At 37.0% G+C, this 72089-nt stretch overlaps 3 protein-coding genes and 1 long non-coding RNA gene across 4 annotated transcripts; 2 read left to right on the top strand and 2 right to left on the bottom strand.

Moving 5' to 3' along the window:
• The first annotated feature begins 195 nt into the window (after positions 1-195).
• LOC130459690 (uncharacterized) lies at positions 196-4371 on the top strand. Its single transcript, XM_056827189.1, has 4 exons — positions 196-706; positions 930-3039; positions 3150-3498; positions 3682-4371. Exons 2-4 carry the CDS (start codon positions 931-933, stop codon positions 4365-4367), a joined length of 3144 nt encoding a protein of 1047 aa, XP_056683167.1. The 5' UTR covers positions 196-706; position 930; the 3' UTR covers positions 4368-4371.
• A 37534-nt stretch (positions 4372-41905) lies between these two features.
• On the top strand, positions 41906-46183 carry LOC130471395 (uncharacterized). Its single transcript, XM_056841479.1, has 4 exons — positions 41906-42023; positions 42611-45014; positions 45122-45413; positions 45674-46183. The coding sequence occupies exons 1-4, from the start codon at positions 41906-41908 to the stop codon at positions 46181-46183; spliced, it is 3324 nt and encodes a 1107-aa protein (XP_056697457.1).
• Positions 46184-52470: 6287 nt separating this feature from the next.
• Positions 52471-55760, bottom strand: LOC130459834 (protein DETOXIFICATION 45, chloroplastic-like). Its single transcript, XM_056827426.1, has 3 exons — positions 55655-55760; positions 55286-55449; positions 52471-52676 (listed from the first exon to the last, which is right to left on the bottom strand). The coding sequence occupies exons 1-3, from the start codon at positions 55734-55736 to the stop codon at positions 52578-52580; spliced, it is 345 nt and encodes a 114-aa protein (XP_056683404.1). The 5' UTR covers positions 55737-55760; the 3' UTR covers positions 52471-52577.
• A 162-nt stretch (positions 55761-55922) lies between these two features.
• LOC130460053 (uncharacterized) lies at positions 55923-57730 on the bottom strand. Its single transcript, XR_008919904.1, has 3 exons — positions 57532-57730; positions 56843-56950; positions 55923-55970 (listed from the first exon to the last, which is right to left on the bottom strand). It is a non-coding gene; the product is annotated as an uncharacterized lncRNA (long non-coding RNA).
• Positions 57731-72089: the final 14359 nt, after the last annotated feature.

Here is a 72089-nt window from a genome sequence, read left to right as displayed (position 1 = left end):
ACGATTTTAAATGAATCTAGTCCAATTCAATTCCAAGTTCAAGTCCAAACAAATTAAAGCAAGCCCATCTTATATTTATGAAGCCCGTAAGGGAATCCTAAAGCCTAGCCCATCTTTGAGTTTCCCAAACCTATAAATATATGTGCTCACCCTCAAATATCCCTCCTATTATTCATTAAACCTAAAATTAAAACCCTAGCCTAAATTCCTTTTCGGATTTTTCACCAAATGCCCCTCAGGTTTACTTTAATGCACCAAATACCCCTAAACTTTTCAAAATGCACCAAACACCCCTGACGTATGCAATAATATCATTAAATGCCCTTTTGTCTGACGGACGTTAACCCTCCGTTACCATGTTTTTACCTTGTTGCCCTTACTTGTCCTTTCTGGCGCCATATCAAAAAAGAAAAAAAAAAAAAAAAAAAAAATTCAAAACCTAACTTCCCAACTTCTTCCTCGACATTTCTCTCTGTTCTCTTACACCATTAGAGAGCACTTGAGTACCAAACCAAAGAGAGAGAAAGATCGAAATTCGCTGGGATTTGTGTAAAACAACTCGCAATAGTTAGTCGAAGTAAATCCCCACGAAAAGATCGACAATTTGGTCCAAAAATCTGCAGTTTTCGCGAGTCCTACAAAAGTGGGTGCAAGGAGAGCAAAGGACTGGAATTTGTGGCTTCAACTTCATCAAAATTGTGTCAAGGTTAGTTCACTCAATTCGTTTCTTGTTCTTGGTGCTATTTTTTGCGAATTTTGCTTTGATTAGGGTTAGGGTTTTGCTAAAATCGTGATTTTTCCATGAGATGGGTTAACTTGAATTTTGGGGTGTTAATGGTAAAACATAGTGTCTGGTTGTGCTTTGTTGTTTTGCCTAATGATTTAGTTCATTAATTTGAATTTTTGTGTTGTGTTTATTGTTTGTATAGGATGGTCGCAATTTGGTTGTTATGTCATTATAATGATCGGAATTTTGATGTGAGGGTACAAGATACTGATGAAACGAACTACATGGATTTGGTTGATGACTTGTTTGATGATTCTATTAAGCAAGATGTTCTGATTCCCGATTTATTTAGATTGTTTTATGTTAATCCTAGTACGAATAAAAGAGTAGAATTGTTGAATGATGTTGGTTTGATGGGCATGTGGGGTTTATTTAAGCGCACAGATACTGTGGAAATATGGATAGAGAAGGCAAATGAGAAGGAAACTTCAATCCAATTTAGGACTGCAGTTAAGAAAAGGAAGGATAGGAAGGAAAGGAAGGCTGCAGAACTTAGAAGGAAAGCTGAGGAGTTTGAGAGGGAGAGGGAAGAGGAAAGGAGAAGGTTAGAAAGGGAGGCTGAGATTCAAAGGGATTTGGAGGAGCAATTGGCAAACACAGTGGCAGTTGAGGTGCCTGTGTATGATGTTGAGGATTTAAGCGTAGAGTACGTACGTGTTTACAGCTCACAACATGCTGACTGCTTTTCCCCGGGAGGTTCCCAACCACCAAATACACAAAAAGAGCCTTCACCACCACCAAGAGAGCCCTCACCACCACCAAATGTTCCATCACCACCAAGAGAGCCCTCACCACCACCAAATAATCCATCACCACCACCAAGAAGTCCCTCACCACCACCAAATAATCCATCACCACCACCAAGAAGTCCCTCACCACCACCAACCTCACCACAGACACAACCACAGCAACAACAACAACAGAAAGAACATCAGCAACAACAACAAACAGAACATCAACAACAACAACAAACAGAACAACAGCAACACCAACCCACAGAACAGCAGCAACAACATCAAACAGAACACCAGCCAGATCAGACACCCCCTCCTAACAGGGCTGAGTTAAACAAAGGGAGGGGTTTCAGAATTTCCAGAAGTCATGCTAAGAAGACGGGTGAGTTTGTTCCTAAGAAGAGGGGGGGAAGGCCTGCTGGTTCAAGGGTGAGGAAACCCACTGCATACAATGTGGAGGAAGAGGAGCAATGGGATGATGAGAGTGATGATGAAAATTTTGAGGAGAGTGAGAGTGATAGTGAAACTGGTTTCAACTCCGACGATTTCATTGACGAAGAAATTGAAGAAGATGAAGAACAAGATGTTCTTAAGGAGGTAATTTCTGAGAGAAGTTTTGAGGATCATTTAGATGGGAGTAATAAGCTGGATAATTTGTATGCAAATGGGAAAGTTGTGGGAAGCATGCCATGGGGGACTATCAAGTTGCAACCATGGATGATATTCCAAAGCAAGACACACTTCATGGAGGTCTTCAGAGACTTCTGTATTCAAGAGGGATTTGCTGTGAGTGTTGAAAAGGCTGATACAACCAGATTCACTGCAATGTGTCTGGTTGAGTCATGCAATTGGAGGATCCATGCCTGTGTGTTGTTGGATGGGGTCAGTTGGGCCATTAAAACTCTTGTCAGTGAGCACAAGTCTTGTGGGAGACTTGAGGAGAATCCCATGGTGACATCTCAGTGGCTATGCACCAAACTACTTCCTGACATTGAAGCAAATCCAGAAATCCCAATTAAGACACTTCAAAGAAAGGCATTGGGGATTTATAGGGTACAAGTGAAACAGAGGTTGATGTACAAGGTGAGAAGCCTCGGGAGGCAGAAAATTTATGGAGGTTTTGATGAGTCATATGCCCTTTTACCATCCTATGCTGAAATGATCAAATCTACCAATCCTGGGAGTTATGCCTTGGTCACTTGGACTGCAGATTCTGGTAACGTGACACCCCGTTTCAAGGCTTGCTTTTTCTCCTTTGCTGCACAAGTTAGGGGTTTCTTAAGAGGTTGTAGGCCTATCATAGGCATTGATGGTGCACATTTGAGTGGATACTATAAGGGAATTCTCCTCACTGCAGTTGCTATCGATGGGAATAATGAGATTTTTCCATTAGCCTATAGCATTGTGAGTACGGAGAGTATGGACACATGGTCCTATTTTTTCAGAAGTTTGAAGGCTTTGTTTGTTCAACATGGGTGCCAGAGGGATGACTGGACTTTTATTAGTGACAGAATGAGGGTAATTACTCCTCCCTTTCTTGGTTTTTATTATTTGTAGTATTGTTTATATTTTTTTCAGTTTTCTGGTTCACTTCCCTAGTTATTGAAACTTGGAATTGTGTTATGCAGGGAGTAGAATCTGCTTTGTATGATGTTTTCCCCAAAGCAGTCAGGAGGGTCTGTGCTCAGCATCTGTATACCAACTGCAGACAAGCTGGATACAGTGGCACAGCCTTCCATGACTTGTTCTGGGTTGCTGCTGATGCATACAATCCATATGTCTTCAACAAAGCCATGGAAAAGATTGGCAAACTCATCCCAGAAGCAGTGGGATATCTTGACAAAGTGCCTGAACAGTGGTCCAGACACAAGTTTGATGTTGGGGTCACTTGTGATCACAACACCACCAACTTTGTGGAATCCTTCAACGCGTGTACCAAACCCTTTAGGGATCTTCCTGTTTTGTCACTTCTTGAAGGTAATCCTTTACATTTTATCCTATTTTTGTGTCATTGGAACTTATTTATTTAGGTTTGTATTCAAGTGTCCGAGTCGGGTTTGTGTTCAAGTGTCCGAGTCGGGTATGTGTTCAAGTTTCCGAGTCGGGTATTTATTTTGCATTAAAATGTGTGATGCCAATTATTGTATTCTGTTATGTTAGAAATAAGGTCTTGGTGCATGACGAAGATCGGGGCCAGATTTGATAAAGCTGTTGACATTGGACCCGATCAATTGACGCCATATGCTACTAAGGAGCTTGAAGAGAGGAGTGCTGACTCGAGGTTCTGTTATGCAACTAATGCTGGGGGGGGTGAATTTGAGGTTTTAGATGGTCATGTGAAGTTCCCTATTAGGCTTACTGCTAGAGTTTGTGGTTGTGGGAAATGGCAAGGGTGTGGTATACCTTGCAAGCATGCTATTAGGGTAATATACCATCAAAGACTCAATCCTACAGATTTTGTTTCTCCTTACTTCAAAGGGGCAGCCTATAAGCTCACATACTCAGAGCATATTCACCCCATGCCTGACTCAACACAGTGGCCTACATTTGAGCTACCTAGGATTCTTCCCCCACTAATGAGAAGGGCAGCTGGCAGACCAGCCAAGCAGAGAAGAAGAGGTGCTCATGAGAAGAAGAGGGGGAAAAGAAACACCACTGTCAAGTGTGGGAAATGCAAGCAAATTGGGCATAACTCAAGAACCTGTAAAGGAGGTTCCACTGCAAAACAGAGGAAAGAATCTGCTGCAGCTGCTGCTGGTTCTGCTGGTGCATCAACATCTGGTGCTAGGAAGAGGAAGGCTCCAACATCTAATGCATCGAGCAGCAAGAAGTCCAAAGCTGCATAACTAGAAGTAAGCTTAGGATTCAGTTTAGTATTTCTGTTTTAAAGCTTAGGTTTATTTTGAAAAACAACTTAGGTTGTGGCACATTTTGGCATTTTTTTGTAAAGCTACCCACAACTTGATGTTCGGTTTATTTTGGAAACAAACTATTTCAGTTACGAGTTCAAAGACTTGCATATTATTGATAAATGAAATTCATGTGCTCGTGCCATTACAACCATCATTGTTTGTCTTGATTACTTCTTTACTACAAACATTAGACACAAAAACATTACAATTCCTATTTTAATTGCTGCAGCTTGGAATTTTTTGAGCTCTTTCACTCTTTTCTTCAGTTTCTTCAGTTCGTCACTTATATTGTCGTTGTCTTCCGATGTTCCCTCATACTCTATATTGCTCTGTTGCTGTTGGTGTTGTTGATTTTGGTGTAGAACACTTCCTTTGCACCACATAAAATGGTTACAAGGATCACACTTGTAATATAGCCTCTGTGGATTTTTGGATGTCTCGGAGCTTTTTATTGCACATTTTTTGGAACAAATAGGACAACATTTGTTTGGAACAAGTATGTATGAAAACAGATTGGATGATGATGTATTGGAACAAGAACTCATGCTGTGTTGTTGTTCTTGCTGCTCTGTTGTTGCTGCTTCTGTTGTTGATGCTTCTGTTGTTGCTGCTTCTGTTGTTTGTTATTGTTGTTGTTGTGTTGTGTTGTTCTTGCTGCTGGTGTTGTCTATTCTTGTTGTTGCTGTGTTGTTCTTGCTGCTGGTGTTGTGCTGTGTAGAAGTCCTTGCTGCTGCTGCTATTGGTGTTTGTTCTTGTTGCTCTGCTGTCTTGTTATTCTTGCTGTTGCTGCTGCTGCTGTTGTTGTTTGTTCTTGCTGTTGCTGCTGCTGGTGTTGCAGGGTTCTGCTTGTTGTTGGTGCTCCTGTTGCAGTGTTGTGGTTGTGCAGGTGGGGGTTTGGGGTGGACTGTTTGTGCAGTTGGGGGGGATTGGGGTTTAGGGCAGTGTGGTGTTGTTGTTGGGTATGGTATATATAAGGGAAATTAGTGTATGGGTGACTGCAACGGCTATATTATTCAAATTCAACGGCTAGTTTTTGGAAAAAAAATTACCAAACCTCAGGGGTATTTGGTGCTTTTTACCAAACCTCAGGGGTATTCGGTGCATTATGTTTTAACGAACTAACTGCCTAACGGAGGGTTAACGTCCGTCAGACAAAAGGGCATTTAATGATATTATTGCATACGTCAGGGGTGTTTGGTGCATTTTGAAAAGTTTAGGGGTATTTGGTGCATTAAAGTAAACCTCAGGGGCATTTGGTGAAAAATCCGATTCCTTTTTCTTTCGTCGAACTTATGTTTGACCGTTTTGCACCGATTTCCGTTCGTTTTCAGAAAGTAGTTTCTTCTTCAAAGTTGTAGATCTCGAAAAGTTCTTGAACTTTGCTTCAAGAATCGATGGATTTCGATATATAGATTAAACGTCATGAGCATTCTAAATTCCTGCTGCAGTATTTCACTTTTCTCTTTCTCTCCTTTCCCGTCGCCCCTCACCCGAGCACTCAGCACGAGCGCTGCTGCTCGTTGCTGCACCCCGTGCCTTCGAGCACCATCCCTAGCACTCCCTTGTTGCGTTGCTCGTGCTTTGTCCCTCACACTCCCTTTCTCGCCCTCGTCGCTGCAACCTACCCGCACAACCACACCTTGCGTGCTGTGGTTGCTGTTGTTGCCGTGTGTTGTTGCTGTGTTGTTGGTTCCCTCGCCCACACACACTCGCACACTTGCCTCACTCCTTCCTCTCGTGCCTGCTGCGCCGCGCCCTCACCTCCCCTGTTGCTTGCTTGTTCGCTGCCCGCACACGCAACACACCCTTCGTGTGTGTTGTGTGTTTGTTTGTGTTCCGTTAATTCTTTTTTCGTCCAATCACATTCAATTCGTGATTGTACCGTGCTATAGGCCGGATTGGTATAATTCTCTTCTTCCTTACCTATTCTATTTCTGTTAGGTTATGATACATATGACAGAACATAAATCATGCGGAAAAACCATAAAGCCAGGAAAGCATATTATTTACACATAATCATTTAGCATAGTATAGATGCATACACTTTGTAGCGTGCCTTCCCTAGCTGCGCCCGAACCGAACAAGAACAAGTCTTTAGGAATCCAAGTGTCGTCCCTCCGTAGATAGTCCACAGCACGTCCGGATCCGCCTTAAGCTTGACCAACTAGAATCGCCCTTAAGGTACTTAGAATTTTCGGCTATTGTAGGCAATTATATGACTGAATTTTTGCTCTCAAAAATCACTTTGAATACTTGAATACTCGATATAAATTATGAGCCCTTAACTCATATTTATAGACCATGGAATAAGTAATCGAATCCTACTAGGATACGAATTAATTAAATTAGAATCCTAGTAGAATTCTTATTTAATTAATTTATCTTTTACGATTAGGAATTTTAATCATTAAACAAATCCTATACTCTTTAGGTTTCGTATGTGAACATAAAATCTACACGAGCATGACCCGCAAGCGTGCAGGCCATGCCCGCGCACAGCCCACACGGCCGCTCGGCCCACGCGAGCCGCAAGCCCACGCAAGCAGCAGCACAGCTCGCAGCCCATCGCTGCGCGCGCTGCGCGCGCTGCCATGGCCTGCTGGGCCTGGCGTGGCCTTGGCTGTTCGTGTGGCGCGCTTGGCTTGTTGGGCGATGGCCTGGCTTCGTGCTGGGCCCTCGTTCGGCAGGCCTCGTCCGATGCTTATTCGTACGATACGCTTCCGATTAAATTCCCGGTTCCGGAATTCATTTCCGATACGAACAATATTTAATATTTCCGATTCCGGAATTAATTTCCGTTTCGAACAAATATTTAATATTTCCGTTTCCGGAATTATTTTCCGATTCCGATAATATTTCCGATTCTTACAATATTTCCGTTTTCGACAATATTTCCGATTCCGGCAATATTTCCATTTCCGATAATATTTTCCGATACGTACCATGTTTCCGTTTCCGGCAACATCTACGACTTGGATAATATTTATATTTCCGATACGATCCATATTTCCGTTTCCGGCAATATCATCGTTTCCGGAGTCACACAAATATCATCATTTCTTGCCTGTGACGATCTCAGCTCCCACTGAAACCAAGATCCGTCGATTCCGAATATCCATAGATAGAGTATTTAATGCCATTAAATAATTGATCCGTTTACGTACTATTTGTGTGACCCTACGGGTTCAGTCAAGAGTAAGCTGTGGATTAATATCATTAATTCCACTTGAACTGAAGCGGCCTCTAGCTAGGCATTCAGCTCACTTGATCTCACTGAATTATTAACTTGTTAATTAATACTGAACCGCATTTATTAGACTTAACATAGAATGCATACTTGGACAAAGGGCATTATTTCCTTCAGTCTCCCACTTGTCCTTAGGGACAAGTGTGCATTTCCTAATTCCTTTGTCGCTCGATGCTTGCTCTTGAACATAAGGTAAGAGTTGTCATCCTTATTATGTCCAGAGGTGTTCCTCGGTTTCAGAGTTCAACTGATCAAATAAACAGATAATCATAGCCTATGATTCATCCGAGCACGGCCATGCATTTCACAGTTTCTAGCTCTCCGAGTGGCCTTGTACAACTTTTAAGCATCTTATCCCGATTTATGGGAGGACAATCCCAATCTTGCGATCTTGAGATTAGACTTCGTTTGATAGGTGATTACCTGAGCGTTGCCTTTATAGCCTCCTTTTACGGTGCGACGGTTGGTCAACGTCAAAGCAACCAGTTCTCAAACAAGTAATTTCAAATCACTCAGGTATTGAGGATTTAGTGTCTAATAATTTTAATGAAATTTACTTATGACAGATTTTCATCTCTTACAGTAAAGTTTCATAGGTCTGTCCGATACTAGTCTTCCCCAAGTAAGTATCTATGCAAATGATTATGACATTGCCATGTCCACATAGTTGAAGAAACAGAACTACTAGTCATCTTGCATTCTAGTCGTCTAATGTTTTCTATGCGTCCAATTTTATAGAAAACTCCGACTAGGGACCATTTTCAACCTTTGACATTCAAGTTCACTTGATAGACATATCTTAGTCACAGGACTGGTCCTGACAGTCTATCTTGAATATATCGTCAAATTGAAGGGACTCATCATTTAATACTAAACCAAGATTAAATGGAATATGAAAATTCATTTCATATATGATAAATGTTCAACCCCAATGTTTTACAACCATGGGCCTCAAACCCATCTTTAAAACAGTTCATGGAATTCAAAGCTGTGCTTGATTTCCAGTGCCACAATGTGAGTGTTGTTTCTCACTTGTTGCATAGGTTTAGTTATCATGCTTTTCCAATCTTAATATCCTTTTCATCGAATGTTCTTCGAGATAGATGATAAGATCTTTTGAGTATGTTTATTTTGTGATCTAGTCTTTCTTGCTACAATAGTGGTTCTACGCATTTTGCAAAGAAGAACTATTAAGTCAACAGACATGTGATCTACCCAAGTTCAATGAAGAACTCTTTAACATAAACAACCCTGTTTTATTGCTGCTTAGGCAATAAGTACTTTTACTTCAACTTTATAGGTTGTTAGTGATGCTTTGTTTGGAATTACTTATCCAAGCAGTTCAAAGATATGTGGAATACTTTCCAGCTGTATCTTAGAACATAGAAATTAATATTTTAATATCCCACGCAACAACTCATGGTCTCCAATCCATGTTGCCATTTCAAAACACGATGCTCTATAGCTCGTCCTTATCAATGCTTGATCCTTTGCCAGTGTTTATGCGTGTAGCATCAATATTTAGCATATCTTTATTTCCTTGAATCAAGAACTATTCCTATGTACCTTTTTAAGTACCATAAGTATTCTTGATCTCAATCTAGTTGATCTTCACTTAGATCAATAGAGATTGATATATGTTCGTCATGCCTAAAGTCATACGATACGTTTTTGGCGATCCTCATATTATATCATACATGATAAATTCTTTTGCAGAATAATTCCCAATTGAATTCTATTCATGTAACTTTAGCTCATCTAGTTTCAGCAGATACTAAATCCAGCTAAATTCTTTGACATATAATATAGGTTAAGAATCTTACTTAGATCCTTTGATGTTTAACTTAGTAAATGCTTATACATAGTTCAAACATTCATTACTTAGATTATTAACATGGGTCGAATATCTCCAATGGAGTCTTTCGTGTTTGATTTAGTAAATGCCATTACTTAATCCAAAACAATATCATAAGATCTTTGTAAATAGATCTTAGTACCCAGTATGAACTAAGTTTCGCCTTGGTCCGTCATTGATGAATAATTTCAAATCTAAGTCATTAGCATTTGAATGTTATTTCACAATAGAGAGATATGTGTGTGATACACATAGGACCAATTAAGTTTTATGTACTCCCACTACACTTCTTATATATCTATAAGAATCATGTACATTTTATGAAACTAAAATACTTATTAGCTTCACTAAAATACAGTTCCAACTCCCAATTGCTTGCTTAAATCTGTACTTAGATTTCGTAAGCTAGCTTTCTTTTCAAGCATTTATTTGGATCCACAAATCCTATGACATTCCATGTACATAGTTTCTTCCATCATTTGATTGAGGAATACGTTTTGTCATCCAATTGTCATATGTACCAATATGCAATCATTGCTTGAATTATAGACTTGAGCATTATGATTATGCATGAGGTTTCAACACAATCCAAGCCATGAATTTGCTTGTAACCTTTAGCAACTAATCTAGCTTTGTGTGTGAACACAATTCCATGTTTGATGGTTTTTATCCTTAAAACCAACTTGCAACTAATAGGTGTGAAACTATTCTTGCAAATCAACAAAATTTCAATTTTGTCATCAAAACATTGGTTATGTTTTATGGCCTTTAACCATCTAAAACATTTGAGTCTATATATGGCCTCTAACCATTTTAGGGAATCTGGGTTTCGTTATAGCTTTCTTACAGGTCACAAACTCATTAATCTACATGATAATAGTTTGACTGCAAGTTGTAGGTTTCTTCACTATCTAATAGAAGAATTGCATAGTTTCAGTGACCTGAACTCCATGTTTCTTCACTATCTAATAGAAGAATCTCATAGTTTCAGTGATTTGAACTCTATGCCTACTTGGGTATAGAACATCAAACAATAGAATATCAATAGCCACTTGAAAGTCCTCTGAATATTCTGTTCTCCTTGAAGCAAGACGCAAAGTCTTCTAAGAGATGTCTATTCTTTAAAGCCACTTCTAAAGTCCTTAGAGAATACGTGTTCGGATTTTCTAAAGAACTTCGAAAAGCCTCCGGAATGTCCGTTTATGTTTGTTGTTCGCCTCGAAGACTTTCGAGGTCTATTTTCTCCCACTTGTCATTTTGGAAACGAATCTCCAAAAGGACATTATTTCGAGCAAACAAACATTATGTTCTCAAAAATTCGTGGTAGAAACAATACCCTTGTGTCTCATTTGAATAAATCACAATGAAACATATATCTATACTTGGGCCTTAGTTTGTCGAATGACAAACACTAAGCTCCCACTGAGTTATGCAACTCTCTAGATATATTTTATGAAAAGTTATTATGAAATTACTTTTCAATAGCTTTGACGAATTTGGTTTAGTTTGGTGGTAGTTGAGCATTTTGTTTTAGAAATTATAGGAAAAGTCTTTATGATTCATCATTAATCGAATCAAGTACTAATTGACTTCGATTATTCCAACTAAGATATGCCATATCTTATGGACCTAGATTGTGAAATTACAACACACAACCATTGATGATCATATTTGGTCTCAAGTAATCATCAACATGATCTAACCTAGATCTTTATGATTTCTTGCCAAGTGGATTTTATACTTCTGAATCTTGGAACTACCCAAACAGATTCAACTTATATCACATTTGAGTCAATAAACCTATATTCACTCAAATCCATGTGAAATAATAAAGTCATAAAATCTTTCTTTAGCTTTGAACTCTATTGTCTAGGCGTTCTAACAATAGTTCATATCTTTTGTTACTTTCAACAAGACTAGTCGTCTTAAATTGATCTAGAAATCAATGAACTTTCAAAAGTCCATTAAAATAGAGCTTTTGAATATTAACTTGTTGATATGGTCTAAGCAACAATGCCAAAGATTAGTGGAACTCAAATCAAGGGTTTGATTTGAACCTAGTAAAGTTTTTATTTTTAAAGAGTTGTTTGTTTTAATCAAGCATATTGACTCAACCCGTAAATGACCATTTCATTCAAATAAACAAACAAACATTGTTTTTATTCTTCTGAATGTGAGTCTTTCTGTGTTTGAAACAGAAATTTAGGTATGCTGATTATGGAACAAAATATCCATTAAGTTCCAGCCTTTGAAAGGACTTAAAACAAACTAGATGACCCTACAACTAATGTAGCATTTCCATGCTTCATTTCCCACTTGTAGGTCATTAGTGTAGCCTAGCTTCCATTGTTTGAGTTATTACCGAAGTAAGAACCTCAAGCGGTATATGATACCAAGGAAGTTTGATTGCCAGGTCACTTCTCTTTAAACATAAACTTATCGGTAGAAACGGAATCGTAAATTCCTTTCATTTGTTCCTTGTTTTCCTATTTCTTGTACCCTTTCTTATAGTCTTAAGAATTGAATTCTATAGTGTTGACTTTTATACTTTGTTAGACATGTCCGATGTCATTCCAACAGAGTTCTTACCATTTTATTTATGTTGAATATTCTGTTTCAACTAGATGATCTTACCAGAAGCTTCTAAAGTTCTCTAAGCATCAATCTATTCGACTGTCTAGGGACTAGACTCATTCGAGAATTAAATGGACAAAGGTATTAGGTTGTTAACCATTGGTAAAGCTGAGTGTTTAAACTCAATGCTTTATGATCTCAAAACTACATTGTATTTTGAATTCACAAGCACCAATCGGTTTGCCATTCGACTTTGATACTCGAAAACAACCATAAAAGTCGCTAAAAGAAACGTACATTTTAAATCGCTCATTTTCTCTCATTTCCGTGAATTGTTCTTGAATTCACTACCAATCGAGGAAATTTACTGTTACCTTTCTAAAAGGATTTACCGCAGTGCAAGATATTTAATTATAAACAATAATTAAAACATTCATTGAAGCATGCAAAGTCTAAACATTTATCATGAATAATAACTTGAAAATGAAAGCAATCATGCAATTTAAACAAGTCATTAGCATTTTATTCGAATTATGTGTTCCGGCAGGTGTGAATAAAATGATTCCAAGACCCTAAAACCATTGAAGAATTAAGCACAGTTTGTCGACTCAATTCTAAAACATTTTAGGTAAGCAAAAGCCTTTTGGTAATAGTCTAGAAACTATTCTTGGTTGATAGGTACGTCTAAGAACTTATTAGGTAAACCTATCGATTTTTCCACGACATAAAAGGAATCCTTACTTATATCGTTGAGTTTCACCAAAACTAACATGTACTCACAATTATTTGTGTACCTTGCCCCTTTAGGACCAATAAGTAACACCTCGCTGAGCGAAAACTATTACTAGATTGATGTAAAGGATATCCAAGCAAGTGTATATTTTGGCATGGCACCTTATAACTCAATTTTTTAAGTTTGGAACTTAAGGCTCTTACTATGTTGGTTAGATTTTAAGTGAACTAAAATCCTTAATCATGCAACATAATCAAGCCACAATCTCATGCATTTTAAGACATATTTAAAAGCAATAAATATCTTAAAACATGCATAAGATAAATGTGATCTAGTATGGCCCGACTTCATCTTTTAGGATTAGGAATTTTAATCATTAAACAAATCCTATACTCTTTATGTTTCGTATGTGAACACAAACTCTACACGAGCATGACCCGCAAGCGTGCAGGCCATGCCCGCGCACAGCCCACACGGTCGATCGGCCCACGCGAGCCGCAAGCCCACGCGAGCAGCATCACAGCTCGCAGCCCATCGCTGCGCGCGCTGCGCGCGCTGCCATGGCCTGCTGGGCCTGGCCTTGCGCTGGGCCTGGCGTGGCCTTGGCTGTTCGTGTGGCGCGCTTGGCTTGCTGGGCGATGGTCTGGCTTCGTGCTGGGCCCTCGTCCGGCAGGCCTCGTCCGATGCTTATTCGTACGATACGCTTCCGATTAAATTCCCGGTTCCGGAATTCATTTCCGATACGAACAATATTTAATATTTCCGATTCCGGAATTATTTTCCGATTCCGATAATATTTCCGATTCTTACAATATTTCCGTTTCCGGCAATATTTCCGATTCCGGCAATATTTCCATTTCCGATAATATTTTCCGATACGTACCATGTTTCCGTTTCCGGCAACATCTACGACTTGGATAATATTTATATTTCCGATACGATCCATATTTCCGTTTCCGGCAATATCATCGTTTCCGGAGTATTCATTTCTTGCCTTTGACGATCTCAGCTCCCACTGAAACCAAGATCCGTCGATTCCGAATATCCATAGATAGAATATTTAATGCCATTAAATACTTGATCCGTTTACGTACTATTTGTGTGACCCTACGGGTTCAGTCAAGAGTAAGCTGTGGATTAATATCATTAATTCCACTTGAACTGAAGCGGCCTCTAGCTCGGCATTCAGCTCACTTGATCTCACTGAATTATTAACTTGTTAATTAATACTGAACCGCATTTATTAGACTTAACATAGAATGCATACTTGGACCAAGGGCATTATTTCCTTCAATTTCAACTCCGTATTTTAAATTATATGATTATTATTGGTTTTTGATTAATTAAAATGCTAGGATCGGTTATGAACACCGAATTTTGATGATTTGTATGTTTGAATTATTGAAGAATGTTTTGAATTGAAATATTGTAATTTTCAGATTTAATGACTTATTAAAGTGTCAATTTTTAAGGTCGAAACATGGTTTTATTAATAAGTTATTTGTAGGATTTTAATTCCGAGTGATCAATAGATTGATTCACATAATTTAACAAGGATTTAAATTATGGGAATCAACTTAAATTTTTAGATTGTTTATAAGCTTTAAAGAGTTTATTTTAATGATTTTAAAGCTAAAAAGTCAATGTTATTATGCTAGGACTTGAGTTGACTATTTGAGACTATTAATTTAACGAATAACGATTAATTTCTAATTAAACCAAAGGATTTAGAATCTTAAATAGTTGCTGGAAATTTAGTAAACATGGATAATAATAAAGTTTCTCCATTGTGTTTATAGGAGTTGATTTCTAGTAAGTTGTGATTCGCAAAGTGGCCCCCGTACTTAGGTATTCCAGGTACGTACAAGTCTAGGGCGACCACCATTTGTCAAAGAGATTTACATGATTGTTGTTGATGTGAATTATATTATGTGGATTCATATTTACTTTGATGAACGATCATGTGGATTACTATATTGGAATTGTTGAATTATTGGTTGAACAAGCATGTTGGGATTATTATGAGTATGGATTTCATTGTCAATCATGTTGTTCAATATTTTTGCATGTATGGTTTATTTCACATGCAAGGGATGAATTATTTATAGTTACGCTATTGTACGGGATGTCTAGCATACTTTTGAGCCAATTATCCGTACCACGTTGTACTATTTATTTTACCACATGTGAAGGGTTAGCTCACGTAAGCCACCGCATATGTAGGGTTCAGTTGGGAATGTTTGTATGAAATGAATTAGGATTTGTCGTGCAAGGGAACAACCCTCATGTTAATAGGCATGATGTGGAATCTCACCTTTTGTGAGAATGAACTTGGTAGTAATTTCACTGCGTCTTGCTTATTGATCACAAGTCCTAAAAGATTAAAATGAGATTGTTTGGTTGTCGTTTATTAATTGTATGTATGTAAGTTGTGTTCGAGTCTCGAGTTCGCCTTAATAAAATATTAATAAACGTAAAGTGCAACCGGAACAAGCTTCAAAACTCTTGGAACGTATATACCTTGAGTATGAATAATGGGGGGAGACTTGCCGGAAAGCTTGATCTCCTACTAATGATACAAGACGTTGTTTCATTTAAATTATGCGCTGGAATTTCGTCGGTATGGCCCGACACTCGGTATGGTCCGATATTTATTATTTATTATGGTGTTTGGTTGGCACCCAATACCCTTCCTTTATGGAATATTCTTTTGGCCCGTTCGAAGCTTATTCTAATTAAATTGTGAGTAAAGAGTCGAGTCTTGTATTCATGATTTACGTGTTGATTATTAAATGGCTTTGCATGTTGATTATTACTTTAGCGAGTGATGCATGATTATAGTTTCATTTCACTCTAGCCTTGTAAGTACTCAGCTTTTGCTGACTACGTGCTTTGTGTCTTTTGGTCATGGCCTTTGCCTTAATGACCCTGTGATGTGAAGGAAATATGTCCTTCACCCAAGGTGCATTAAGTCTAATACCAAGGTTCAGATTAATTGCGAACAATTAATTCAGTGAGATCAAGTGATCGGAACAGCTAGCTGGAGCAATGCTTCGGATCAGTGAGTTCTAATGGATATTGAACTCACAACTTACTCTTGACTGAACCAACAAGGTCACACCAATGACACGTAAAAGATCACCGGATTAAATGAATCGGAAATTCATTTAATAGCTTTTCAGGATTTAAGTTGGAAACGTATTATACGATACGACTTTTCATCGGAATCGTATATCGTATCGCGAATATTCGTAAGCTAGGCGACACGAATAAATCGTATTGTACGACGGTGATTCGTCGTATACGAAACGATAAATAAATATATCGGAAATATATTTAATCGCGAATACAAGGAGCGGCCCACGAGCCAAGTGCACGAAGCACTCGAGGCCCATGGGCGCGCGCATAGGCGAGCAAGCAAAGGGCAGCAGCAGCGAGGCCCAAGAGGCGAGGGCTGTGCGCGTGCGTCCGGGCCGAGACCACGACACAGCAGCAAGCGTGGCCCACGACCCCTTCGTTGTGCGTGTCCGTGTGTTTTGGCATGCGGGCTTGCTAGCCGGCCTTGCCTCTTGGCTTGGTCGGTTAGTAAGGTTATGTAAATAACCTTAAAACCTAATTTCCAACTTAGCACAATCACAATTCAGTTTACACACAACCCTAGGAGAAAACATAGAACCCTAATTCTCTCTGTGCCTCCACAGTGTGTTCATCCCAAAAAGCAAAGTATCTTGATCAATTGTCTAAGCTACAATAATCAAGACGGATCTGAACGTGTCGGTGAACCAAGTAGAGGAACGACAAGTGGAGTTCTTTGTTCGTGTTCGTTGACATATTATTGTGGAAAACACGCTTCGAATATAAGTTTGCTTAATCTGTGCTTTATACATGTTTCCTGGCTTTGGGGATTGTTCCGCACATGTTATTATGTTTAACTGTATTCCCCTATAGTGTATCATGATCCTTATGTATTCAAAGCATGAATTAGCATGATTATTATTGTTTTTGCATCTGTCGAAAAATTTGGATTTTTTGTTGATTTTTCGGAACTTTTACGAATTATTGGATGAATTGTGTAATAATCAGGTCCGAAATAAAAAATGTTTGTGTTTTCGAGTTTTAAAACCCTAATCTGATGGAAAAAGATTTTCTATGATCAACTCATGCGAATAGAATTGCGAAAACAGGCCTCGAAGTATCGTTTTTTGGGCGTTTTTGTTAATTTTTCATTAAAAATTAAAACTGTCGGACAGTAATTTAATTAAAAGGTCGACCTAAACTACTCGGAATTGCTTGAAATTTTGACACAATGTTTTTAGGTATATTCTTGATCTATGGTAAAAGTTTCATATTTTTCCGATAAGTATAAACCCTAATTTTGCCTTTCCCCAATTTGTAAAATTTGAAACACTAATTGAATTTTAATTAATTTTGGTTTAATAATTCGGTTAATTGGGAAAGGGGATATGATTTCATGGGTCAGTGGCCAATTTTAAAAATTATTGGATTAAAATTTTGAATGGTTTCGTTAATTTTAATCGCACTTAAACCAAATTACTAAAATCTGAAATTTAAATGTTTATGAACGATTTAAAGCTTCGGATTTTATTAATTAAAAGTTCAAACTTTAAATTTTGATTCGTTCGTTCTTAAAAGTTTGAATATTGTTAGCCCTTGATTTAATAATTTTACGAAATTGGATTGTCGTTAAAGTTTATTGAATCGTTAAAAATCGTTGTTTTTCGAAAATAAAAATCGTAACTTTTTGAAAAATAAAATTAATGCAAGTTCGTGAAATTAAATTAAATTTTAATTAAGTTGGTCCGTATCACGAACCAAAGGCACGAACACATGTGTTTGGTGGGCGTGTGGCTCGATGAGCCATGCGAGCTACCGTGCGCAATCGAGTCGCAGCGACGCGGGCAGCAGCATGCACGCTACGTGCCGCGCGCGCTGGGCGAGAGGTCAAGGGCGTGTGTTGCGCGCATTGCAGGGCGCAAGCCCTTGCGATGGTGCAGCGATGCGCTACGACGAGTCGAGCAAGGCACGTAGGGCAGCAGCGATGCTGCGGGTACGCGTGCGCTGGCATGCGATGGGAGCGGGCTATGCTCGCATGCCTCGTAGGCCATGCGATGGCTGCAATGGCTGCGGGCTATGCTCGTGTGCCTCGTAGGCCACGCAATGCTAATGGGCTGGGCGCAAGCCTAGCCCAAGTAAACACATGACAATTTTTTTTTTGTTGGGCTTGACTTATTTGCATTAATTTGGGCTAACGGGATATTTAATTTAATATTTTATTTGCTTGGGCCGGGCCGCGAGTTTTAATTTAATATTTCATAATTAATTATCCGGAATAATTATTGGTTTGAGTGGGAGCCACTAAATGAAATTAAAATGAAATAATTATTTTTAATTTTTTTAGTAGGTCGCATTATTTTTATTAAATTCAATTTTAATTAGAATAAAGTGTAAGGATTAATAATTTGGAAATTGATTAATCTTTTAGGACGCGTTTATGTGAACGTGAATTTTAATTAATTCACGTAAATACTTCCATATTAATATGGGCCATTCGTTTTAGCATACGAATGGGTGAATGCATAGAATATATATATTTTATGTAATGCAGGTACTCCAAGTGACTAGTATGGCCAATTTAGGATAGTTAAATACGGTCTGCATACCGTTCTATCTTTGAATGTAAAGTTTTAAATATGGTCTGCGTACCATGGAAATTTTGATGTAATTTATGATTTTCAATTATTTCTAAGTTTAGAACTTTAAGTTAGCATTTGAACGAAGATTCAAGACGATGCCAAGCTAACAAAGAGGTGATGAAGATTGGATGCTTCAATACAAGATATTTTGGGCCATAATAGATCACCATTTATTTATGCACTTCTATATATATATATATATATATATATATATATATATATATATATATATATATATATATATATATATATATATATATATATATATATTTATTATGCGTGAATGTATGAATGTATGTATGCTTTGCATGAACAGGTTATTTCCTATGAATCGATTAGTTTTAAGTTCACTAAATAATCGAACCAACATAGAAACAACTAGGTCCAGGTAATATTGAGTTTAAAAATTGCCTTCCAAATCAACACTTACAAAAATCTAGGGATCTAAGATAGTAGGTTTATGCTAAAGCGAGGTGTTATTTTAGTTGACTTAGGTGGTAAGGCGTCCTAAAGGGGCACGTTGATTGTGGTTACAACTCAAACAACAATGACATTAAGTTGTGGCAATGGGATAAATTATGGCATTAATTTATTAACCAAGAGTAATTTGGAGATTAATAGCAATAGGTTTTGCTTACCTAAAATCTTAAACTACTTAAGACATGCTAAAGCTGCTTAAGGATTTAGGACTTTTGGGGTCTTGGAATCGTTTCATTCATTTTGGACCATGTTTTTGCTTTTTTCATGAATGAAATGTTTTAATAGCTTTAATGATTGCATGTTTTGCTTTTATTTCAAAGTTATTGAATTGTATGAATGGTTATTTATTGCAAATTCTTTTCGATTGTAGTAATCAAAATGGTCGCGATCAAAACAAAACTCAAAGTAACTGAAATCCTGGATGTAAAATTGAACCTATCAAACTTTCTTGATTGGGAGAGGAAGCTTCGGCAAGTCCTCAGGTGGAACAACATTGAATATGTAGTTGACCATCCCATCCCCAGCTATTACTCAAAGGATATGACTCCAGAAAAGCACTGTGCCACTACTACAGAAATGTCATTTAATAGCGTTTTTATAATAGCGTTTTTACCTCTTCCGCTATCAAAAGTATAAAAAATAACATATTATAGCGCTTATATAAAAAACACTATCATATGTACAAATTATTATTGCGCTTATATAAAAAGCGCTGTCATATTAAATCGTACGAGCTCTCAAATTACTGCTTGCTATTAAAACGTTTAGGAGGAAAAAAAACCTTAAACAAAAATGAAAAAAACCCCGCATTTTTTCCTTCCCTGGCTTCTCTTCACTGTGCAAATCCTCAAGCCTCAAGACCCTAATAGATGGCGAGACCAGCCTACAAAAATCAATCATATGGCGGCGATTACGGTGGTGGCGATTTCCTTCAGGTGACGGCCTTTCCTCCGCCCTTCAGTTCTTCTTCTAATGGCGAAAGAGAATTTCAAGGTAATCCATCCGTAAAATGTGCGATATCTGTTTATTTTATGTTTGGTTGTTCGTAATTTGCGTTTTAAGTGTTGGATTATTGTTAATTAGTTTTCTTGAACGGTTTTGTGGTGAAGGGGATTTGCATTCGATTAGGATTGATTTTTAGGGTTTTAGGGATTTGTTCCTCTGAATTGGTTCACGTATGTAGTGAGTATTTATATTATAATTGGGTTTTGATTCTCTATTTTGATAATAGATTGTTGGATTATTTGGATTTCATTATTGCACTAGAGTATTACGTTTTCTAGAATTTTGGAAAACTACACTAGGATGCTTATCACTTTATCTTCTAATGTACTTATTTAATTTTAAAAAAAACATAATACCAACTGGAAGTGAGATATTTCTTTAGGATGCTTTCACTTTATCTTACTAGTCTCAATTCTCCTTAGGCGACCCTTGATGCGCAATCGTGTTTCAAGTGTTTCAAGAATATGTTGTTTTGATCTTTGATCTACACTGCATAGTTTCTTCAAATGTATTAACACTGTCGCCTATTAATAGGAGCTTGATGAGATAATCTTTTTGTAGGATTAATAGATGCTCCACCTTCGAGATCTCGCATTGATTATGATTATCTCATCAAGCTCCTATTAATAGGCGACAGTGTTAATGCATTTGTTTTTTTATTGTTTGATTGAAAATATAGTTTTTTTTGTAGATCTTCGACTGTTTTTCTGTATTGATCGATTTTGCCAATTCGCGATATTCTTGGCATTATGCGTGTTTAGATGGCATCCATCCAAACTCATGCTTACAGTCCACAACCGGAGAGATATGATGTGATGTAGACATTGACATGAATGAGCAAACGAAGATTGGTTCGAGCCATCAATGCATCCATACGAGTGGAATTCTAACAGTCTTCTGGATGGGGAAGAGGACATGATGCTTTTAGTCTCTTGCAGACTAAGCCTAGTGATCAGGTAAACCCGAGTATAACTCTTGTTGAATAAAAATGATGTAGAATCCAAATTGTGATGCTTTTCTTCCTTGTACCGAGTTTTGATCATGCTTTTAATTACACCAAAATCTGGTTAACTGCCAATAATCTAGATGTTCATATAATCATATGCAAGTGTTTACGAATAATGAAACAAGCAGTGCTGTTTTGGATCGAAAGCTAGGACATTTCCAGTTCTGTATTGTACTCACACTATTTGAAAATAATTGTCTCGGTTACAAAAAGAACAAATGTAGCAGTAACAAATTTTATAGGAGTTCTTGTAGTAATTATGATTATATCAGGAAATCTTGTCAATCACATGCACATTTCATTAATAATTGCAGAGGTGGAATTGTGACTTTAAAATCTAGAAGAACAGTGGCATCAGTCTCCAAGTACAAGTACTTAATTTTCTGTTATTAATATGTGTAAAAGGTTCTCACACATGAATGAAATCATGAACTGGCTGCAATGATTTAATTAGCCAGGCCCTAGGAAGAGTAGGAACCTTAGCATAAGAATATTGTTAATTACGAGCTTAAGACAGCCACTCAATAATTATATTTTCTGAATCAGAGATAAGTTTTCTTGTAAAACGCTAATGCGGACATGCGGTGGTCGTATTCACCAGTCCTTTAAGCATTTATTCAATGATTGGCCCTAAACACATGAAAAGCTAATCACCTAATACTATTCTTGACTCTAGAGTTAGTAATTTCTTATAAATGAACGTAAATGTACCCATTACACATTTCATTGTTCTCCTGAAAGCACTTTCCACCCTCTTGCACACATTAAGCAGAAACAATGTTCATTTACAATCATTAGGAATGTTTCTTTTCAGACTGAATAATTCACTAGGAATGTTTCCTGATAAGCTGTTACTACTCTGAAAGAGTTCCAGTTATCCGACCAAGTTCCGAATAGACGGAGGAATACTCTGCTCATATGTTCCTTCTTTTTTCTTCTTTTCCTGGCATATGTACGGATCAAGGGTGGGGTTGGTGTGTGAGTGCAAAGAACCTGCTAACTATCAGATAGGAAACATATATATTTCTATTAAAGATGATCGTCCAATTGATATAGAAATGTGTCCAAGGTGCCAACTTTTTAGGTTGCTCTATGATTGTCGTGCTGAAACTGAAGCAGTTTTTCCTAGACTTCGTGTAGCTGCTCTAAACCTTTCATGAAACATAAGCATTCTCCTTTAAAACAGAAGCAGTTTTTCCTAGGCTTCGTGTTAGCCGCTCTAAACCTTTCCTGAATCCCTAAACCTTCATACCATATTGAACGAGAGAATGTGATTCACTTCTCGTATTTTCATTCTTGAGTGACTTAATAATATTTGGGCATCACCCTCCACTATTACTCCTCCCAATCCTTGATTATATGCAGCCTTCATAGCTAATAGAGCTGCAGCAGCTTCTCCTAGCTCTGCATCCCAGTTATGTAAAGGTTTAGAGCTACAACAGCTTCTCCTACCTAATAGAGCAGCATCAGCTTCTCTTAGGTTTGAGAGTTTCTTCAACATGACGCATCTTTTCTTTAACATTTTAAAGGAAGACAATCTATTTTCTGAATGAGACATTTAAATAAGTAAAGAGTTACCAACTAAACTCTTTAAGTGTTCGTATATTACCTCCTCCTTCAATATCGTAGGTAAAGCATTCCCATCATGACTATAAGTTTTGCCATAAAATTCTTGTGAAAGGCACAAAAGGTCCAGAACATTACAAGTGAGAGGGCTATTACGAGAACATGCCCCATATAAGGACAATTCCTATAATCTAGGAGCTTTTCCTAAGTGCAATGCTAACACTGTAATAATATCCCATCTGCAACGGGCCAGCCTAAATGGATTTCTTCTTATCATTCTTTTAATACATTAGGTCCTTAGGCTTCCGAATTGTGAAGACGTCAATGTTGCTTGTTTGAAACCTTCCGTGAAATGAAATTTAAGCCTACAGACAAATCAAATTATCCTTGCTCTTTAGTTATGATAGGAGATCTGCTACTTGTATTCTTAAATTTCTCACCAGTCACCACCGCACTATCTGACTATGATCCTTATCTGAACCAGTTTCACATTTAATTCTTGTAATTAATTACCTAAACAAGCCCATTAGTTCTTCTCCTTCATCTAGCCAACTCCCACAAAACACTCTGGTTAAATCAACTAACAATCAATTGCATACCTCCCTCAATTAAACCACCTAATTTATTTACAAATAAAAAAAACTGGGGAATATTTGTGAATTGAAACTTGATATGGAGTATCTGTTAACTCGAAAGTCAAAAGTTAGAACTTTTACAGTTTCTCTTGCCTCCTGGTATGGTTTTTCTTATTTTGGGGGAATATTTTGATTATTTACACTTATTGTTTCTGTATTTCGTGAGTTTGCTATCTTTCTTGATGAATTATTGAATTCCTAGGTAGTTTTCTAATTACTTTGAAGCTTGGAAGATTCCAACACATAGGACCGAAGGGGCTGCAGTCTACTGAAGTACTGATCACAATCCAGAATAGTGTAGATCACAATTGATTAGTGTTAGGCACTTTACATACTTACCCTCTTTTTTGCTGGAAATCAATTTAGCCAATTTTGATGGAGTATATTGCTTCATTTTTTTTCTGGGCACGAAAATACTACTTTGAACTTTAAAGTACTAATTTTTTTTTATTATTATTACTTTTTAATAACAAAAAATATAAAGTACTACTGTTTTTTTACACTGTACTGCATATTTAACATAGTTAAAATGAAAAAAATGGACATATTTTAAATTCAGGGGCCCAACTTTTGTGAATAGCATAGGACCTCTGAAATGTTTAAGACCACCATGTAAATCAGCAAGTTATTATCCGCAATTCTTTTCCAACGGCATCATAATCTATTCCTATAATGAATTTTTTTTCTTCAAGTATGGCACTTATTGTTTATGGTAATAGTAATTCTTTTGGGTTTTTTTCCTTTTCTATATATGTATGAATACTTATACCTCATTGTTTTATTTTTCAGATTGTCAGTTTCCAAGTTATAACTGAAGGAAATAATACCCTTGGTCCAAGTATGCATATAATATTATTTCTAATAAATGCGGTTCAGTATTAATTAACAAGTTAATAGTTCAGTGAGATCAAGTGAGCTGAATGCCTAGTTAGAGGCCGCTTCAGTTCAAGTGGAATTAATGATATTAATCCACAGCTTACTCTTGACTGAACCCGTAGGGTCACACAAATAGTACGTAAACGGATCAAGTATTTAATGGCATTAAATACTCAATCTATGGATATTCGGAATCGACGAATCTTGGTTTCAGTGGGAGCTGAGATCGTCACAAGCAAGAAATGAATACTCCGGAAACGATGATATTGCCGGAAACGGAAATATGGATCGTATCGGAAATATAAATATTATCCATGTCGTAGATGTTGCCGGAAACGGAAACATGGTATGTATCGGAAAATATTATCGGAAATGGAAATATTACCGGAATCGGAAATATTGTCAGAATCGGAAATATTATCGGAATCGGAAAATAATTCCGGAAACGGAAATATTAAAAAATTGTTCGAAACGGAAATTAATTCCGGAATCGGAAATATTAAATATTGTTCGTATCGGAAATGAATTCCGGAATCGGGAAATTAATCGGAAGCGTATCGTACGAATTAGCATCGGACGAGGCCTGCCAGACGAAGGCCCAGCACGAAGCCGGGCCATCGCCCAGCAAGCCAGCGCGCCACAACGCACCAGCCAAGGCTGCGCCAGGCCCACCGCAAGGCAGGCCCAGCGCGCGCCAAGGCTGCGGCAGCGTGTGGGCCTCGTGGCAATGGGCTGCGAGCTCGCGGGTTGCGCGCGCGCGCATGGCGCCCCTCGTGGGCTGTTGTGCGTGCGTGTGTGTTTGTGTACTATACGAATCCTAAAGCTATCAGGTTTCGACATATGATTAAATTCCTAAACCTAAAAGGATAAATTAATTAAATAAGAGTTCTATTAGGATTCTAGTTTAATTAATTCGTATCCTAATAGGATTCCAGTTCCTTTTCCATACCTCTATAAATAGGTGCCTAGGGTCATAATTTATAGAAACAATTGAAGTATTCTAAAGGTAAGATTTTGAAGAAAAATCAGCCATACACTTGCACCTAAATAGCCGAAATTCCTAAGCAACCTTAAGGGCGATTCTAGTTGGTCAAGCTTAAGGCGGATCCGGACGTGCTGTGGACTATCTACGGAGGGACGACACTTGGAGTCCTAAATACTTGTTCTTGTTCGGTTCGGGCGCAGCTAGGGAGGGCACGCAACAAAGTGTATGCATTTAAACTATGCTAAATGATTATGTGTAAATAATATGCTTTCCTGGCTTTATGGTTTTTCCGCATGATTTATGTTTTGTCATATGAATCATAACCTAACAGTGGTATCACGAGCCTCTTATTATTTTCATAATCTAAATTGCATAAACATGGTTAAATATTACAAATTTGCAAGGAATTAAAAGGGGTGATTAATTTTCGTAATTGTTAATTAATTGCAAATTGCGTTTATTTAATTATATGTACGCAGTTTTTCGGCAGAATGTTCGTTACTCATCCAAATCGAGTGATTTTTGTGTCAATTCCGCATGTAAAAGGCATTCTAAAATTTTGACAAATTCCGCCGAAACCCAGAATTCCCGAATTCGAAGCCTAACTATGAGTTTTCGGAGGTTTTAGTTTTCGAAAGCAAAAGTTTGTAAATTTAAGATGTTAAATTAAATATTTGCGATTCTTGTTGATAAATCTTGAATTTTTGATTGACCTATAGTATATGTTTAAAAAGTTTGAATGCCTAGCCTTGTTAATTATACAACCTAATTTGTAATTATGATTAATTTGTTAAAATTCGAATAATTTAGAATTAATTTGATTTTCATAATTAATTAATAATTTAATTAGGTACCAATGATTAAAAACCACCATAAAAATTGTTAATTTATGTTAAATTTTAAATTTTTATGACCGAGATTTGAATCCATGTTAATCGGAAATTAATTGATTAATAAATTTTCGATTTTTCGCCCTAAAATTATTAAATTAATATGATTTATTAATTTGTCATTAATTTTGGAAATAAAAGTTTTAATTTTTATGCAATTCGCATATAAAACTTGCACGCACAATGCAATGGACGCTACGTGTTACCCTTAAGGGGTGTTGTATAGTGCGGGCATGCGACGACGAGCAAGGGAGCTCGTCGCCCATGCAGTACAAATGCAGCCAGCAAGGTGAGTAGCACGCGAGCACAAGGCAGCCGCCCTGCCTTGCGTCGAGTGCTGCGATGATGCATGGGCGGATGGGCGAAGAAGCAAGGCGAGCGAGTAAAGGCAGGCGCGCGCGCGCGGGCAGCGAGGGGTGCCTCGCAGCACGAGCGCTGCGTCGCCCAGCCCCGCCAAGCAAGTGCTGCGCTACGAAGCAGCGAGCGATGCTGCGCGCAAGCGTGGCTCGGCTTGCTGCGTTTGCGCGTGGCAGCTGCTCGTGCCTTGCTGTGCGATCACTCGTGAGGGGCGATGCTGCCTCATGGACTCGACGGGGCATGGGCGCAAGCCCATGGCCTCGTCTTGACCCGATTGATGCGTTTTGAATTTAATTTTTAATTTTTAGTTCGGAAACGATTTTAATTAATTTTAAAATTCGTAATTTAAATTGTTTTCTTGGATTTTAATTTTGAATATTATAATTATTATAAATTTTATTTATACTAATTATTTTACTAAAATTAAATCTTGAATTAATTTAAATTCGTTTAATTCAACTGAAATAAATTAAATTAATGGATTCGATTATAAATTTATATGAGCTTTAAATTTTCATTAAATTTGTATGTTTCCGGTTAGACTAGAAATACATTTTTATGTTTAAAATTAGTAAAGCATATGAATTTATTGGTTTAAGTGGGAGCATTTTTAGTTATAAACTCTTGATTAAGTCTACAAATCCTTTAAGGTTAAACAACTTGATTATAATTAATAAGGACTGAATAATTGGTAGATTATTGGTGCCCTTAATTAATTGCTGCAAATATTTATGTGATGCATAACGTGTTTTACTAACCAGCTATGTGGGCCATTCTTGATAATGAATGGGTGAATGGTGTATATTGTATATATACTGTTTTGCAGGTTATGGAGTGACTAGTATGGCCCAAATAGGATAGAAAATATGGTCTGCGCACCATTAATTTGAATGTAATTGGTCTAATGCACCAAATTTGTTTTTCAATTTAAATATGGTCTGCGCACCATCAAATAGTTGTAATTAGTTTAATTATAGCTTATCCTATTTGAAGAAAATGGCGCCTCCCACGGTGAAATTCAAGACGAAGTTACCATTTTCAAGACGGACTTTGAAGTTGAAGCTTCAAGATGAAGTCGGGCCATACTAGATCACATTTATCTTATGCATGCTTTAAGTTATTTATTGCTTTAAATATGTCTTAATTATGCATGAGATTGTGGCTTGATTATGTTGCATGATTAAGGATTTCAATTCACTTAAAATCTAACCAACATAGTAAGAGCCTTAAGTTCCAAACTTAAAAATTGAGTTAAAAGGTGCCATGCCAAAATAAACACTTGCTTGGATATCCTTTACATCAATCTAGTAATAGTTTTCGCTCAGCGAGGTGTTACTTATTGGTCCTAAAGGGGCAAGGTACACAAATAATTGTGAGTACATGTTAGTTTTGGTGAAACTCAACGATATAAGTAAGGAGTCCTTTTATGTCGTGGCAAAAATCGATAGGTTTACCTAATAAGTTCTTAGACGTACCTATCAACCAAGAGTAGTTTCTAGACTATTAGCAAAAGGCTTTTGCTTACCTAAAAGATTTTAGAATTGAGTCTAAATACATAATGTGCTTAATTCTTCAATGGATTTTAGGGTCTTGGAATCATTTTATTCACACCTGCCGGAACACATAACTTGAATAAAATGCTTAATGAACATTGAATTATGCATGTATGCTAGAATTTAATTTTATTAAGAGAAACTGTGAATGGTTATTTATTTGTTTATTCTTTTCAATGGTAGTTTTAACTATGGAAAACAACAATCAAAACATCATCATGGGTTCTGAGCTTATGGTCAAGCTGAACCTAACAAATTTTCTTGAATGGGAAGCTAAGCTAGTAGAAATAGTCAGACTCAATGGACTTGAGTATGTACTGTTACATCCCATGCCAAGCTACTATGCCAGAGACATGACCCCTGAAAGATTTTTCGCCTGGGATGCGGATCTCAAAAAGGTTATGAGTCTCATGCTGAACAATATCCCTGATGAATGGGCTAGAAAGTTTGTAGCTTATGAACCTTTTACGCTCATCAAGAATCTGAGGGATATCTGTCGTGGAAGCACGGAGGTAAGGGACCTGAACGTCCATGAGTTGATTGAATCAATGTCTGGTCTAAAGGTTAGTTCTCCCAACAGGTGTTATAGGATGGAAGTCCAAGAAACACATGTTCACCTCCTTCGCACTAAACAAAGGGTAGGCGTCCCACTAAGGTTCCATGTGGATCTTATGCTTTCATATTTCGATCGCCTAAGTCTGCTAGGAACACCAATAAGCGAAAGGATGGCAGTCTCTATCTTGCTCAATTCACTGCACAGTGGGTTTGGTCGCTTCAAGCAACTATACCTAAGTGAACCAAGAGAAGAAACAATTGCAGAATTTGTTCACCTTGTCAGAAAGGCTGAGATAATACTGGACTACGAAGCCAAAGATTTACTCAAGCCTAAAGGGAGACCGTTCAAGAAAAGTGGAAAGTCCAAGGGCAATGCTAAACCAAAGCAGGACAAGTCCACATCAAGCTGTCTTTATTGTGATGGAATAGGCCATTACAAAAGAGAATGTCAAAAGCTAAAGGAAGATCAGAAGAACGGAACATTCGTTCCATCTTCAGGTATTTTCGTTATAGACTGTATACTTGCTAATTCAACTTCTTGGGTATTAGATACAGGTTGTGGCTCACACTTATGTTCCAATCCACAGGGACTAAGAAGAAGTAGAAAGTTAAGCAAGGGAGAAGTCGACCTACGAGTGGGAAATGGAGCACGGATTGCTGCATTAGCTGTAGGAACTTATTATTTGTCGTTGCCCTCTGGGCTAGTTTTGGAACTGGAAGAGTGTTTCCATGTTCCAAATCTTACTAAAAACATCATTTCTGTTTCTTGCTTAGATGCTAAGGGATTTTCCTTTTTAATAAAAGACAATAGTTGTTCGTTTTATTTTAAAGAGATGTTTTATGGATCTGCTAGATTAGTCAATGGACTTTATTTATTAGATCACGACAAACAAGTTTATTAAATAAATACCAAAAAGGCCAAAAAGGATGATTCAGATCTCACCTATCTGTGGCATTGTCGATTAGGCCATATTAACATGAAACGCATGGAAATACTTCAAAAAGAAGGAATTTTACAACCATTTGACTTAGAGGATTATGGTAAGTGCGAATCATGTTTACTTGGCAAAATGACAAAGCAACCTTTCTCCAAAGTTGGAGAAAGAGCAACTGAACTATTGGGTTTAATCCATACAGATGTATGTGGACCAATGAGTACAAATGCTAGGGGTGGTTTCAGCTACTTTATCACTTTCACTGATGACTTCAGTAGATATGGTTATGTCTACCTAATGAAGCATAAGTCTGAATCCTTTGACAAATTCAAGGAATTTCAGAGTGAAGTAGAGAATCAATTAGGCAAGAAGATTAAAGCACTGCGGTCTGATAGAGGCGGTGAATATCTGAGCTATGAATTTGATGACCATCTGAAAGAATGTGGAATTCTATCAGAATTGACTCCTCCTGGAACACCACAATGGAACGGTGTGTCGGAACGGAGGAACATAACCTTGCTAGACATGGTTAGGTCAATGATGGGTCAGGCCGAACTTCCAATAGAATTTTGGGGACATGCACTAAATACAGCTGCACTCACTATAAATAGAGCTCCGTCTAAAGCTGTTGAAAAGACTCCATATGAGTTATGGTTTGGAAAGCCTCCAAATGTGTCTTTTCTTAAGATTTGGGGATGTGAAATATACGTCAAGCGATTAATTTCAGACAAACTTCATCCAAAATCTGACAAATGAATCCTTGTGGGCTATTCAAAGGAAACAAAGGGGTATTACTTCAACAATACATCTGAGAACAAGGTGTTTGTTGCTCGAGATGGTATCTTTTTGGAAAAGAATCACATTTCCAAAATGACAAGTGGGAGAAAAGTAGACCTCGAAGAAATTCGAGTCGAACAACAAACTCTAGAGAATGCTCAAGATGACATTCAGGATGAAACTCAGAGATCTTTAGAAGTATCTGGTGAGAATCATGGTCAATCTAGAGATGTAACCCCGCGTAGATCGCAGAGATATAGATCTCAACCGGAAAGGTGCTTAGGTATTTTGACGAACGAGAGCTATGACGTTCTATTACTTGAAAGTGATGAAACTGCGACTTACAAACAAGCTATGACGAGCCCTAGCTCCAAGCAATGGCAAGAAGCTATGCAATCTGAATTAGACTCCATGTCAGAGAACCAAGTATGGGATTTGGTCGATTTGCCAGATGGCTACCAAGCCATTGGAAGCAAATGGGTTTTCAAACTGAAAAAGGACAAGGATGGGAAACTTGAAGTTTTCAAAGCTAGAATGGTTGCAAAAGGTTACAGGCAAGTCCACGGTGTGGATTACGATGAAACCTTTTTACCAGTTGCAATGCTAAAGTCTATTCGGATAATGTTAGCAATCGCTGCATATTACGATTACGAAATATGGCAGATGGATGTCAAAACCGCTTTCTTAAACGGCGTTTTAACAGAAACTGTGTTTATGACACAGCCTGAAGGTTTTGAGGATCCAAAGAATGCTAAAAAGGTATGCAAGCTAAAGAAATCAATCTACGGATTGAAGCAGGCATCCAGGAGCTGGAATATACATTTTGATGAAGCAGTCAATGACTTTGGTTTCATCAAGAACGCAGACGAATCTTGTGTATAAAAGTAGGTCAGTGGGAGCAAAATTGCTTTCCTAGTATTATATGTCGATGACATATTACTTATCGGAAATGACATTCCTACGTTGAACTATGTCAAGATTTGGCTTGGGAAACGTTTTTCGATGAAGGATCTAGGAGAAGCACAGTACATATTGGGCATCAAGATTTACAGAGATAGATCTAAAAAGATGATTGGACTTAGTCAAAGCACTTATATCAATAAGGTGCTTGATAGGTTCAAGATGGCAGACTCCAAGCGAGGCTACCTACCCATGTCTCATGGAATGACTCTAAGCAAGACTCAGTGCCCAAAAACACTTGATGAGCGTAGACGAATGAATGGGATTCCATATGCATCATTGATTGGTTCAATAATGTATGCTATGATATGTACACGCCCGGATGTTGCGTACGCACTTAGTGCTACGAGCAGATACCAGTCAGACCCAGGAGAGGCACATTGGACTGCTGCCAAGAACATTCTGAAGTACCTGAAAAGGCACAAAGATGACTTCCTGGTCTATGGTGGAAATGATGAATTAATTGTTAAAGGCTATACGGACGCAAGTTTCCAAACCGACAAAGATGATTTCAGATCACAGTCTGGGTTTGTCTTCTGCCTCAACGGAGGTGCAGTAAGCTGGAAAAGTGCTAAGCAAAGCACCATTGCGGATTCTACAACTGAAGCGGAGTACATTGCTGCACATGAAGCAGCAAAGGAAGCTATATGGCTAAGGAAGTTCATAGGTGAACTTGGTGTAGTCCCCTCCATTAAAGGACCAATAGCCCTTTATTGTGATAATAACGGAGCTATTGCATAGGCAAAGGAGCCTAGACACCACCAAAGACTCAAGCATGTACTTCGTAGATTTCACCTTCTACGAGAGTTCGTTGAAAGAAAAGAAGTCGAGATAAGCAAGATTAGAACTGATGACAACATATCAGATCCATTGACTAAACCTCTGCCGCAGGCGAAGCACAACTCGCACACTGCAGCTATATTCAAGTTAGACTGTTAGGACCAGTCCTGTGACTAAGAAATGTCTATCAAGTGAACTTGAATGTCAAAGGTTGAAAATGGTCCCTGGTCGGAGTTTTCTATAAAATTGGACGCATAGAAAACGTTAGACGACTGGAATGCAAGATGACTAATAGTTCTGTTTCTTGAACTATGTGGACATGGCAATGTCGTAATCATTTGCATAGATACTTACTTTGGGAAGACTAGTATCGGACAGACCTATGAAACTTTACTGTAAGAGATGAAAATCTATCATAAGTAAATTTCATTAAAATTATTAGACACTAAATCCTCAATACCTGAGTGATTTAAGATTACTTGTTTGAGAATTGGTTGCTTTGACGTTGACCAACCGTCGCACCGTAAAAGGAGGCTATAAAGGCAACGCTCAGGTAATCACCTATCAAACGAAGTCTAATCTCAAGATCGCAAGATTGGGATTGTCCTCCCATAAATCGGGATGAGATTCTTAAAAGTTGTACAAGGCCACTCGGAGAGCTAGAAACTGTGAAATGCATGGCCGTGCTCGGATGAATCATAGGCTATGATTATCTGTTTATTTGATCAGTTGAACTCTGAAACCGAGAAACACCTCTGGACATAATAAGGATGACAACTCTTACCTTATGTTCAAGAGCAAGCATCGAACGACAAAGGAATTAGGTAATGCACACTTGTCCCTAAGGACAAGTGCGAGCTCGCAGCCCATTGCTGCGAGGCCCACACGCTGCGCAGCGTTGGCGCGCGCTGGGCCTGCCTTGCGGTGGGCCTGGCGCAGCCTTGGCTGGTGCGTTGTGGCGCGCTGGCTTGCTGGGAGATGGCCCGCCTTCGTGCTGGGCCTTCGTCTGGCAGGCCTCGTCCGATGCTAACTCATACGATACGCTTCCGATTAATTTCCCGATTCCGGAATTCATTTCCGATATGAACAATATTTAATATTTCCGATTCCGGAATTAATTTCCGTTTCGAACAAATATTTAATATTTCCGTTTCCGGAATTATTTTCCGATTCCGATAATATTTCCGATTCTGACAATATTTCCGTTTCCGGCAATATTTCCGATTCCGGCAATATTTCCATTTCCGATAATATTTTCCGATACGTACCATGTTTCCGTTTCGGGCAACATCTACGACTTGGATAATATTTATATTTCCGATACGATCCATATTTCCGTTTCCGGCAATATCATCTTTTCCGGAGCATTCATTTCTTGCCTGTGACGATCTCAGCTCCCACTGAAACCAAGATCCGTCAATTCTGAATATCCATAGATGGAGTATTTAATGCCATTAAATACTTGATCCGTTTACGTACTATTTGTGTGACCCTACGGGTTCAGTCAAGAGTAAGCTGTGGATTAATATCATTAATTCCACTTGAACTGAAGCGGCCTCTAGCTAGGCATTCAGCTCACTTGATCTCACTGAATTATTAACTTGTTAATTAATACTGAACCGCACTTATTAGACTTAACATAGAATGCATACTTGGACCAAGGGCATTATTTCCTTCAGTCTCCCACTTGTCCTTAGGGACAAGTGTGCATTTCCTTATTCCTTTGTCGCTCCATGCTTGCTCTTGAACATAAGGTAAGAGTAGTCATCCTTATTATGTCCAGAGGTGTTCCTCGGTTTCAGAGTTCAACTGATCAAATAGACAGATAATCATAGCCTATGATTCATCCGAGCACGGCCATGCATTTCACAGTTTCTAGCTCTCCGAGTGGCCTTGTACAACTTTTAAGCATCTCATCCCGATTTATGGGAGGACAATCCCAATCTTGCGATCTTGAGATTAGACTTCGTTTGATAGGTGATTACCTGAGCGTTGCCTTTATAGCCTCCTTTTACGGTGCGACGGTTGGTCAACGTCAAAGCAACCAGTTCTCAAACAAGTAATCTCAAATCACTCAGGTATTGAGGATTTAGTGTCTAATAATTTTAATGAAATTTACTTATGACAGATTTTCATCTCTTACAGTAAAGTTTCATAGGTCTTGTCCGATACTAGTCTTCCCAAAGTAAGTATCTATGCAAATGATTATGACATTGCCATGTCCACATAGTTCAAGAAACAGAACTACTAGTCATCTTGCATTCTAATCGTCTAACGTTTTCTATGCGTCCAATTTATAGAAAACTCCGACCAGGGACCATTTTCAACTTTTGACATTCAAGTTCACTTGATAGACATTTCTTAGTCACAGGACTGGTCCTAACAGTCTATCTTGAATATATCGTCAAATTGAAGGGACTCATCATTTAATACTAAACCAAGATTAAATGGAATATGAAAAATACATTTCATATATGATAAATGTTTAACCCTAATGTTTTACAACCATGGGCCTCAAACCCATCTTTAAAACAGTTCATGGAATTCAAAGCTATGCTTGATTTCCAGTGCTACAACGTGAGTGTTGCTTCTCACTTGTTGCATAGGTTTAGTTATCATGCTTTGCCAATCTTAATATCCTTTTCATCGAATTTTCGTTCTTCGAGATATGATGATAAGATCTTTTGAGTATGTTTATTTTGTGATCTAGTCTTTCTTGCTACATTAGTGGTTCTACGCATTTTGCAATGAAGAACCATTAAGTCAACAGACATGTGATCTTCCCAAGTTCAATGAAGAACTCATTAATATAAACAACTCTGTTTTATTGCTTCTTAGCCAATAAGTACTTTTACTTCAACTGTATAGGTTGCTAGTGATGCTTTATTTGGATTTACTTATCCAAGCAGTTCACAGATATGTGGAAGATTTTCCAGCTGTATCTCAGAACATTTAATATTTAATTTCCCACGCATCAACTCATGGTCTCCAATCCATGTTGCCATTTCAAAACACGATGCTCTATAGCTCGTCCTTGTCAATGGTTAACTCCAAAGGGATCTTGCTTGATCATTTGCCAGTGTTTATGCGTGTAGCATCAAAGTTTAGCATATCTTTATTTCCTTGAATCAAGAACTGATCCTATGTACCTTTTCAAGTACCATAAGTTTTTCTTGATCTCAATCTAGTTGATCTTTACTTAGATCAATAGAGATTGGTATATGTTCGTCATGCCTAAAGTCATACGATACGTTTTTGGCGATCCTCATATTATATCATACATGATAAATTCTTTTGCAAAATAATTCCCAATTGAATTCTATTCATGTAACTTTAGCTCATCTAGTTTCAGTAGATACTAAATCCAGCTAAATTCTTTGACATATAATATAGGTTAAGAATCTTACTTAGATCCTTGGATGTTTAACTTAGTAAATGCTTATACATAGTTCAAACATTCTTTACTTAGATTTATTCACATGGGTCGAATATCTCCAATGGAGTCTTTCGTGTTTGATTTAGTAAATACTATTACTTAATCCAAAACATTAATATAAGATCTCTGTAAATAGATCTTAATACCCAGTATGTACTAAGTTTCGCCAAGGTCCATCATTGATGAATTATTTCAAATCTAAGTCATTAGCATTTGAATGTTATTTCACAATAGAGAGATATGTGTGTGATACACATAGGACCAATTAATTTTATGTACTCCCACTAAACTTCTTATATATCTATAAGAATCATGTACATTTTATGAAACTAAAATACTTATTAGCTTCACTAAAATACATTTCTAATTCCCAATTGCTTGCTTAAATCTGTACTTAGATTTTATAAACTAGCTTTTCTTTTCAAGCATTTATTTGGATCCACAAATCCTATGACATACCATGTACATAGTTTCTTCCAACATTTGACTGAGGAAGATGTTTTGTCATCCAATTGCCATATGTACCAATATGCAATCATTGCTTGAATTATAGACTTAAGCATTACGATTTTGCATGAGGTTTCAACACAATCCACATCGTGAATTTGCTTGTAACCTTTAGCCACTAATCTAGCTTTGTGTGTGAACACAATTTCATGTTTGATGGTTTTTATCCTTAAAACAAACTTTGCAACCAATACGTGTGAAACTATTCTTGCAAATCAACAAAATTTCAATTTTGTCATCAAAACATTGAGTATGTCTTATGGCCTCTAACCATTTAAAACATTTGAGTCTATATATGGCCTCTAACCATTTTAGGGAATCTGGGTTTCGTCATAGCTTTCTTACAAGTCAAACTCATTTCACTATATGATAATAGTTTGACTGCAAGTTGTAGGTTTCTTCACTATCTAATAGAAGAATCGCATAGCTTTAGTGACTTGAACTCCATGTTTCTTCACTATCCAATAGAAGAATATCATAGTTCCAGTGACTTCAACTCTATGCCTACTTTGGGTATAGAACATCAAACAAATAGAATATCAATAGCCACTTGAAAGTCCTTTGAATATTTTGTTCTCCTTGAAGCACTTGTAAAGTCTTCTAAGAGATGTCTATTCTTTAAAAGCCACTTCTAAAGTCCTTAAAGAATACGTGTTCGGATTTTCTAAAGAACTTCGAAAAAGCCTCCAGATTGTCCGTTTATGTTTGTTGTTCGTCTCGAAGACTTTCGAGGTCTTTTTTCTCCCACTTGTCATTTTGGAAACGAATCTCCAAAAGGACATTATTTCGAGCAAACAGACATTATGTTCTCAAAAATTCGTGGTAGAAACAATACCCTTGTGTCTCATTTGAATAAATCACAATGAAACATATATCTATACTTGGGCCTTAATTTGTCGAATGACAAACACTAAGCTCCCACTGAGTTTTGCAACTCTCTAGATATATTTTATGAAAAGTTATTCTGAAATTACTTTTCAATAGCTTTGACGAATTTGGTTTAGTTTGGTGGTAGTTGAGCATTTTGTTTTAGAAATTATAGGAAAAGTCTTTATGATTCATCATTAATCGAATCAAGTACTAATTGACTTCGATTCTTCCAACTAAGATATGCCATATCTTATGGACCTAGATTGTGAAATTACAACACACAATCATTGATGATCATATTTGGTCTCAAGTAATCATCAACATGATCTAACCTAGATCTTTATGATTTCTTGCCAAGTGGATTTTATACTTCTGAATCTTTGAACTAGCCAAACAGATTCAACTTATATCACATTTGAGTAAATAAACCTATATTCACTCAAATCCATGTGAAATAATAAAGTCATAAAATCTTTCTTTAGCTTTGAACTCTATTGTCTAGGCGTTCTAACAATAGTTCATATCTTTTGTTACTTTCAACAAGTAAGACTAGTTGTCTTAAAATGATCTAGAAATCAATCATCTTTCAAAAGTCCATCAAAATAGAGCTTTTGAATGTTAACTTGTTGATATGGTCTAAGCAACAATGCCAAAGATTAGTGGAACTCAAATCAAGGGGTTGATTTGAACCTAGTAAAGTTCTTTAAAGAGTTGTTTGTTTTAATCAAGCATATTGACTCAACCTGTAATTGACCATTTCATTCAAATAAACAAATAAACATTGTTTTTGTTTTTCTGAATGTGAGTCTTTCTGTGTTTGAAGCAGAAATTTAGGTATGCTAATTATGGAAAAAAATAGCCATTTAGTTCCAGCCTTGAAAGGACTTAAAACAAACTAGATTACCCTACAGCCAATGTAGCATTGCCATGCTTCATTTCCCACTTGTAGGCCATTAGTGTAGCCTAGCTTCCATTATTTGAGTTATTACCGAAGTAAGAACCTCAAGCGGTATATGATACCAAGGAAGTTTGATTGCTAGGTCACTTCTCTTTAAACATAAACTTTTAGTTAGAACCGGAATCGTAAATTCCTTTCTTTTGTTCCTTTGTTTTTCTATTTCTTGTACCCTTTCTTATAGTCTTAAGAATTGAATTCTCTAGTGTTGACTTTTATACTTTGTTAGACATGTCCAATGTCATTTTATCAAAGTTCTTACCATTTATGTTGAATATTCTGTTTCAACTAGATGATCTTACCAGAAGCTTCTAAAGTTCTCTAAGCATCGATCTATTCGAATGTCAAGGAACTAGACTCATTCGAAAATTAAATGGAAAAAGGATTTTAGGTTGTTAACCATTGGTAAAGCTGAGCGTTTAAACTCAATGCTTTATGATCTCAAAACTACAGTGTATTTTGAATTCACAAGCACCAATTGGTTTGCCTTTCGACTTTGATGTTCGAAAACAACCATAAAAGTCGCTATAAGAAACGTACATTTTAAATTGCTCACTTTCTCTCATTTCCGTGAATCGTTCTTGGATTCACTACCAATCGAGGAAATTTACTGTTACCTTTCTAAAAGGATTTATTGCAGTGCAAGATATTTAATTATAAACAATAATTAAAACATTCATTGACACTACTACAAAACATACCCTTTTTGGACGCTTGGTCTTGGACGCCAAAGGCATTGATTTTGCGGGGGGAAAAATCCCGTGTTGCCACGACGCTAAAAACAGTCCACAACGTTGTCGACGCTTTAAAGCGTCGAAGAAACCGTACCTAATCCACGTGAGAAGCACGTGCTGCGAATAATACTCAGAATTTTGTGAAAATCAAATCGCGCTAAAACAGAAATTTATTTTTGAAACCGCCTAACATTGCCTAACTCCACGACTCATCCTCCCAGCCCACGACTTTCAAACCCTAAAGCTAGTCATCTTCTTCTTCTCGATCTGATAATCTCCAATCCTCTCGCCATTAATCCTCTCGCCCTTTTCTTCAGGTTCGTCCACCTTTAATCAGAAGGACGCCATTAATCTGCTCTATTTTTTATTTTTCGTTTTTGTCAATTTAGTGTAATATTTAATTTCTTGCTAATTTATTCATCTTCATCCTCTCACGAGTCACAGTGGTGGAAAATCGCGTTGTTAATAATCAGTTTTTGCGTGTTGTGGGCTTGAATTTCCAAGGTATGTACCCTGTTCTTCATCAAATTTTATCTTTCTTTCAAATTTCTTTGAAAATTTCAATATGATTGTTGTATAATTATGATTGTTGTATTATTTTTCAATTTTCTTTTCAATATGATTGTTGTATAATTATGATTGTTGTATTATTTTTCAATTTTCTTTCAATTTCCAATTTGCTGAGAGTTTCGCAGGGCTTGTTTATATTTAGGTATATTTCAATTTGAGATTGGTTATTTGGCTTGGGCTGAAATTGTGTTAGTGTGTTATATTTGGTTAGATATGCTGAATTGCAGAGTATTTTTATTTTCTGTGTATAATCGATTTCAAAATGCGGGGAGTGGGAATTATAGCAGTAGCAACAGTTTACATTGCCAAAAGTTGTCCTCAGTTTCTTGCCATTGGGATCCACTAATAACAAACACAGCCTAATGTATATTGATGCAAAGTTTGGGAGTTCAAGACTTCAAACTTCAAAGTATAGCCTGTTCGTGTCAATTTGGTTTTATGCAAGTTGGAGCTTTTGTCTTGAAATCACGTAAAATAGATGTTGGTTATCTTTTGAATGCGAAGCATGATTATTTTTTTAGTTGTTAAATGACAGTATATATACGTACACTATTAATCTATTGTTGTTTTTTATGCTTTGATTCATGAAAAGTGTGATTGATTTTATCCTTTGTGCTTGTTTATTGCTTAAATCGAGTTCTTATCACTCACCTTTGTATTCACTTTCGCACCCATAAAGAGGTGACTTCTCTTTGATTAAAGGTTAATGATTTACAATACATCTCAGAGTTTACATTTCGTCTTTGGTTTGCTTTACCATTGATTGTTGTATTTATATTGGAGATTGTTAGGCCACAACTAAAACACAAACGTCTTCTAAACTTTGTTTTAGGCCTGAGTATGCTATTAGTTTAGCTATATGTTTGCCTTCCCCAAAGTAATGATGGCATCTATCTATGCATATATGGTGTTTATAAGAAAATTCTGACATGGATTAACATGCGTCAAACAAATTCTCAAGGAGTATTCAATATCAGGCCTAATAGCTCCTGATTTTGCTGAAAACCTGAATAAGTATCTGTCAACACTAATTAATGTTAATCTTCTGGCTTTTTGATTTTTTTGGAGGTTTTTTAGGGTTTTCTTGCTTTACGATGTGAAATTGAGGTGGTAAATTGACAATTGTCCCTTTATTGGAGTAATATTGTGTCTCCTGATTAAAAGGGACTTGTCTTCATAATAGTCTCTTTATTAGGGTGATTTTCTTACCAGAATAATGCGGATTTACTTGAGCGTGTTTGACATCTGATTTCACGAGTTCTCGAAACATTCAATGTTGTTGGTTCTGGATGGGATGCTGTTTATTTAAAGGGTGCATTTTCAAAACTGTTTACTTAGTGTGCTAGTGATATTTGATATGCTCAATTGTTCATGTTCTAGTTGTTACTTATCAGGGGAATGGTTTTGTTCTATACGAAGTATCTACTAATGTTGGTAATACATTTCTTGTCCTGGTTGCAGACTTGTCCCTTCCTGCTCCGGGTTTTCACTAAGGTACTTTATCTATTTCTCACTCTTTTTGTTTGTTATGCTTTGCACTCCGGGAATTCCCTTTTTAGTGTTGTGTTTGTTGGCTGTTCTTTTATAGAACGCGTGAATTGGTGCCATTTTTTTAACTATGTTTTCTACAGCGTAGTTTTTTTGCATTTAGTGTGATTCTGTCTGCTCTGGTGGACATAATGTTGCTTGGTGTTGCAATAATCTTTAAGTTTGTGTTGCTTAATTGTGAAGTTTCTGATCTTTTAATTATTTTATTGACTAGAGGATCATTCATCCATCCTTGTGGAGGTAGGGTAAGGATAGACAGATAGTCATAGGAGGAACACAATTTTGATATTGAGAACCCTATTCACGTGGCTAGAGAAACGACCACTAATCTAATCACCCTCCTATGAGTCTTATGACTCCTATCTATGATGTTAGGTTCAATGAGAATTGAACTCCCAACCTCATGGATGGAAGGTGGGACTGTGAGCTGTACCAAACGTTCTTGCCTGATTCTCAGCATGCATTGCGTGAATGTACTTATATAATAGTTTAATACTTTAATATTTTAGTACTACATTCGTGTTGCCTGATTTTAATTTATTTTATTTTTTACTTATATGTTGGCTGTTTGTATCAATTTGTTGCTAGGTTCTTACTTTTCTTCCCTCCTCTTGTTTGGTGCTTGTTCCTTGAAAGTTGTTTTTGAGGCATACATTGTTGTGCTTGATCCTTGCCATTTGTAGTGATTTGAACAGTTGTGAATTGTGAACAAGGGAATGATGGGTTTCAAACTGTTAAATATATTAAGTTAGGGTTTGTTTTGGTGTTGTTTTAGGTCTAATTAGTCTCTGCTCTCTTCATAATTCTACTTGAAATTTGTAGATATGATTCGATTTTTTGACAAGCACCGTTAACCCCTGGTCTGATGTTTCCCATAGCTTTCAGGAGAATTGGATAATCAATTGGTCAGGTGTATGGTTACAATTGTAGGACGTGAGCAAGATTCATTGTATATTTGATACATACAAAGCATAGTTTTAGAGCTTTGGAGATTCTGTAGTAATAATTCTCGGTAGTTAGGCAACGAAAAAGAATAATAAAGATCCTAATAAACTCGGGCTTTAATCAATTCTGTTACTTTCATACTTTCTTTAGGAGGTAATTAGGGGAAGGGGGAGAAGCTGAATGGACTTCTGTGTTACACTTTGCATCTTTTAATTTTTGTCAGTTCAGACTTTACTCTCTTTGACCCCCTGTAATCTAAGTAAGATGGTAGAAATCTTTATCTCTGTTACCATAATTTGGTTGGATGTGGTATTATTAGCTGGCCTTTTTATTAGATAGCACGGGTATAGATATCCCTTGTCAAGTTCTTCGGTTTCCTGCAATCATATCCTAAAACAGCAGCAGGGTTTCTTTTTCATTGTATATGGACAGAGCTGATATGATGATCCTGAATTTGAAGTTACGTAAATATGGCCATGGAAGTGCAGGTGACTATATTGCGGAATCCATATGGGAGGTGCTTTTATGGTGGAATGTAGAATGTCAGTAATAAGGAAAAAAACAGAAAACTTGAATGAATTAGGAGGGACAGTTGGTGGTCCAATTGCAGTAACCTGGAATCCAGATTTCAGTACATGCCTGTAGTATGATTTTTATTTGGTAGCTGCTTCCTGCTTGCAATAATATTTTCTTTGTGAATTTATTTTTATTTGCTTGCAATATATCTTATGGATAATTTTGTGTCTTGATTTTCAGTTCGTTGCGTATTTAATTTATTTTTGTTTGTTGATTCAATTGTGGTGTTTAACTAGTTGTTCTTGTTGGTTTTGTGAAAAGTTGCTAAACAATTTATACTTAATGATCATGATATCAACTTGTTAACCCATCTCATGGGAAAAATACTTAAAAAAATGTAGAGATTATAGTTGCAAAATTATAAACCATGGTCAATAACTTTTGTTTTGTATGTTCTTTATATGTTATGAGAAAATAAGAGAAATATTATGTACAGATCACCCAAAAAACTAAACGAGAATGCGATGTTAATTATTTGCAGATTAATGTGGTTTAATCGTTCTTTTTTTTCTATAAGTGTGTTTATTTATAATTATAATTTTTTTTTTCTTAGACATGGATACTAGTTGGATTGACTTACAAAAAGGGGATAGCCGTTATTATAACGGTTGCATAGAATTTTTAGAGGTTGCAAAGGAGACTCTTCTAAAGGGAAAAACTCGATGCCCGTGTAATAAATGCAAGTTAAATAAATGGTTTGACTTAGGCGAGGTAGGAGGACACATTTTATTTAACGGTTTTTATAAGAACTATAGGCAATGGATTTTCCATCGTAGAGTTGAAGAGAGTAATACCTTAGAGATCCCTAATGATCAAGAAAATGTAGTTGGTCGAGATGATATGAATGGGTTACTAAGAGCAGCTTTTAAGGTTGACAATAGTCCACAACCCACCAACGAACCCCAAGACCCATCATTAAGTGAAGCTAATTTTGAAGATGAATATTCGTATGACATGCATGAAGAGTTAAATTTTGAATGTGAGGAAGATGATGAATTTCCATCAACCAATAACACCAATGAAGAAGAAGCGAAGTATAAACGACTTAGGGAAGCTTCTGATGAGGGTCTATATGAGGGGTGTACAACTTTCTCAAAGCTGTCGTTTCTATTGCACTTGTTTCACCTCAAGTGTATGTTCCATTGGTCTGCCGCATCATTTAATAAGTTGCTTGAGCTTCTATTAGACGCATTTCCTTATATTAAGGAGTTTCCATCGTCGTATTATGAAGGCATGAAGATAATGAATGATTTGGGATTGGGTTACGAGAAAATCCATGCATGTCCGAATGATTGCATGTTATATTGGGGCGAATTTGCAGGAAAAAGTGAGTGTCATATCTGCCACAGATCAAGGTGGAAGAATGTGAAAGAAAAGGAGGGTGAGAGTAGTGTGAAAGACAAAGGAACATGTAAGAAGGGTGTTCCAGCTAAAGTGATGCGGTACTTTCCTCTGATCCCTAGACTAAAGAGACTTTACATGTCATCTAAAACAGCAGAGGACATGAGATGGCATTTTGACCGCAAGGATGGAAATATCATAAGTCACCCGGCGGATGGTGAAGCTTGGAAAATGTTTGATAAAAGATATGATGAATTCGCCAAAGATCCTCGTAATGTTAGATTGGGTCTAGCAAGTGATGGCTTTAATCCATATCGTTTGATGAATACTAGTTATAGTACATGGCCGGTGATCCTGATTCCTTATAATTTGCCACCGTGGCTTTGTATGAAGTCGACATCATTTATTTTGTCTGTGCTTATTCCGGGGAAACAGGGTCCTGGTATGGATATTGATGTGTACTTGCAACCATTAATCCATGAGTTAAAATTGTTGTGGGAAGGTGTAGATGCCTTTGATGCTTATAGCGGAAAAAATTTCAAGATGCGAGCAGTCTTACACTCCACTATAAATGACTTTCCAGCATATGCTATGTTGTCGGGTTGGAGTACAAGAGGTTATAAAGCTTGCCCTTCGTGTGTTGATTCTACTCATTCTTATAGTTTTGGTGGTAAAATTGTCTACCCTGGGTGTCGAAAATGGTTACCAGTTGACCATCCTTATCGTTCTCAAACAAATGAATTTGATGGGACAGAGGAACATGGTCTTGCTCCGGTTCGTGTAAGCGGGACAGAAGTTTTGAAGCAACAAGAAAAAGTTAAGTATGTGTATGGAAAGTCAAAAGTTGTTCAGAAAAAAAGAGGGAGACTAGAAGATGATGAACTTGATGATGATGATGATGATAATGATGATAATGACCAGGATGAGTCTAATCGTGTTCTGTGGAAAAAGAAAAGTAAGCTTTTTGAATTAGAATATTGGGAACATAATCCTCTTAGACACAACTTAGATGTTATGCACATTGAGAAGAATGTATGTGACAATTTCTTAGGAACTCTTTTAGATATGAGCAAGAGTAGAGATGATAAGAATGCTAGATTGGCCCTTAAAAAACTGAACATAAAATCTCATCTTTGGCCTCAATCTCATCCAAGTCGTGTTAACGACTATTTGCCTCCGGCTGCATACACTATGTCTAAAGAAGAGAAAGAAAGATTTCTTACAGTCCTACAAAATCTTAAAGTTCCTGATGGGTATGGATCTAATTTGCAAAGGTGTGTGAATTTGAAGCAACGAAAACTTATTAATCTGAAAAGCCACGACAATCATATGCTCATGCAAGATGTCCTTCCTGTTGCTTTAAGAGCATCTAATGCTACAAAAGTAATTGATTTGCTCGATGAATTGTCGTACTTTTTCAAGAAGATATGTTCAGCTGCTATTGAAAGAAGTGAATTAGATACCATTCAGTCGAAGCTTGTGTTGACTCTTTGTAAGATGGAGAAAGAGTTTATGCCAACTTTTTTCACAATCATGGTGCATCTACTAATTCATCTAGTGGAGGAGGTCAAACTCGGTGGACCTGTTCATTATAGGTGGATGTATCCCATTGAGAGGTCAATATCTTAAACTTCAATATTTTTTTAATCATTTTAAAATAAGAATACATCGCAATACTTGTCTTATTCTTTCACGTTCACAATCCTGTTCATTATATTTCAAGGTATTTGGCCTTTTTGAAATCTCATGTAAGCAATAAAGCGCAACCAGAAGGATCCATAGCTGAAGGGTACCTTTTATGGGAAACAATTGCTTTTTGTTCGAGATATTTAGAAAGTGTCGAGACCATATTCAACAGACCGAAAAGGAATGAAGATGGTGTTCCAGACATCAACAACTATTTATATGACTCTGCTGGTCGTGTAGTGGGGATGAAAAAGAATGTCCGTGTTGATGACAAAAGTTTAAAGCAAGCACATCGTTATGTTTTGCTTCATTCAGATGAGATGAAACCGGTGCTTGAGTAAGTAGTGTCATGGGTTATTTTAGAGCGTATCGGTCATTACTGTTAGTAATTCGAATTTTTTTATTTCTAAAGGGCCTTCCTACAAGAAAAACGGCAAGAGAATCAAGTTGAAGAAGTTCAAGAAAGTCGGTGGATAATCAATGAATTTTCCGATTGGTTGCTAAACAAGGTCATATGCTTTTAAATTTGGGATTTCCTTATTTATTTTTTATATTTACCAATCTAAAACTTATGTTTTTCGAATTATAGGCCAATGACCTAGATGATAGCACAAAAGAAGGAAAATTAAGAAAAGCCTTGGCCTATGGTTTAAGCAATCGCGGCAAAAGGATGAAAAGTGTTATTATCAATGGCTATAAGTTTGACACCGTGGACCGTGAGCGATCTCGAAAGACTCAAAATTCCGGAATTATGGTAGAAGCTGATGGCCAAGAGTATTACGGGAAACTTAATGAAATATTAGAACTGGATTATTATGGTTCTTTCAAGGTTCTAATGTTCCGATGTGACTGGGTTGATGTACGGAGGGGTGTCAAAACATACACGAACGGTAGAGTTCGTGTCAATTTCTCAAAGTTGATGCACACTGGTCAAAATTTGGATGATGATCCATTTATTTTCTCTTCTCAAGCAAAGCAAGTTTTTTACATTGAGGATGAGATACAAAAAGGATGGCTTCATGTTATTAAGACTAAGCCTAGGGACTTGTTTGATATTCCGGATGATGAGCTTCTAAATGATAGTGTTTTGGATTTATAGAATTCTTTGTCATAGTTTATAGAGTTCATTATTTTTCTTTTGGATTCGAGTTATGAACTTCTTTTTCACCGTGTAAAATGATATTTCATTTAGTTATACTAATTTCAGTTAAACGTTGTCATTATATTTATATTACTTATTGAATGGTGTTTTGCTTATCTGTTTTATGAGATTTCCTTTTCTATTTCGTATCCTGCTTAACTGCTACAGCTCTTTATTTAACACAAAACTTGACTTATAGCTGACATGTTTTTTTTTGGCTTATGCAGAACACAAAGAAGTGCTTTTAGTTTTGGGGATGAACTTGTAGTACCTGATCAACTCTGAATCTAGAAGTAAGTCTTTCAACAGATTCTTGCTGCTGCCTTGCTGTGTTACCAACTTTATAACACTTGCTTTGATCTGGATAATAGTTTCTGTATTTTACAAGTCAACGCCCTAGAAAAACTAGGGTTAAGCCTCCTCCATAATGGTTTTCTGATGCGCACAGTCTACTTTTGAGTAACCACTAGTGTCCTGTTGTGTGGGCTTTAGTGACTTCTATCAGTTGAGTGTATTTTTGATTGTTTTATCGCTGAGAAATCAAATTTGGATGAGAAATTGGATGCGTTGGAGTCATTTATAAAGCCAATCTCCATTGAGTAATAACTGGTGTTCTATAGTGTGGGCTTTAGTGAGCTGCTATCAGTTGAGTGTATTGGTTTTTTATCGCTGACATATCAAACTTTGATGAGAAACTGGATGTGTTGGAGTCATTTATAAGCCAATCTCCATTTCTGTTTGTTAACTTGAGTATAATATATGAGTTAGGACTTAGGAGTCCTGGGACTGGCAATTTTAAAGTGATTTGACATCAAATTTGATTGAAGTAATCAACTACTGTGATTGAAGTGATCAAAATATTATAGTGATGGGACTGGCAGTAAGCCTAGATTTTCTTATGATTTGGATGTATTTGCTGAAATACTGAAATCATATTCTGGACGATCAACAAGATTTGTTGCTAGTTTGTGTTTAGTAACTCTGTTTAAAGCTCCAGGTTTGAGTCGTGGAGTAAGTTTGTCAGAAAGTTACTTGCAAGCATCCAATTCAGTAAAGAAGCCATTCACTTGCTTTGATCTGGATAATAGTTTCTGTATTGAATGTGGATTATTATGATGTTTGCAGAAGCTTCCCGAGACTTTCTAGGGGCAGATTAATACATGTTCTTTATGTTTAAATCCGGAATCACAATAGAGGAATCTTATCTGCATTCTTGATTGTGGAAGAACTAATAACTAATTCATTCATTTCTTTTTGGCAACGAGGTTGAAATTACATGTGCTTCTTGCATATTTCGTTCTTCTTTTCTCTTAAGCTCTTTTGCTTCTGTTGGATAGTGAAATGATCAATAGATTCTTACATGGCCAGTGTCATTGCATGGTGCATTGAGCTTGATTTTGCATATAGGTCATTGCTGTTTATTTCAACGTTAACTGTTTATATTGTGTGTTGAAGAGTTTATATGCTCAAATTAAATGTTGAACTTCATTATATGCCATACACAGCACTTCCTCCAAGGGTGCCCCCTTGTTTTCATTGATTCTTTTGCCCTGTTTTGCCCTGGTTGATGGTTCTGTTAGACCTGCTATATTTTATCTGATTAGAAGTAAACATTTGTTAAGTTTCTGCCTGTTGTTTATGTAATTGGTTTTAATTCCTGATAGTTATGCAGAATTTCATGAGTTCTAACTGTCAGTTTAGAGTTCTTGAACAAAGAGGTAGAATATTGTGGCTATGGTAGCCGTCATCATATCAGGCAAATTAGAATATAATACCAGCTATAGGCCTAAAAAAATGAAGTTGAACTGGGGTGGGATTGCATGTGTAAGAGCTGGTTCTCGACTAGCTGTGAGTAGTACAACCAATTATCTTGTCAATCATGCTAGCTATATACATATTCTCTTCTGAGCTCCTATACCTGCAACAACCATATTAGAAAAATACCTCTCCTTTCTCTTTGCCGGTTTCATCATCCAGATAATGCAATTGATAATTTGATTACTTACAAAATACTCCTTCAAATCAATATAATGCAATATCATTTGATTACTTACAAAATACTCCTTCAAATCAATATAGAGTCATACTATAGATTGTTTCTAGAAATGCAATGTTGTATCTACAGTCTGCACTCCTGCTTCTTCTACTTTTCTTCACAGCTCTTTGCACTTCTACCAAATGCTTCTACTAACACCCAAACACTGCAAAACCAGACTCTAAACTTCCTGTGAGAAATGGCATGAGAAGAACAGGTGGGAAAGAGTTTCATCGGCCAACTGACATAAGCCACAGTTGCCAACAATACTCAAATTCCACTTCAGTAGTCTGTCCTTTGTTGCTAATCTATTCTGAACAGCTGGTCACTCAAAGGCTCACTTCCATATAATTTGTTTTCATTATTTCCGTTGTTCTGATTTGTTCATTTTAGTTGTTTCCATTAGTTCAGTTGTTCATTTGTCCATTTCAGTTGTTTTCATTAGTTCAGTTGCCTTGCTTGCTAATATTCTGTTTTTTTGTGACTTGTCTTGCAGTTGCTACATAGTAAGGATGACTTATCGCAAGAGGGTTAGAGTCAAAATTGAAACAGATGCTACTGGATCAGCATCAAATTCGCTACCATCACGTACCTCATCTTTGAGTGAAGATGCATCACAGCCAACCAAAAAGCATGCTACTCAATCACAACCATCTGAGGTTCCTAAGTCTGTTAGATTTGGACCATTCTCTCCACCAGGTACCACTGCATCGATGGTTGCACCTCCATGTCCGAGTACTGCTAAAAGTGCACAGCAAGCTATATGGAAAACACCACCTACTGGATCAACATCAAATTCACTCGAGGCATCAACTGGAAATAAAATTCCACCTAAGATTACTTCCAAGATTTCAATTCAACCTATTATCCCTCCTTCAAAACCAATGAAATACCCTTCTCCTTCCTCCGGTCAGAACACACCTAATATTCAATCTAGTATCCCACCTTCAAAACCACCGAAATACCCTTCTCCTTCCTCCGGTCAGAACACACCTAATATTCAACCTAGTATCCCACCTTCAAAACCACCGAAATACCCTGCAGAAGGTATTCAAGAACCAAAAGGGAACTCAAAAAATCGAAGTCCTTACGGCAATATCCAGAATGGCGTGATAATGTAGATTTTGATGACAAGGAAGAGGTTATGACCATCGGTAAGTTCAATTTTTAACCATTAGATATAGTTTCCCTTGTCCTTATATCTTAAAGTTTAATAAAAGCATCTCATGATAATCGTAATGTTTTTAGAAGTTAATAATAGTCCATATTAAATGATTTCCTGATTTCCTGATTTCCTGATTTTTGTTTTAAGCTCAACCGATTTCAGAAAAACGACCTGTTGGTGAATAAGAAGAAATAAAATTACAGAAAACTAAGTTTAGTATTAGGTATCAAAACATTGCAACCGTTATTCAAGTGTATCTTATATGCTAACTTAAATAAGACGACAATTTACTTGTCAGATAGCAAACAAGCAAACTGATTATACCTCTCGCGTTAAATGCAAGCAGAGATTATCATTGAATACATAGACTATCATCAATTTATATGATTGCTTTAATCGTGGGCTGTTTAAAGATGTCTGAACTCTTTTTATGCAGATTCTAAGGGTAATTATGGAGTGGCCAGTGGTCCTATTCAGACAATCGATGTCTGGAGTAACAATGGCATCAAGTACTTTGTTGAATTCAATGACTTGTGTCAACCGCTTAGGAAAGGTGGACAGATCTTGGTCAGATTCATTGGGAGCCTTGCAAAGATGGAGGCTTACTGTCCAGTTGGATACAAGAACTGGAAAAAGGTCGATGCGGCTCTAAAATCTAAATTGTTACAAGAGATAGATGTAAGTATAATCTTAGGAAATCATCTGCTTCAATTTACTTAAAAGAGACCTATAAACTGCAATAAACTTGCAAGAACCACCTGCAGAAACAGAATGAAAAGGACACAGCAACTAGGAAAGAGAGCTTGATTGATTTAATTGATAAAGGTTCATACATAAATCAGTAGCTTGAGGCCACTATTCTCCAAGTTAGTAACTTTAGGTTACAAGTCTCTTAATTGTACTGCAAACTCCTTAACTACTGCTCTCTTCTTTCTTCCTCTATTTCCTGTGCCTCTTGCTGCCCTTTGTTATGGCTGTTGTTCTGCAGGTCTGCTGTTATATGTTGTCCCCTCTTGTTTCTTCTGTGATAGACTATGTGAGTAGGTGGCTTGGTGGTACGGCCTGTACGGTCCATCACATAAACTGAATTGATACTCCCATGAAATGCATCTGTTTCGTTTTACTTAATTAGACCTATAAACGTCAATAAATCATCAGATTATTCAATGTTGAAATGCATCATTCACCCACAAAAAGTAAATACCAAGTATTATTGGAAATCAGCAGCACCTGAAATATGGTTGGAAATTTGAAATATGATTGAAAACCAGCAGTCTGACTTGATTCCTATGCTGATTGTGGTAAATCATTTTTTGCAGGATCGCTTTGTTATTCCTGATGGTCCAGTATACGTCACACAAATTCTCAAGCGTGCCAATAAAAGCTGGAAGCAGTATAAATACTCTCTCAAGAAAGATTACTACAAACCAGAGGAGAAAACAGAAACACAGATGACCACAGAAGCAGTTCCGCAACATGGAATTAGCAGTAAGGAGTGGATAAAGTTGGTTATATTTTGGTATTCAGATGAAGGGCAAGTAAGTACCATGTTTTTAATTGAAGTTTGATTAATCTTTGTTTATTGTTTTCTTAATAAATCTCTTTGAATGTGAGTGCAGAAATTGTCAGAGTGTGGAAAAGAAGCACGAGCCTCCCAAACTCAATTTCATAGATCTGGTTCTAATAGCTATGCGAACCAACAAGCTGATTATGTACAAATCATTAATTCTTTTATTTATTTCATGATGGTGTCATCTTTCTAGATTTTCTTTAATACTTCTTACATTGCTACTCATGTATAGGAAGACGAGCATGGAGTAAAAATGAGCTTATTAGCCCTTTGGATAAAGACTCATACGGGCAAGGACGGGACCTTTCTTCCAAACACACTCACTGAAGATTTTGTTGTATGAGTCCATATTATTAAGCTATTTGATTTAAATACTTGCAGTCCACACTACACTAAATGTGTTTCCGAAACAGTTTCTGAAATTAATCTTGCATTGTTATCCTATTTTTTTTGTGCAGGATGATGCAAAGGCCATGGTTGAATCGCTGAAGAATGTAGACCCTTCTAAGTCTCAACAAGAACTCGAGAATATTGCCTTTGAGGACACTATGCATGGTGGAAAGGTACCAGAACGTCCTGTTGGTTACGGACTTGGAGTTCGAACGAGCGACGTTTATGGAGTGCAGGGTGTGCTAAGGAAGAATGGGTATGGAAAAGTTCGACATAGGACCGTGGTGATGGAAAATGTAAAAGAAGAAGTGTCAGCTATCAACAAGAAAAACGAAACACTTGAGAAGGAAAATGGAAAGCTGCAAGAGCAAGTGAAAGAGAATAATTGGCTGCTTAAAACTCTTATTGGACAATTTGCTCAACTAGTAGGTCAAGTTCGTACAGGAACTGCTTCAACAAAAGCTCTTGATTGTGCACAAGAAGTCTTGGGAATGCACTAGTAGAAAAAACCCTTGTTGCAGCGGGCTTTTAGACCCCTGTTGCAGCGTACATCGTATGCTGCAACTGGGGGGCCTGCAATAAGTATTGACTTGTTGCAGCGTACAATGTACGCTGCGAAAAGTACTTTTTTGCAGCGTACATTTGCATGTACGCTGCAACAAGTGTGTAAAATTAGGCAAAAATCAAGACTTGTTGCAGCGTACAAAATGATGTACGCTGCAACAGACTGGTTTGTTGCAGCGGGCTTTTATTTGTACGCTGCAACAAACTGGTTTGTTGCAGCGTACAAATAAAAGCCCGCTGCAACAAACCAGTCTGTTGCAGCGTACATCATTTTGTACGCTGCAACAAGTCTTGATTTTTGCCTAATTTTACACACTTGTTGCAGCGAACAAGTATATGCCCCCTGCAACAAAGCTGTGCTTTTGGCGGGAAAATTTTAGTTTTATTTATCTATAGCTAGGGTGTCTTGCACCAAATATAGGAACCTGTCAACAACAATAAATAAAATATCGCAACCTGTAGAACAAATATAAAAAATAATAACTGGTGTTTTGTATACATATATATATATATCCCAAAACCAAAGTGCACGTACTACATTCAAATATACGTTCCAATTTCAATGTACGCATACATTTTAATGGAAACGATTGTTCTATAACAACTAAACCACCTCGATCAAGCGCGCTCAAGCCAATAGTAAATACTTGCGGGTAAAACACTTAGCCCGTTGCTCACGAACCACATCAATTTCCTCACTAGTAGGCGCATTCCTCGGAGTGTAGACCTTTACAAAAACAGAAATTTCAACTAAGCATTAGATTAAATTCAAATTAAATATCACACTTTAACATTCAAGCAACTAATAACAATGTCCTAATAGTCTTGGAAACTTAAAGCTAAGCATATTAATCATGTAAAAGGTATAAAATGAATTCTTAGGTTATGTAGCTCAAATTTGGGAGCGAAAATGTCATTTTAGCCTAAATAAAACCTATAACGACCCAATGAGCCTTAAATGTGCGTAAATAGATTGGAATGAGTCTTAGAAAGTTAAAACTATGCATATTAAACATGTAAAAAGTTTAAAATGAGTCATTAGGTTCTTTAGTTCAAAGTTGGGAGCGAAAATGTCAATCCAGCCTAAATAAGACCTATAACGACCCAATGAACCTTAAATGTGCATAAATAGATTGGAACGAGTCTTGGAAACTTAAATCTAAGTATATTAATCATTTAAAAGGTTTAAAATGAGTTCTTAGGTTCTTTATTTCAAATTTGGGAGAGAAAATGCTCATTTTAGCCTAAATATGGCCAATAACGACCAAACAAACCTTAAATGTGCATAAATAGATTGGAATAAGTCTTGGAAACTTCAAACTAAGCATATTAATCATGTACAAAGTTTAAAATAAGTCCTTAGGTTCTTGAGTTCAAATTTGGGAGCGAAAATATCATTTTAGCCTAAATATGACCTATAACGAACCAATGAGCCTTAAATGTGCATTAATAGATTCGAATGAGTCTTAGAAAGTTAAAACTATGCATATTAAACATGTAAAAAGTTTAAAATGAGTCATTAGGTTCTTTAGTTCAAAGTTGGGAGCGAAAATGTCAATCCAGCCTAAATAAGACCTATAACGACCCAATGAACCTTAAATGTGCATAAATAGATTGGAACGAGTCTTGGAAACTTAAAGCTAAGTATATTAATCATTTAAAAGGTTTAAAATGAGTCCTTAGGTTCTTTATTTCAAATTTGGGAGAGAAAATGCTCATTTTAGCCTAAATATGACCTATAACGACCCAATGAGCCTATAGGTGCATAAATAGATTGGAACGAGTCTTAGATCGTTAAAATTATGCATATTAAACATGTAATAAGTTTTAAATGAGTCCTTAGGTTCTTTATTTTAAAGTTGGGAGCGAAAATGCCTTATTTTAGCCTAGATATGACCTAGAACGATCAAACAAGCATTAAATGGGTATAAGTAGATTAGAATAAGTCCTAGAAACTCAAAACTAAGCTTATTAATCATATAATAATTTAAAAATGAGTCCTTAGGTTCTTAAGTCCAAAGTTGGGAGCGAAAATGTCATTTTAGCCTAAATATGACCTAAAACGACACAATGAGCCTTAAATGTGCATAAATGGATTGGAATGAGTCCTAGAAAGTTAAAAATAAGCATATAAAACATTTAGTAAGTTTAAAATGAGTCCTTAGGTTCTTTGGTTCATAGTTGGGAGCGAAAATGTCATTTTAGCCTAAATATGTCCTATAACGACCAAACAAGCCTTAAATGTGTATAAGTAGTTAGAATAAGTCTTAGAAACTTAAAACTAAGCATATTAAACATGTAATAATTTTAAAATAAGTCCTTAGGTTCTTTATTTTAAAGTTGGGATCGAAAATGCCTTATTTTATCCTAAATATGACCTATAACGATCAAACAAGCATTAAATGGGTATAAGTAGATTAGAATAAGTCTTAGAAACTTAAAACTAAGCATATTTATCATATAATAAGTTTAAAATGAGTCATTAGGTTCTTAAGTTCAAAGTTGGGAGCGAAAATGTCATTTTAGCCTAAATATGACCCATAACGACACAATGAGCCTTAAATGTGCATAAATGGATTGGAATGAGTCCTAGAAAGTTAAAAATAAGCATATAAAACATTTAGTAAGTTTAAAATGAGTCCTTAGGTTCTTTGGTTCATAGTTGGGACCTATAACGACCAAACAAGTCTCAAATGTGCATAATAGATAGGATTGAGTCTTGAAAAGTTAAAAATAATCATATGAATCATGTAATAAGTTTGAAATTAGTTTTTAAGTTCGTTAGATCAAAGTTGGGAGCAAAAATGTCATTTTAGCCTAAATATGACCTATAACGGCCAAAGAAGTCATGAATGTGCATAAATAGATTGGATTAAGTCTTGTAAAGTTAAAACTAATCATATAAAACATTTAATATGTTTAAAATGAGTCCTAAGGTTCTTTATTTCATATTTGGGAGCAAAAAAGCCTCATTTTAGCCTAATATGACCTATAACGACCAAACAAGCCTTAAATTTGCATAAGTAGATTGGAATGAGTGTTAGAAAGTTAAAACTATTCATATTAAACATGTAATAAGTGTAATACTCTGAGAAAATATGTAGCTTTTCCTATTTGGTTTATTGTTCACAAATCAGGATCTTTGGACAACAACAAATGCTTATTAATCCAAGAAGCTTTTCCTATTTGGTTAAAACCCACACATTATTCACAATCTTCAACTTTTGTGATAATCATAAATCATAATGGACAAGCACTGTAGAATAGAGGTAGTCTAGATGCCTGAAAAACCTATAGCCTGGATATCGAACCTCCTAGTTAGATGAAAGCTCATACCTGACCAGATGCGGCCAATCCATCAGTTAAAAGAGAGACAGCCAACCACACTTGCATACAGATTTGATGAGCAGCCATAGCTAGAGGACCTTGACGAGCAGCCATCGAGGTCCCAATCGTCATAGTTATCAAAACAGCCACAGTTCTTCCAATCAGAAATCCACCTGGAAAAAAGGTAAACATAAGGAAACAGACGGTAATCCAAACATGTACGAGTAACACTTTAAGTAGGTACAAACAATGGCCACTTAAGCAGACTAATTTAAGAAGTTTGTAATGGTGATTATTAAGTAGAAGGTTATTAAAATCAATGTGTTGGATAAAGAATCAAAAACAGAAAATAACCATAAACATTTCTCTGACACTCACCAGATTTTAAATAGACCCCAAACTTCAGATCTCCAAATTTTGGAGGTAATAATATTACTCTCTTGCTAAGAAACCAAATCATCAATGTACAGACATAAAAAGTCAAAAAGTCAATATCTACACCTGCATTGGCCGTATCTGATCCCACAGTAGAATTCAGTGAAGATTTACCAGTAGGACTATTAGAAAGAGCTAGCTGGCTAATCTGAGAAGTAGCAGACTCCAGAGATTGCTTTAAATTTGGATCTTTAACATCTGTCTCCCCCATATCCTCATCAGCTGAATATTTTGAGTTCTTAGCTCTATGAACGACAGCCTACCAAAGCCGAATTAACTAATCAATCTTCTGTTAAAAACTTAAAACATATATACAAATGGGGGGGGGGGATTATACTATTTTGAGATTGAGGCTATCACGAATGATTTATTTTCAGGGATGAAGAAGCTATGCTGACCTAAAAATTATACTCACAAGCCAGAATGATTATCACCCGGAATCTACACTACAACAAACTAATAACCGACCTTACATATCATATGGAAAAATGGTAGCTGCAAAGAGATCATTGACTTCTTGGACTCTACCGAGATCTCACAACTTTATGAGAATAACTGGGTACGACCTGTAAGAATAGTACTTTCATGAAAAAAATTGTTACACTTTCAAATTAGGATGTCTTTTAAGCAAAAAGCTTGTAATGTGGAACAGAGATGAAGGCCAAAATATAATCATAACGGGAAGACCAGAACTCGTCATCAAAACATGATTTGGAATAAAGCAAGGGAAGTTAAGCCAAACCAATGAGTCAGTGACAACAACTGTACACTACCTCACTAAGTCTATATACAGGAAAATCTAGCAGAGGATGCGCATAGAAAATAGTTGCATTGTTACATTGATTTATTTTGTCAGTGTCTCTCACATACTCCTACCATGTTAGGCCTAGCTATAGTGACTGGACAAACGAATTGAACAAACAAATTAAACAAACCGTAAAAACAAATTGAACAAACCCTAAAAACGAATTGAACAAACGAATTGAACCCTAAAAACGAATTGAAAAAATGAATTGAAGAAACGAATTGAACAAACCCTAAAAAAGAATTGAACAAACGCAAAGAACCCTAAAAACGAATTGAAAAACCCTAATTCTTAAAACAAAAATCAGGTAAACGAATCGAGCAAACCTAAAAGAGGGGACAGGTAGCCGCGGCGAAGAGGTTGACGGAAAATAGGACGCGAGCAACTTTCTTTCTTGAAACCACCGGCTCATGTTTCATTATCCAATCCCACATCTAATAAGACCACACCAAATATACTTGTGGAAGAAATCAAATTACTAGTCGTCTTATAATAAACAATGATTACATTCATGATACACAGACTACCAAATAAACAAAAATATCACATAAATGGAGGAAAAGATTGGCATTAGAATGCAGAACAATGAAATCCAACTATCTAATGGAACCAATTACAAAAATTTTGTATATATTTGATTTCCAGAATTCCTTGCTTTTCTACACAGTAACTGGTTGCAACATGTAATTATCTTTGCTCAGGAGTTTCTTAGCATAGGAAAAATAACACATGAAAATGAGATCCTCTATTAACCAAACCACACAATCGAATCTATGAACTGAATCCCCAATTAAAAGCTGACCCATGGTTCCTTTGCCAATCCCCCCCACATACAAGGCTTTAAATTCAATCAAAACAAACAAATTCACAAGCATAACCAACTCAATTATACAGTAGCTCACACTTTATCATTACTTAATGGAAAAACCCAGTTAATGATGTTCAAATTCGCAGCAACAACAACAAAGAAAACTGAAATTGTGCATAAATTAAGGTGCTTAAGAGAAAATTTTACCCATTGTTAATTTGGCGACGTTTGGAGTCGACATCTTTGCTCAATCGAACCGCCTTCCTTTTCCGCACATCAAGAATAGGACTCAAACAAACAAAAAAAATTAAATGTATGAATCCACCAAAATCAAGTTCCGCAATTCCAATTGATTAGAAATTGCAACTCGACATCTACAATACCAAAACCTAGTTGTGAAATTGGAATCGAAATCAAAAGGCAGAATGATAGGCAGAATCAAAACGGACGAGCAAGCTAATAGGTGGCCTCTGGCGAGGAGGCTAGAACCACCGACGAAGAGAAAGGGTTTTTTTTTGAGGGGATGACGCAGGGAAAGTTAAGGGAGAAGAAGGGAGTTGAGAGTGAGAGATGCTTAATTTGTTTTGAATTAGTTTCAACGAATATTGCAGCGAAATTTTTTTTACCCGGGTTATTGCAGGGGGCTTTAACAAGTACGCTGCAACAAAAACGAGCTATTGCAGCGGGCTTTTAAAATGTACGCTGCAACAAACTTTTTTGCAGGGAACAATTAAATTGTACGCTGCAATAACCCTTTAAAGGGTTTGACCCGCGTTGACCGACTGGTTGTTGAAGCGTATTAACACATGTACGCTGCAACAAGGGGGTTGCAACAGGGGTTTTTTCTACTAGTGATGGCACACAAAAGGGTAATTATTCTAATTTCATCTCATTTAACTCTTTTTGCATTTGGTTACTTCGAATATCTGAATTGTCTTGGAGCATCTTGTCTGCATCTACCTTCTGTACTTGATATCTGTATAAGCCATAACAATCCAGGTTGTTTCTAGGTATTCATGATCATGTTCCCTGTTGTGTGTGTGTTCTGCTGTGTGTGTGTTCAAAACAGATAAACACAGCTGAAAACAAAAACAGATAAACATAGCTGAAAACAAAAACAGATGCTTGAAACTGATCAGAACTGATTTGTCTAAAACTGATCAGAACAAAGCTTAAAAACCAAGTTTTATTGATAGTTAATGCACGGAACTGAAAAGGTAGTATATGAAGTGCGCTTTAGCATTCTAAAAGAAGTGCGCTTTAGACTGTAGACAAATACCAGCTCTAGACTTTCACATTATAAAATATCTATTCAAATTACCCAATTCAAGAGATAAAATATCTACAGCAACTCAACCCTAGTGTGATTGTAGTTGTAGAAAATTGAATGAACCATGTGAAAATCATGTGTAAATCTGGATATTAATATCTACATCAATGCTCCTTGTGGAATGTGAATCTGGATATTAATTTCTACATCAATGCTCCTCTCTTGGGTGTAACTATATACTCATTTGATTTTCATGTTTGTGGTGGTTGATTAGATGGTACCAAGATTCCAAGAAGGACTATTTGTAACGTATGAGGGGAAACAATATATTTTGCACCCGTTTTCAGAATACCTGTCAATTCTCATATAGATTCATAGTATATAGCTCACACTCAAATATGTTAATAGCCTAATTAATAGAAACCAAATACTCATTCGATATTTGTTTATGTGTGTTGTTATTTTGTCAAGTAGTATTAACTGTACAATTCCACCATCATTTTGATTGACAGTTGACTTGAATGAAATGTCAAACCAACTGTTCATGCCAAACTTCCAATTAAAAATGTGATAGTTGGTTTGGACCATTGCTTAGGTCACATGGGAATATTAGGCAGTTGTTCATAATCTGCTAATTTGAATGCTCAATTTCGTTTATGAGTTTTATTTCTTGCTTTCTATAAGTTTTTTAAAATCAACTCAGCTTACTGACTAGCATGAGAAATTCATTAGCATATCACCGTCATCATGACAAAAGAAAAACATAAATCTCAGAATCCAACATCTTGATGTTTAAATTGTGCACATGATGCCGCTTCCTGAATTTAGCCTAGGTTTCTTAATTGCTGCCCTAAACTCTTTCATATGATATCAGACTAGGTTTCTTAATTGCTGCACATTGTTCGAACCTGTTGGATCAAGTACAACTTGTTTAGCTTAATAATATCAGCCGTCTGACTGTAAAATTCCCCATTTTACTTGTTTAGCTTAAATGGGATCTGTTTGTTGAGGGTTATGGACTTATGGGTGCGATCATACCAGTTCTGCAGTATGATAACATCAGATCTGTTTGCTCAGAACTGTAGAACTGATGCAACTATGATAACATCTGAGCAGGAACAGTTTGCTCAGATACTGCAGAATTGTTTCCTCCAAGGGTTCTTCCAACATCTTGAAATGAAACAACGCGCTTCACGGGTTCCTGAAGTTAGTAGACAACCAAATATCAGAAAAGTGAAAGATAATATATATGCATGATGCTAGAAAAGATAGTATGAACATGATGTATCATCATCAGTTACAAAATGTGTGTTTTATACACCTGGTCATTGACATGATCACTCCCTGCATGTTGTGTGTGTGTTCTGCTGTGTGTGTGTTCAGCTGTAGTATTTATACCCCTGGGTCTTTGACATGTTCTTGGCTCTGCTATGCTTTTGCTCATTTATAATAGACATTCTGTGAATGATATAGAACAAACTAGAATTGAATGTTGTATTTAATTTCCTTCGTAGTTCAAGTTTCCGACTTATTATGTACTTATTACATTTTGTATTTTTCTTTGAAGGTCGTCCAACGTGATAATGTGCAAAAGCAAAATGAAGGCCAAGACACTTGAGCTTCATATGAGCTACTACCATCGATCATCTACATATAGTATATGTACGTAGTACATCTTAGCTAGTTAGTTTTTCTAAGTTTTAGTTTTTCTTGGCCTAGCTGGTTTGATTTATGATATCATGTTGTTTTGGACTATTTGGTTAGGATTTCGATTAGTGATATATATGCGTTTATGTTTGGATTCTGGTTAGTAACATACGTGTACGTACTATGAATTATAAGTTAATTTTATTGTTAATTGAAGACCAAGTATTCACAATTCAGGTTAATTAATTGATCGATGTTGTGTTACGTTGTACTTTAATTTTAAATTTATAATTGTACGTGATGAATAGTGTTATATATATATATATATATATATATATATATATATATATATATATATATATATATATATATATATATATATATATATATATATATATATATATATATATATATATATATATATATATATATATATATATATATATATATATATATATATATATGATACAGGAATTAATATATAGGTACGTGGAAAAAAAAAGGTTAATCATACAAATAATTTGGACGTTTTTTGGGGTCGTATTATCGTGCTCATTTTGAATTAAATATCCCGCCAAAATAAATTTCTGGACGCCTGTAGGTGTCGAGGACATTAAATAGGAAAATGTTAAAACAGGAAAAAATCTTGTGGCGTCTAAGCTGAAGAAAACATGACGCGAAAAAGCGTCGAGGACATTGATTAAGAAAAGATAGGCTGAAGAAAACATGGACGACAAAAAGCGTCTAGGACATTGATTAGGAAAAGACCTGTGGACGCATATAAGCGTCTAGGCTGATGAAATTATGGACGCCAAAAAGCGTCGAGGACAATGATTAGGAAAAGGGTGGGGCAAAGCGGGAAAATCTTGTGGACGGCGAAAAGCGTCGAGGTTGTCGACGCTGAAGGATGAAAGTGGACGCCAAAAAGCGTCCCCGTGCACGACGCCATAAAGCGTCGAGAATATTCTCGACTTTAATTTTCTCGACGCTTCCTTAAAGCGTCGAGGGCTAATTTATCGACGCTTTTTAGCGTCGAAAAACGGTCCAAAAAGCGTCTTCAAAAGGCGGGATTTGTAGTAGTGTGAAGCATGCAAAGTCTAAACATTTATCATGAATAATAACTTGAAAATGAAAGAAATCATGCAATTTAAACAAGTCATTAGCATTTTATTCGAATTATGTGTTCCGGCAGGTGTGAATAAAATGATTCCAAGACCCTAAAACCATTGAAGAATTAAGCACAGTTTGTCGACTCAATTCTAAAACATTTTAGGTAAGCAAAAGCCTTTTGCTAATAGTCTAGAAACTACTCTTGGTTGATAGGTACGTCTAAGAACTTATTAGGTAAACCTATCGATTTTGCCACGACATAAAAGGACTCCTTACTTATATCGTTGAGTTTCACCAAAACTAACGTGTACTCACAATTATTTGTGTACCTTGCCCCTTTAGGACCAATAAGTAACACCTCGCTGAGCGAAAACTATTACTAGATTGATGTAAAGGATATCCAAGCAAGTGTATATTTTGGCATGGCACCTTTTAACTAAATTTTTAAGTTTGGAACTTAAGGCTCTTACTATGTTGGTTAGATTTTAAGTGAACTAAAATCCTTAATCATGCAACATAATCAAGCTTTGATCTCATGCATTTTAAGACATATTTAAAAGCAATAAATAACTTAAAACATGCATAAGATAAATGTGATCTAGTATGGCCCGACTTCATCTTGAAGCTTTAACTTCAAAGTCCGTCTTGAAAATCTCCGTGGGAGGCACCATTTTCTTCAAATAGGATAAGCTATAATTAAAAAACTAATTACAACTATTTGATGGTACGCGGACCATATTTGAATTGAAAAACAACTTTGGTACTTTAGACCAATTACATTCAAATTAATGGTACGCAGACCATATTTTCTATCATATTTGGGCCATACTAGTCACTTCATAACCTGCAAAACAGTACATATACAATATATACCATTCACCCATTCATTATCATGAATGGCCCACATAGCTGGTTAGTAAAACACATCATGCATCACATAAACATTTGCAGCAATTAATCAAGGGCACCAATAATCTACAAATTATTCAGTCCTTATTAATTCTAATCAAGTTGTTTTAACCTTAAGGATTTGCGGACCTAATCAAGAGTTTATGACTAAAAAGGGCTCCCACTTAAACCAATAAATTCATATGCTTTACTAATTTTAAACATAAAAATGTATTTCTAGTCTAACCAGAAATATACAAATTTAATTAAAATTTAAAGCTCATATAAATTTATAATTGAATCCAAAAAGTTTAATTTAATTTCAGTCGTATTTAAATCAATTCATGATTTTAATTTTAGTAAAATAATTAGAATAAATAAAATTTATTATAATTACAATATTCAAAATTAAAATCCAAGAAAATAATTTAAATTATTAATTTTAAAATTAATTAAAATTACGTAAACTGAAAATTTCAAATTAAAATTTCAAAACGATCTAATCGCAACGCAACAATCCCACGCAACGCACGCCCATGGGCCACACGCACACATCCATCGCTGGCCATGTGCGCGCAGCCCATGCGCTGCGTCGCATCGCTGCTGCTCACCATCGCAAGGCATCACGCGAGCTGGTGCTCGCTGCGCGCGCCAGCGCTCGACGCAACAAGCATGCTGCCGCAGCCCATCGCTGGGCGCAGCGCTCGTCGCACATCGCAACAAGCAAGCTGCTTGCCATCGCTGGGCGCGGCGCTTGTCGCACGCACAATAGCGCTCGCTGCGCGCGAGCGATCGATGCTGGGCGTAGCACTTGTGGCACGGGAGCTTGCGCTCGCTGCGCTCGAGGCTCCGCACGCTTGCGCGAGCCCACACGCGACTGCTCGTGCCTTGCTCTCGCCCTCGCCCATTCGCCCATTGCACACAGCCCACGACACAAGGCAGGGCTGCTGCCTTGTGCTCGTGCACCATGGCTTTGCTCATTGCATTCGTACCGCATGGGCGACGAGCTCCCATGCTCGTCGTCACATGCCCGAACTATACAACACCCCTTAAGGGTAACACGTAGCGTCCATTGCTTTGTGCGTGCAAGTTATATGAGCGAATCGCATAAAAATTTAAAATTTATATTCAAAATTAATGACAAATTAATAAATAATATTAATTTCATAATTTTAGGGCGAAAAATCGAAAATTTATTATTTAATTGATTTTCGATTAACATGGATTCAAGTCTAGGTCATAAAAATTTAAAATTTAACATAAATTTACAATTTTTATGGTGGTTTTTAATCATAGGTTTCTAATTAAATTATAACTAATTATGAAAATCAAATTAATTCTAAATTATTCCAATTTTCAACAAATTAATCATAATTACAAATTAGATTGCATAATTAACAAGGCTAGGCATTCAAACTTGTTAAACATATACAGTAGGTCAATCAAAAATTCAAAATTTATCAACAAGAATCGCAAATATTTAATTTAACATCTTAAATTTACGAAATTTTGCATTCGAAAAACTAAAACCTCCGAAAAGTCATAGTTAGGCTTCGAATTTGAGAATTCTGGGTTCGGCCGAAAAATACTAATTTTTTCAAAATTTTAGAATGCCTTTTACATGCGGAATTGACACAAAAATCACCAGATTTGGATGAGTAACGAAGAAACTGCCGAAAAACTGCGTACGTATAATTAAATAAACGCAATTTGCAATTAATTAACAATTACGAAAATTAATCACCCCTTTTAATTCTTGCAAATTTGTAATATTTAACCATGTTCATGCAATTTATATTATGAAAATAATAAGAGGCTCGTGATACCAATGTTAGGTTATGATACATATGACAATTCATAAATCATGCGGAAAAACCATAAAGCCAGGAAAGCATATTATTTACACATAATCATTTAGCATAGTTTAGATGCATACACTTTGTTGCGTGCCTTCCCTAGCTGCGCCCGAACCGAACAAGAACAAGTCTTTAGGACTCCAAATGTCGTCCCTCCGTAGATAGTCCACAGCACGTCCGGATCCGCCTTAAGCTTGACCAACTAGGATCGCCCTTAAGGTACTTAGCATTTTCGGCTAGTATAGGATATTCTATGACTGAATTTTTGCTCTCAAAAATCACTTTGAATATTTGAATACTCTATACAAAATAATGACCCTAGGCCTTTATTTATAGAGGTATGGAAAGGGAATCGTAATCCTATTAGGATACGAATTAATTAAACTAGAATCCTAATAGAATTCTTATTTTAATTAATTCATCCTTTTAGGTTTAGGAATTTAATCATTAGTCGAAACCTGATAGCTTTAGGATTCGTATAGCACACCAACACACACGCACGCACAGCAACCCACGAGGGGCGCCATGCGCGCGCGCGCAGCCCGCGAGCTCGCAGCCCATTGTTGCGAGGCCCACACGCTGCCGCAGCGTTGGCGCGCGCTGGGCCTGCCTTGCGGTGGGCCTGGCGCAGCCTTGGCTGGTGCGTTGTGGCGCGCTGCCTTGCTGGGCGATGGCCCGGCTTCGCGCTGGGCCTTCGTCTGGCAGGCCTCGTCCGATGCTAACTCGTACGATACGCTTCCGATTAATTTCCCGATTCCGGAATTCATTTCCGATACGAACAATATTTAATATTTCCGATTCCGGAATTAATTTCCGTTTCGAACAAATATTTAATATTTCCGTTTCCGGAATTATTTTCCGATTCCGATAATATTCCGATTCTGACAATATTTCCGTTTCCGGCAATATTTCCGATTCCGGCAATATTTCCATTTCCGATAATAGTTTCCGATACGTACTATGTTTCCGTTTCCGGCAACATCTACGACTTGGATAATATTTATATTTCCGATACGATCCATATTTCCGTTTCCGGCAATATCATCGTTTCCGGAGCATTCATTTCTTGCCTGTGACGATCTCAGCTCCCACTGAAACCAAGATCCGTCGATTCCGAATATCCATAGATGGAGTATTTAATGCCATTAAATACTTGATCCGTTTACGTACTATTTGTGTGACCCTACGGGTTCAGTCAAGAGTAAGCTGTGGATTAATATCATTAATTCCACTTGAACTGAAGCGGCCTCTAGCTAGGCATTCAGCTCACTTGATCTCACTGAATTATTAACTTGTTAATTAATACTGAACCGCACTTATTAGACTTAACATAGAATGCATACTTGGACCAAGGGCATTATTTCCTTCAGCGCGCGCGCGCATGGCGCCCCTCGTGGGCTGCTGTGCGTGCGTGTGTGTGTTTGTGTGCTATACGAATCCTAAAGATATCAGGTTTCGACATATGATTAAATTCCTAAACCTGAAAGGATAAATTAATTAAATAAGAGTTCTATTAGGATTCTAGTTTAATTAATTCGTATCCTAATAGGATTTCAGTTCCTTTTCCATACCTCTATAAATAAGTGCCTAGGGTCATAATTTATAGAAACAATTGAAGTATTCTAAAGGTAAGATTTTGAAGAAAAATCAGCCATACACTTGCACCTAAATAGCCGAAATTCATAAGCAACCTTAAGGGCGATTCTAGTTGGTCAAGCTTAAGGCGGATCCGGACGTGCTGTGAACTATCTACGGAGGGACGACACTTGGAGTCCTAAAAACTGGTTCTTGTTCGGTTCGGGCGCATCTAGGGAGGGCACGCAACAAAGTGTATGCATCTAAACTATGCTAAATGATTATGTGTAAATAACAAGCTTTCCTGGCTTTATGGTTTTTCCGCATGATTTATGTTTTGTCATATGAATCATAACCTAACAATAACAGAGCAGATTGACGAAGTAAGAACCGAATCAGTGCACCATGTTGTTCATGGACTGTATAATAGATAGGTTATGTTGAAGGAACCAAAAACATAAGTCTATTAAAATTAATGTATTTTACGTAGTTTAATGTTTAGAATTTTATTTTATATCTATGTAATCAGTTTTACTAGGGTGACAATTGCAAAAATACTTTTAATTGAGTTTTGGAAATAAATTTTCAACTATTTATTTTTCTTCAATATATGGTGTTATTGTGTGGCAATAAATGAAATATTTTTCAGGTATATATATATATATATATATATATATATATATATATATATATATATATATATATATATATATATATATATGTTAAATATAAATAACTTTGATAGCGCTTCATATACACCCGCTACTATAAAATAATTTAAAAGTTGGCGGTAAATCTTTAACAGCGTTTCTTTAATAGCGCTTATAAAGTGCTATGAAAGAAACATTTGAATTTTCCTAACATAACACATGAAAGCGCTTTTGAAAAGCACTATTAAAGGTACCTTTTACTTTTAATAGCGGAGCCATCAACAACGCTTCAAGAAGCGCTGTTAAAAGCATTATAAGCGCTATTAAAAGCATTTTCTGTCGTAGTGTGCGTGGGCGAACCACATGTCGCTAGTGATGGATCTTATTCTTGGCTCTATTCCCAATGATTGGAGTGCAAGGTTTGTTGCATACGAGCCATGGGCACTCCTAAGGCATCTTAAGGATATATGTCGTGGTAGATTCCAACATGGTGGTCAACATGTCGACCAAAATGTTTTTGAATTGGTAAATTCATTTGAGGATCTAAAGCTTAACGCTCCACTGGGTTGTTGCCTTGACGTCGAAAGACAAAAAGCAAGGGAAAGGGTCATTGATCTTGAAATGACAGAACAGACGCCAATTAGAACTCATACAAAGAAAATGGTTGGGCTTCTCAACCGGCTTGAGTTACTTGGTGATCCATTCCCAGATTCTGCAGCTGCAGGAATACTTTTGAATTCTCTTTACCCTGGTTATAAGAAATTCAAACTACTCTATTTCTCCAAGAAAAGGGAGAATACTCTTAGTGAACTAATTTACTTGCTTCATCAGTTCGAATTGGACTTTGTAAGTGATAAGCAAACATCGCTAAAAGTAAAGAGTAAGAAAATCAAGAAAAAGGTTCCGGGGAAGATCCAAAGAAAGGGTGCATCTCCATCTACTTCAGGAAGGCAAGTGGCGCCATCCAAGAAGAAGATGAAGAAGGATCGTTCTCCATCTACATCGCAATGCTTCAATTGTAATGAAATTGGTCATTACAAGCGAGATTGCCCCAAACTTAAGGAAGAGAAGGACGGAAACGTTGCTTCTCCTTCAGGTATGTATGTTATACATTGTAATCTTGCTAATTCTACTTCTTGGGTATTAGATACTGGTTGTGGCTCACACTTATGTTCCAATTCACAAGGACTAAGGAGAAGTAGAAGGCTTGATAAAGGCGAGATGGATCTACGCGTGGGAAATGGAGCACGGATTGCTGCATTAGCCGTAGGATCTTATTTTATTTCTTTGCCAAGTGGGTTTGTTTTGGAACTAGAAAACTGTTACTACGTTCCTAGTATCACCAGAAACATTATTTCCGTTTCAAGTTTGGATTCTAAAGGATTTAGTTTTCAATTTAAAGACAATAGTTGTTCTTTTTCTTTGAATGGAATGTTTTATGGTTCAGCACAACAAGAAAACGGTCTTTATGTGCTAGATACGAGCAAACACATTTATAACATAAATACCAAAAAGGCTAAAACTGGTGATTCGGATCTCACATTTCTGTGGCATTGTCGATTAGGCCATATAAACTTAAAGCGCATGGAATTACTTCAACGGAAAGGAATTCTAGAATGATTCGACTTAGAGAAGATTGATCAATGCGAATCTTGTTTACTTGGCAAAATGACAAAGCAACCTTTCTCAAAGGTGGGAGAAAGAGCAAGCGAACTACTAGGGCTAATACATACGGACGTATGTGGGCCTATGAGTACGAAAGCTAGAGGTGAGTTCATCTATTTCATAACAGTTACGAACGACTTCGGTAGATCTGGCTATATTTACTTAATGAAGCACAAGTCTGAATCGTTTGAGAAATTCAAAGAATTTCAAAATGAAGTAGAGAATCAACATGGCAAGAAAATCAAAGCTCTAATATCGGATCGAGGAGGTGAATATCTTAGCCACGAGTTTGATGACCATCTAAAAGAATGCGGTATTCTTTCTGAATTGACTGCTCCGGGGACACCTCAATGGAAAGGAGTGTCGGAACGGAGAAATAGGACCTTACTCGATATGGTCAGGTCAATGATGGGTCAGGCCGAACTTCGTTTACAGTTATGGGGACATGCGTTGCAAACTGCAGCACTCACACTGAATCGTGCTCCGTCAAAAGCTGTTGAAAAGACTCCATACGAATTATGGACTGGGAAACTTCCAAAGTTGTCTTTTCTGAAGATTTGGGGTTGCGAAGCATATGTCGAGCGATTAATTTCGGACAAGCTACAACCTAAATCTGACAAATGTTTCTTCGTTGGGTATCCAAAAGAAACTATGGGGTATTATTTCTACAACAAGTCAGACAACAAGGTATTCGTTGCTCGTGACGGTGTCTTTTTGGAAAGAAATCATACTTCCAAATTGACAAGTGGGAGAATAATAGACCTCGAAGAGATTCGAGACGAACAACGAACTCATAACTCTTTAGAAGCAGTTCAAGTTGATGAACCTCCAAGGTCTTTAGAAGAGCCAGTGGGAGTAGTTCCTCAAAACGTTGTTGCCCCTCGTAGGTCAAATAGAACTATTTTTCAGCCAGACATATGGACAGGCGTCCTCTTGACTGAAAACTTAGACGTTCTCATATTGGATAGTGATGAACCTTTGACTTACAAGCAAGCTATGACGAGCCCAAGCTCCATTAAATGGTTAGAGGCCATGCAATCTGAAATAGACTCCATGTCTGAAAATCAAGTCTGGGATTTGGTTGATTTGCCGGATGGGTTCACACCTATCGGATGAAAATGGGTCTTCAAGTTGAAGAAAGACAAAGATGGAATTGTATACATATACAAGGCTAGATTGGTAGCAAAAGGTTACAGGCAAGTTCACGGCGTTGACTACGATGAAACCTTTTCTCTAGTCGCGATGCTTAAGTCTATTCGGATAATCCTTGCGATTGCCGCTTTTCATGACTATGAAATATGGCAAATGGATGTCAAAACTGCCTTCTTGAACGATGTTCTTGAATAGACTGTGTTCATGACGCAGCCGGAGGGTTTTGTCGATCAAACGAACCAAGGAAAGGTATGCAAGCTTAAGAAGTCCATCTACGGACTAAAGCAGGCATCAAGGAGTTGGAATAAACGATTTGATGAAGCAGTCAATAAGTTTGGCTTCATCAAGAATCAGGACGAATCTTGTGTATACAAGAAGGTCAGTGGGAGTAAAATTGTATTCCTATTCTTGTATGTTGACGACATACTGCTTATTGGAAACGACATTCCTATGTTGGAGTCTGTAAAGACTTGGCTCGGGAAGTGTTTCTCAATGAAGGACTTAGGAGAGGCACAGTACATATTGGGCATCAAGATCTATAGGGATAGATCTAAGAGGATGATTGGACTAAGCCAAAGGACTTACATTGACAAAGTGCTAGCTAGGTTCAATATGATGGAAGCCAAGAGAGGCCATCTACCCATGTCACATGGCATATATCTAAGCAAGAATTAGTGTCCCGAAACATCTGATGAGCGTAGAAAGATGAGTGGAATTCCATACGCTTCGGCTATTGGATCCATCATGTATGCTATGATTTGTACAAGGCCGGATGTTTCGTTCGCACTCAGTGCAACGAGCAGGTACCAGTCAGAACCAGGTGAGGCGCATTGGACTGCTGCCAAGAACATCCTAAAGTACCTGAAAAGGACTAAGGATCAGTTTCTGGTTTATGGTGGTACAGATGAGTTGATTGTTAAGGTCTATACGGACGCAAGCTTTCAAACCGACAGAGATGATTTCAGATCACAGTCTGGGTTTGTGTTCTGCCTCAACGGCGGAGCAGTAAGCTGGAAGAGTGCTAAGCAAAACACTATTGCGGATTCTACAACTGAAGCCGAGTACATTGCTGCCTCAGAAGCAGCAAAGGAAGCTGTTTGGATTCGGAAGTTCATCGAAGAACTTGGTGTTGTCCCCTCCATTAAAGGACCAGTGGCTTTGTATTGCGACAATAGCGGAGCCATTGCCCAGGCAAAGGAGCCTAGGAGGCACCAGAAGTCCAAACACGTACTGCGGCGATTTCATATACTTCGAGAGATCGTTGAAATAAAGGATATCGAGATTTGCAAGGTTGGAACTGACGACAACGTTGCGGATCCATTGACTAAACCGTTGCCACAAGTGAAACACAACGCACATGTAGCAACCATGGGAATCAAGCATGTTGGAGAATGACTTTAATTTCTTAAGTATTGTTTTAGAACATCTGTTAGATCTATGTTTAAAACAATTGGTTTAACCATTTCATATTTATGAAATTTATTTATTTCATATTCATTTAATTGTGGTTTAGAATTAAATGATAAGTCCATGTGATTCAAATCATTCAAATGGGATGTCAAGATGGATTCTTCGACAAAGAAACACCCATTAGTGAACTTGAATATTAAAGTCACAAAGGATCCCTAATCCAGGTCATTGAAAGGTGGACGACCAATGACTAATGAAGATTAGATTGCAAGTAGATTACTTAGTTCTGTTTCTTGAACTAGAGTGACTGGATGTCAAAATCTTTTGCATAGATACTTATTGGATCTTGTATCGGATTGACCATGAGAACGCTTTAAGAGATTAAAGTCATGTCATAGGTATTTCTCATTAATGGTGATTACAAACCGTTCCTCAGAACATGAGAGATTATGTCTGCTCGTTTGAGAATTAGTTCGCTTTGATACTAGCTAAACGTCGCACCGTAAAAGGAGGCTATAAAAGCAGTTATTGGGCGTACTATGAATCAAAGTGAGTGTTCATAGATTGCAAGAATGGATTGTCCTCCTATCTTTGATTGGATATGGTGTTGTTGTGTAAAAAGGCCTCTCGGAGAGTTAGATACTGTAAAATGCATGGCCATGCTCAGAATAGTTAGGCTTAACCTTCTGCAAAAGTTTGACAGTTGAACTCTGTAATCCGAGAAACACTTCTGGACCTAATAAGGATGGCTTGGATCTTACCTTATGTTCAGTAAGTAACACTACGCGACAAAGGAATGTGGATGCACACTTGTCTGAATGACAAGTGGGAGATTGAAGGAAATATGTCTTTCACCCAAGGTGCATTAAGTCTAATACCAAGGTTTAGATTAATTGGGAACAATTAATTTAGTGAGATCAAGTGATCGGAACAGCTAGCTGGAGCAATGCTTCCGATCAGTGAGTTTTAATGGATATTAAACTCACAACTTACTCTTAACTGAACCTACAAGGTCACACCAATGACACGTAACAGATCACCGGATTAAATGAATCGGAAATTCATTTAATAGCTTTTCGGGATTTAAGTTGGAAACGTATTATACGATACGAGCTTGCATCGAAATCGTATATCGTATCGCGAATATTCGTAAGCTAGGCGACACGAATAAATCGTATCGTACGACGGTGATTCGTCGTATACGAAACGATAAATAAATATATCGGAAATATATTTAATCGCGAATACAAGGAGCGGCCCACGAGCCGACTGCACGAAGCACTCGAGGCCCATGGGCGCGAGCATAGGCGAGCAAGCAAAGCGCGGCAGCAGCGAGGCCCAAGAGGCGAGGGTTGTGCGCGTGCATGCGGGCCGAGACCACGACACAGCAGCAAGCGCGGTCCACGGCCCCTTCTGAAGGAAATAATGCCCTTGGTCCAAGTATGCATTCTATGTTAAGTCTAATAAATGCGGTTCAGTATTAATTAACAAGTTAATAATTCAGTGAGATCAAGTGAGCTGAATGCCTAGCTAGAGGCCGCT

Source organism: Spinacia oleracea, chromosome 4, assembly GCF_020520425.1.
Source record: "Spinacia oleracea cultivar Varoflay chromosome 4, BTI_SOV_V1, whole genome shotgun sequence".
NCBI lineage: Eukaryota > Viridiplantae > Streptophyta > Magnoliopsida > Caryophyllales > Amaranthaceae > Spinacia > Spinacia oleracea.
This window is presented reverse-complemented; position numbering and strand designations above follow the sequence as displayed.

Bases quoted from the DNA above. Each gene is read 5' to 3' on its own strand.
- LOC130459834 (XM_056827426.1), bottom strand. From the start codon at position 55,736: ATGATTTGGTTTCTTAGCAAGAGAGTAATATTATTACCTCCAAAATTT. The intron at 55,450-55,654 runs GTGAGTGTCAGA...CCTTTTTTCCAG, and splicing joins TGGGGTCTATTTAAAATCTG to GTGGATTTCTGATTGGAAGA. The intron at 52,677-55,285 runs GTATGAGCTTTC...GTTTTTGTAAAG, and splicing joins GATTGGCCGCATCTGGTCAG to GTCTACACTCCGAGGAATGC.
- LOC130471395 (XM_056841479.1), top strand. From the start codon at position 41,906: ATGGACAGAGCTGATATGATGATCCTGAATTTGAAGTTACGTAAATAT. The intron at 42,024-42,610 runs GTCAGTAATAAG...TTTTTTTCTTAG, and splicing joins TTTATGGTGGAATGTAGAAT to ACATGGATACTAGTTGGATT. The intron at 45,015-45,121 runs GTCAATATCTTA...TTATATTTCAAG, and splicing joins TGGATGTATCCCATTGAGAG to GTATTTGGCCTTTTTGAAAT.
- LOC130459690 (XM_056827189.1), top strand. From the start codon at position 931: ATGGTCGCAATTTGGTTGTTATGTCATTATAATGATCGGAATTTTGAT. The intron at 3,040-3,149 runs GTAATTACTCCT...TGTGTTATGCAG, and splicing joins TTATTAGTGACAGAATGAGG to GGAGTAGAATCTGCTTTGTA. The intron at 3,499-3,681 runs GTAATCCTTTAC...CTGTTATGTTAG, and splicing joins TGTTTTGTCACTTCTTGAAG to AAATAAGGTCTTGGTGCATG.